At 47.6% G+C, this 72,089-nt stretch overlaps 1 pseudogene; it reads left to right on the top strand.

The window, feature by feature from the left end:
- Positions 1 to 6,583: 6,583 nt before the first annotated feature.
- On the top strand, positions 6,584 to 26,397 carry LOC147736476 (uncharacterized; annotated as a pseudogene).
- Positions 26,398 to 72,089: the final 45,692 nt, after the last annotated feature.

Below are 72,089 nucleotides of genomic sequence, written 5' to 3' on the forward strand. Positions count from 1 at the left end.
TTAAGTGCCTGTGCAAAGCACCAGAAACCACCAGCTCAAATTGAGCACTGACTGGGTGGCGTTGTATGAGTGTAAATATCCACAGGCCAGCTCTGTTCCCAACTCTTTCCACCTCATTATTGTGACTGAAGTTTTCATATACAGGCAGAAATATGAGAAAAGCATGTGTAGGGTGAAGACATTTTTCCTCATATTCTTACCATGTGTGCATTGGTGATAGAAAGGTGATGAATTGAGAGCAAAAACTGTGGTGACTGTGAAAACAATTGTAGAGGTGGATGAGCCAACAAATGAACAGGGTAAGCTAAAGCCGAGTAAAAGGGTCTGGCTCGGATCCTAGAGGCTGTGCACGAGCCGAACCCTGAAAATATGTGTTATCCTACAGCAAACCATGTGCAATATGATAAAGTGTCTTCAAAGATCAAAAAAGTGCCTTTCTTTAACATATGGAAGCTGTGACATTAACAGGGCACGGTATAGCACTGCACTGAGAAGAAGTGAGCGTTTTTATACTACTGATAGTCTGACCTCACATATGTGCTGCGCTGCCTCAAAGGGAGAGTGCAAAAATGCACCATATTTACCATTATATGGAACATTCCAGCTCTCTCCCTCTGCTGGTGCACATAGCTGCTGCCTAATGCCAACACAGGCACCCTTGCGCTAAGGTGCAGGGGTGCCTGCAATGCAAGCAGGATTGTGTTTTTTGCAGGAAGGAACAGCTTGCTCCACAAAAAGAATCTTTAGAGTCATTTTCCTCTTTCTAAGTGTGCTGAAAAATGCAGCACTCTTACAGTGAGGAAAAAATTAGACGAAATTAAGATATTTCTCCTCATTACACCTTGGGGAGGCATAGCATTTTGAAGCATTCTCAGGTTTACCAGTTTTGCTGAATCTAGAAATGTGCCACAATCTAGGGGTGGATGAGTGGGGAACCCACGCTCAACCCATGGAACGCCTTCCACAGGCAAAGTAACTTTAGGCAGCAACTTGCGCTGCCTTGCATTTCTCCAGATTCACCAACATTGCTGGGTCCTGCAAGGTGGCCTTGCGTTGCCTGGTAGATCTGACTTAAGTATTGCATTTCCCTTGCTGCACCATGCTTGAGGCAGGGGTTACGCATTACAAGGATACATCTGTTCCTTTGGTCTTATCTCTTAGTGGATTCTTCTGCAGTGTTTAAAATATAACACAAGCTCGACTCAAAGGTATCGGAGCACTTTACATGAGCACCAGTTACATTACACAAGGTCACCTGAATTTTGTATAGGCGCTGGGAGTTAAGTGATTTGCCCAGAATCACAGGATTTTGAACCGATGCCGAGACTTAAACCTGTTCCGGAGTTCTATAGTCGACAGCTGTGGCTGTAACACCACATCTCGGGTAGAGGAAAGAAGGCAGAAGTCACATGAAAGCTCGGCTCGTTTTGGGCTCGAAGTTTCAACAGGACCTCGAGCTGAGCCAAAGCCAGGCTTCAGGCACGAGCCCGGCTCGAGCTTTCAGTGGCTCGCCCGCCTCTAAGAAAATCTGAAGAGAAAAAGCATGTTGCAGATTTACAACCCCCTTGCGCCACTTTTGCGTCACTTTTAACATGGGAAAAGTGACGCAAAGTGGCGCAAGGGGCTTGTAAGTCTGCTTTACATCGTTTCCCACACTTTTTCCTCTTTCCACCAATTTATGGGAGCAGTACTGCCCTCCCTGTAGGGTGGAGCCCATTCTTATAAACCGCCTGCTTGTCGCTGGCGGGCAATAAAGGAAAAATTGCGTTATCTGTCATCAGCTTGGATAACATCCACGAATCTACAGGCGTACAGCACTTTCTGCAAACACAGCCCCTTCAAGACTTTGAGCAGTGTACAATGGATAAAAGCTCTAACTTTGAATATTTAAATAGTATTGTGACTTTGTCAGTTTTTCAACAATGCATATAAGTGTAAAAAAACATACTTACAGTTCAGCACAAAAGCGCGGCCGTTGATGGCAATTTCCCACAGGACTGTTTAAAAGAATACTAAACTTCGGGATATTGAAAATCCTCAGGGAATGGAACACACATTGTGCTGTTGCACTACTAAGTCGTTTATATCGCCTCCATAAACGCACACATTAATAAGATATTAGACAAAGGTTATTCAAGCTTCACTGGATAAAAACAAACTCCCCGGGGCCCCAGGCGCTGTGCATTCTAGCAAACCTTTAGCAACGAAACATTTCTTTCAAAAGCCCACAAAAACAGATGGGAAGGTATAGACAGGTAATTGTAATTACATGCAGATCTGTGCAGGAAGCACGTGAGAGAGCGCAAATCAAGCAGAATGTAGAAGTGCACCATATTTACAAGCACGTTGCATAAGTCTAGTTAAAGGAACATATAAGAGTGTCAAATTTAAACTCCCCAAATTTCACCACTCTACCCCGCTCCTGAAATCACTTCACTGGCTCCCTGTGCGAGCCAGAATTGAATTCAAGCTTGCTTCCATCACCTTCCGGGCCCGACACGGACTCGCACCTGAGTTCATCTCCTCCGAGATTGTTTCCTATGTTCCCACTAGGGAACTTCGTTCGTCCTCCCAGTCCCTCCTCACCATCCCACGCTACCGGAGAAAGAAGTGGGGAGGCTCTAAATTTGCCACCCTCGCCCCTACCCTCTGGAACTCCCTTCCCCTTGAACTCCGCACCATCTCTCTCTACCCCCAATTCCATAAACAACTCAAGACCTACCTATTCACAAAATCTTTCGAACAGTAACTTTTCTGCTCCCCCAGCTTTTTAATTTAGGATCCCGTCAGTAATAGCGCCAAGAAACCGCAGGTATACGTGCGCTCTATAAGAAATTTTAAATTCAAATTTATAGAATGCATACATAAGAGTGTTTAATTAATACAGAATGCATATATCAGTGTGAAAGCTAATGTAGTAATGTTTAGAGATGTTAGAATGATATTAAATTCCATGTTATGTGGCTGTTGCAGAGGAGAATGTAATGCTGCCAAACGTAGAAACGTGTAGGCCTCATGGCAGTTCATTGAGAAAGAAAACGTGCCTTTACATTTTCACATAAGATGGATTATTGTTGTTATAATTCAAAGTATTATTGATCATAGACTGAAAATATGTTTTATAGAAGTGTTTCCTATAAACAGAGTGTGTAATAAGTTAGAATACTGTTTAGGCTGAGAAATAAAGGTTCATAGAGTGTACAGGCCTGTTTCATGTAATTCTAGTAGGCCTGGAGTGATAAGTCGCTTCTTTTGATCTGCATGTGCTAGTTAAAATCAGGCCGTGTTAAGCATAAATTGTGGACCATGCTCGAAGGTTTACGACTTGTGAGATAAGCTGGAGGCCGGAATTTGGGGCCCACTTCATGGGTGTCTGTTTGCAGGTGCGAGGGGGTTCCAACAAGAGAGTGATGAATAGAGCTCTGTTCTGGGAGACAGGCACAGGCCTGGAGGAGGCTTCAGGAATTTCCTGGGGGGTACCGTCTTGCCGGAGAAAAGCCTGAGAAGCAAGGTCAACGCTAACAAGGAGCCCAGAGGAGTATCAGCATGGAAAAAGCCAGAACCGACACCACGTGAGGGGTGTACGTGAGGGGCGTCTCTGGGGGGCGTTTCAACTGTAATTGTGATTTTGTATTAGGGACAGCACCCTTGGGTGGAGTTAGAGCAGATGGCCTGAGGAACCTTAGAGAGCGGATGGGTAGGCAGAGAGGGCATAACTGCGATGCACAGATTTACAACAAAGACTAAGGGAAAGTGAGTGATCTTCTTTGGAAGTCACCACGGCTGACACCTTTTTAGGTTAAGATTCTGCTAAGTAGGGATGTCACTTAGTCTAGTGTAGGGATAGTCTAATCTGGATTTTTCTTCCTTTTGTAAATGACGCTCAAGTTACAACTTGTGTCTATTCTTGCAAACTTGCTGATCTTTGAATTAGTCTTGGTGATATTCTTCTGCCGCCTAAGAGCATTTAGAGAATTCATGTTTGTATTGATGCCAGTGTATCTTTTGAACCTTATATTGAGATGTTTGTATCTCCAGTTATCTTTGGCTTTATAATAAAACGTTAAAACTTATTCGTGGTAAGTGGTTCTTCAGAGTTGTGTAAAGTCTTGAGCTGATTAACCTAGTAGTGGATTGCTTTTTACTCTATGACAGGTAACAAAGGTTCAGTCGACCTGAGTTGGGATCTAGATCTATAGTGATCAGATAAGAGATCAAAAATCCCGCTGTAACAGTTGGTAGCAGATTAGGATGGTTACCTTCTAGAGGAAGGTGATCTAGACTAGGTTAAGATTATCCCGAGGCCCCTAGAGATCGAGAGATGAGCAGCAGAAGAATCGCATGCCGAAGAAGGTGCTGACGGTGCGAGAGAAAAGCAGCAGAGTCGGACGAGAGTGAGTATAATAAGGGTCATGCGTTGTCAGATTGCGGTGTTTTGTGTTGTATTTGTATTGTAATGTCATGCGGAGTTGAATGCCTGTAGTGTGATTGAGGCAGGGTTGTGAGCGCGCGCAACCTGGTGAAAATCTTAAGTTCAGAGAAGAGCTTAAGTGGTTCGGGTGTATCGGACATCCAGAGTAATTGTCGACCATTGTAAAGGGGGTCATGAGGTACCATTGACCGCCCGCAGGACCGAGATAGGGGGAACGAAAGAGTGAGTGTATGGGTAACGGACGCTGGTCGGAAGTTACTGTGTGTAAGTAACCTATCAGTCAAGGCGATTGTCTGGATGTTCACGGAAAGACATTTCGTCAGTTAAGGTGACAATTACAGTTAGACTGTGGGCGTACAGTCAAGAAAAGTGATAGCTTGGTCGGAAGTAATCATTTTTCAGGGTATGAATGGGACGCACGCATGACCGGGGAGACGAGCTGAGAGAGGAGGGGAACTGCTGCGAAGGGGAGACGAGTGACGTCAGAGAGAGCCGAGCTGGGATAGGCCGGTTGGTGTGAAGCCGCGCTGTGATAGGCCGGTTGACGCGAACCGCGCTGTGATAGGCCGGTTGGTGTGAAGCCGCGCTGGGATAGGCCGGTTAGCGAGAACCGCGATGGGATTGGTGGATTATCATCAGGAAGTAAACGATCGCAGGGAAATAGGAAAATCTTGTAGATTTCGAACATGAAGTGTTTTAAATGTTTTAGAGCGATCTTTAAGAGAAAAAGGAGAGAATCTTATTACGGGGAAGAGGCCCCGCCAGAGGGTACACCAGCTCATTATATGGCTACGAATGTTGGGTTGCATACTATACTGTGGCTTAGTACTTGGAGTAAGATTACAGAAGGGAACGAGGAACTGACTTTTCCGAAATACGGAACGTTTAGATTAGAAATGTTGCACAAGCTAAAAGCAGTTATGTCTTCATAGAGACCCTTGCCTAGACCAACACAGTTTGAAGCCCTTAATGCGTGGATTAGGGCGGCGCATGACAGGAATCAGAACAGACGTCAAGAAAGAGTGAGACGATCGGTAAGAGCAGTACAAGATGCTAAATGGGATGCGGAAAGCAAGAAATGGAGGGTGCAGACTATTGAAGTGGATAAGTTGTACCCATTGATAGAGGTTACAGGAGAAAAGAGAACGCCAGAGGAGGATGACGAGAGCGAGACAGAGGATAGCCTAATAAATAGGTTGTTGATAGATAGACCGCCTCCGTACAATAGAGAGATGGAAGGTATCGAGCTCCCAAGGGAAGATAGGGTTGGCATAGGGGAGAACAGACCACTCCCCTTGGGAACCCACCAAAGGTGAGGAAACACCTCAACCTAGTCCAGTACAGAGAGTAGTCGGACGGTTTGTGGTGCAGAAGGTGCCAGCAACGGAGAGTGTTGAGTCTTATCAATTGCCAGATGCTCTTCAAGTACCCGTTACCATAGGTCCTATAGTATCGATTTATAACCCAGAGAAAGTGCGAGAGGAGGAACAGGTACGGCTAGACAGAGAAAGAGCAGAAATGGAAAAGAGGAACAACATGACAAATGCCCGGAGGCAATTGCCAGGACCGAGAGAATGGAGCACCCCATTGGATTCAGCAGTGGATCCGATAACAGATCAGGGGGGTCAGAGAGGACCGATGGATCTGAGAGGACCACGGACAAAATCCTTTAAGGAGTTGAGGGCTGACTTGAGGGAATGGGATGCTGCCACAGGAACACAGAGTAACAGATCAAGAGCGGAAGCTGAATGGGGAAGTCGAGGCGATGGGACATTGTCTCACGGTGGGGCTAGCGAAAGCGGTCACGAGTGGGACGATAAGAGTCAGGAGAGTAGAGGAGCTACCCGTCATATCCATGGTGAAAGTAGGCAGGAGCAAGAAGGTAGAAGTACAGAGTGTGGAGGGGTGTCTCGTCTCATTTACAGTGAGGGAGACCGAAGGACGCAAGAGTACCGGGATAGCTTTAAGTGCACTCACCATGCACCTGGCGATATCAGACAGCATTGGAATCGCGGGAACATGGGGAGCCACGAGGTGTCTCACCATGCGTCAAGCGATCAGGGGCAGGAGCGGGATTGCGGGAACATGGGGAGCCGTGAAGGGCCTTGCCCTGCGTCGAGTGATCATGGACAGCAGGGGAGTTGCGAAAGCATGGGGAATAATGGAGTGTCTTATCATGCACCTAGAGACACCAGGCAGAATGGGAGATGTGGGATTATGGGGAATCGAGCAGTGTTTCACCATTGACCAAGAGGGGATGGAACTGCATGGGACCTGGAGAGATGGGAGCATGGGAGGACTCCCCATAACACGCCTGAGCCCAGACGTAGGACTCAGAGCTGTGATGGGAGAGACGTAGATGGGCTCTCTAGAGACAACACACTGAAAGCTGTGATAAAGGCAAAAAGGCTCGATGTGACCAGTTTAAAATCTGACTTGGACGAGATAATAGATGGTACGTTACCTTTAGAAAGGATCGACATGTATGAGCAAGATGAGGTGCTGTTTATAGCAAACGATATTACTCGGAAGGAGAGAGCAATTCACGAGAAATTATCTGAACTGGCAGACAAGTATATGGTAGACTTGTCGAGAACAAAGGCATTACAGGGTAACCATAGGTTGCATTATTCAGATCAGGACCTGGATGAGAGGAGGACAATTGGATTGAAAACACACATAAGGGAACTGATCACAGGAATAAGGGCATGGAGAGATCTGGATAAATGGGAAGAAAGGTGGTCCAAGAAAGGGACTGTCAGGCGGAGCGCGATTGTGATGTCCCCGGAGGGAGGGCCACTGCGGATGGAGGCATACCCTTTGCGAGAAATAGCGAATGGGAGTTATGTACATGTGCCCTGGAGTAGGGGAGATTTGGCTGCGTTTACCAATTCATTTCCAAAGTTAAGAGAGAATCCGGTAGAATGGTACAAACAGGTATAGAGGTTTGTGAAGATTTCCAAAGTACTGTGGATTGATTTGAAAACTTTATTCGACATTGTGGTCCCAGGAGACTTGTGGACAGCATGCAAAGTTAGTGTAGAATGGCCCACTGCAGAACCAGAAAGAGATGCTCATACTAATGGACCGTCAGAAAGAGTAATGGAAAAATATGAAAGGGTGATGACATGGCTGAAAGAGAAGGTGCCACCGCAGGATATAGATTGGGTGAAAATAGACCGAACTAGACAGGAACCCAAGGAGACAGTCCATGAATTTTATGAGCGATTGCTGAAAACGTTCAAACAATACAGTGGATTAGATGTAATGGATCCCAAAGACATAGGACAGTTTGTATCGAAATTCGTTTTGGGATTGAGACCTGATATTTGTTTGATGATTCAGCAACACTTAATCTTCTGGCAAAACAAACCATTGGATGAAATTTTGAGATACGCAAGGTATTGCAGTGATGAAATAGATTCCAAAGCAAAGAAACTTAAGGAGAAGTTGATGATGGTTCAGATGCAGTCGGCTGGAAAGGGTGGACAGCAGCAACAGGGAACAGGGACGATAGGAAGGAGATCAAATAATCAGAATAGGGACAATGAGGAAAATCCGAGACCTAGAGTAGACTTTTGTACCTTGAAAAGGACGACAAAGTCAAGTCAAGTCAATTCAATAAATTTATATAGCGCGCTACATACCCAGAGGGTCTCAAGGCGCTTGAAGAAGGATGGGGAGTTACTTGTCAAATATCCACGTTTTAAGTTGCTTTCTGAATGCTAGGTGGTTCTGAGTGAGGCGAAGGTGAGTGGGAAGTGAGTTACAGGTTTTAGCTGCCAGGTAGGAGAAGGATCTACCTCCCATGGTGGCCTTGTTGATTCGAGGTACAGTGGCAAGGGCTTGGTTGGAGGATCGTAGTTGGCGAGGGGGGGTGTAGAAGGACAGTCGTGTGTTGAGGCATTCAGGTCCGGTTTCGTAGAGTGCTTTGTGTGCGTGGGTAAGGAGCCGGAAAGTAATCCTCTTATTGACGGGGAGCCAGTGGAGGTTTTTCAGGTGACCAGAGATGTGTTCTTTACGCGGGATGTCTAATATGAGCCTGGCTGAAGCGTTCTGGATGCGTTGGAGTTTTTTCTGGAGTTTTGCGGTGGTACCGGCGTAGAGGGTGTTTCCGTAGTCCAGTCGGCTCGTGACCAGAGCGTGGGTGACTGTTTTTCTAGTTTCGGTGGGGATCCAGCGAAATGTTTTTTTGAGCATGCGAAGAATGTTGAAGCAAGATGAAGAGACGGTGTTGACTTGTCTGTTCATCGAAAGTGAGGAATCCAGGATGACGCCCAGGTTCCGTGCGTGGTCCGTCGGGATGGGTGCTTTTCCGAAGGGCCTCTGGCCACCAAGAGTCGTCCCAGGCGGAGGGGGAGGTGCCTAGGATGAGGACTTCTGTTTTGTCTGAGTTCAGTTTCAGACGGCTGAGCTTCATCCATTCTGCTACTTCTTTCATTCCTTCATGCAGGTTGGTTTTGGCAGTGTTAGGGTCTCTGGTGAGTGATAGGATCAGTTGAGTGTCGTCTGCGTAGGAGATGATGTTGAGGTTGTGTTGGCGTGCGATGACCGCAAGGGGGCTCATGTATACGTTGAAGAGGGTGGGGCTGAGTGAAGATCCTTGTGGTACGCCGCAGATGACTTCAGTGGGCTTTGACTTGAATGGTGGAAGGCGGACTCTCTGGGTTCTTCCGGTGAGGAAAGAGGTGATCCATTCTAGTGCTTTTCCTTGGATTCCGACGTTTCTGAGGCGTTGTAAAAGGGTGCTGTGACAGACCGTGTCGAAGGCAGCGGAGAGGTCGAGGAGAATGAGGGCGACTGTGTCTCCATTGTCCAGTAGAGTTCGAATGTCGTCTGTTGCTGCGATAAGGGCGGTTTCAGTGCTGTGCTTGGCTCGGAAGCCGGATTGTGAGGAGTCGAGGGATTTGTTGGTTTCGAGGAAGGCGGCGAGCTGGTTGTTGACCGCTTTCTCGATGACTTTGGCCGGGAATGGAAGGAGTGAGATAGGGCGGTAGTTTTTGAGTTCGGTGGGGTCAGCAGTGGGTTTTTTCAGGAGGGCGCTGAGTTCGGCATGTTTCCAGCTTTCCGGGAAGGTTGCAGAGTTGAGGGAGCAGTTGATGACGTCTCGGAGGTGCGGTGCTATGATGGAGTCTGCTTTGTTGAAGATGTGGTGAGGGCATGGGTCTGTGGGGGATCCTGAGTGGATGGAGTTCATCAGACGGATGGTGTCCTCAGTGGAGATTGGCTTCCAGTCATTGAGGATGTTCAGGGGGGGTGGGGGTCCTGCAGGGGGATGGGTGGGTTGGTCTTTGGGTTGGTTGTCGAAGCTGTTGTGGATGTCGACAATTTTGTTGTGGAAGAATGAGGCTAGGGAGTCGCAGAGGGCTTGAGAGGCGGTGATGTCGTTGGAGTTGGCTGAGGGGTTGGTGAATTCCTTGACGATGTTGAATGTTGTGGGCGTTGATATCTAGTCGGTCCTTGAGAGCGGCTTTCTTGGCATTCCGGATCAGTTGGTGGTGTGTGCGGGTGGCGTTTTTGAAGGCGTCCTTGGTGCTGGTGGTTGGGTCTTTTTTCCAGGCCTTCTCAAGGGAGCGGCAGAGTTTCTTGGATTTCTTAAGATCATCGTTGAACCAGGAGGCCTTCTTGCTGCCTAGTTTGATTTGTCGTTTTTTCAGTGGTGCTAGGATGTCGGCGCTGTTGGATAACCATTGGGTGAGGTTGGTGGCTGCTTGGTCTGGGTTTGAGGAGTGGGCTGGGGGGTTTTGAAGAAGAGACGAGGAGATCTGGTCGATGGTGATTTTGTTCCAGTTTCTTTGCAGAGTGGGTTGAGGGTGGTTGTTGGATGTGGGCTTGTTGTAGGTAAAGTGAACACAGCTGTGGTCAGTCCAAAGGAGAGCTGTGGTGTGGCTGAAGGAGACATGTTTGCTGGAGGTGAAGATAGGGTTGAGTGTGTGACCTGCGATGTGGGTGGGGGTAGTGACAAGTTGTTTAAGTCCGAGGTTGGCGAGGTTGTCCAAAAGGGTGGTGGTGTTGCGGTCGTTGTTCTTTTCAAGGTGAAATTTGAGGTCTCCCAAAGTGTCACCAGTGTCACCAGGTGGGACATTGGAAACGCGAGTGTTCCTATAATCCTGAAACTGGAAGTAGAGGAGGAAGAAGTTCAGACCGTTCCAGTACAAGGGGTGACAGTACCTAAGGGTAAGGTGGTCAAAGGGGGGACATTGGCTCCTCGAGCCCAGTTCCCTCAACCACCAAAGATTGCGACAGGGGGAAAGATCTATAGACAAATGCCTCTTTTAGTAGGAGGAGAAGAGTGTTACTATGTTGATCCACTAACTGGACGGCGAGTGAGTAGAGAGGAGAACTGTACCCTCGGGGCAGTTCTAGAGGTGGACCAAAGGGGACCGTTTGTTGAGGCTGAGGTGGCAGGGTGCCCTACGACATTTTTGGTAGATACCGGAGCTACTCGGTCAAATTTGAGATCAGCAGTGGTTCCAGATCTGCCAATGTCGGGGGAAACAATTCAAGTGGTCGCAAATAGGAGAATGACTAACCCTTTGACGGAACCAGTGCTAGTGAGAATAGGAAAATACAGCGATGAACATCAGTTTGAAGTATGTGATTCTAGCCCTGTGTGTCTGTTAGGAAGAGACTTATTGTGCAAACTAAATTGCACAATATACTGCACGCCTCAGGGAGTAGAGGTACAGACTAATGACGATGATGCCACCTTTAAAGTTGCAAATTCAAAAGTATGCATAGAACTGTATCCTACCCTGACGGTGGAAGAGCTCCCTTGCGATTCAAGGGATACTGTGTCATCTGAAGTTTGGGATTTCACTAGAGATAGGATTGATTAAAGGAGTAGAACCAGTGAAAATCATGATAAAACCAAATGGTGAATATCCAAGAACGCCTCAATACAAATTGACCCCGGAGACGATTGCAGGAATAAAACCCGTGATCGACTCCATGATTAAGCAGGGAATACTGAAGGAAATCGTGGGTAGTCCATGCAACTCCCCGATTATGGGTTTGCAGAAACTTAGCGGGAGATTCAGAATAGTACAGGATCTCCGAAAGGTTAACAACATAGTTGTTTCATGTTGTCCAGTGGTACCGAATCCATCAGTGATATTGTTTCAGATACCATTCCAAGCCGAGTGGTTCACAGTGATAGACCTTTGCCAGGCTTTCTTTTCAATTCCATTAGATGAGGAGAGCCAGTTTCTTTTCGCATTTAAGCTGGAAAATCGCGTCTTAACATGGTGTCGTATCCCACAGGGGTATACAGAAAGCCCATTGATTTTCAACCAGCTGCTGAAGAAAAATCTTGAAAGTCTAGTACTACCACAGAACTCGGTTCTAGTTCAGTACATAGACGACCTACTTGTTGCGTCAGAAACAGAGGAAGCTTGTAAGATAGACACCATCACCTTGCTGAACCATTTAGCTGAAAATGGACATAAGGTGTCTCCGAGCAAGTTACAGTACTGTCTGACAGAGGTACAGTACTTGGGTCACCGAATTGAAAAAGGAAAACGGAAGGTGTCACCTGACAGGATAGAGGCGATCATGAAGATGAATTCGCCTACGACACAGAGAAAAGTCAGGATGTTCCTAGGAATGGTTGGTTATTGTGACAGTGGATAGCTAACTTTTCCCTGAAAGCAAAACCCTTACAAAAACTGACGCACAAGGAGGTGTGTGATCCGGTACCATGGGACAAGGATTGTTTGATGTCGTTCCTACAGCTGAGAGAGGACTTATGTCGTGCTCCAGCTTTGGGAATGCCAGATTATGAAAAACCATTTTTACTTTACTGTTGCGAAAGGGAAGGTTGTGCTTTGTCAGTCCTAGCACAAATTCATGGAAATGCCCGTAGACCAGTTGCATATTTTTCGGCTACTTTAGACCCTGTAGCCGCAGCGTTGCCCGGATGTCTCAAATCCGTTGCTGCAACGGGTGTCAGCATTGAGAGGTGTGAAAGTATTGTAATGGGACATCAATTAGTGGTGTATGTACCTCATTCTGTGGAACTGTTAATGACCAGGACCAAGACACAGCACTTGACCAATAATAGGCTCACGCGCTACGAGCAAGTTATCCTTGCTGCGGAGAATGTGACCCTTGAGAGGTGCTCTGTTTTGAATCCTGCCACACTGATGCCACTCCCTAATGATATAGAAGACGAAGAATGTGATGATCGCGATTGCCTTGATGTGACTGAACTATGCACCAAGCCAAGACCGGATATTGTGGATGAGCCGTTGAACGACCCTGATGACATTTTCTTTGTTGACGGCTCATGTGTAAGGGACAATACTGGTCAGTTGAGAGCAGCTTATGCTGTTTGCACCATTACTGGAGTTGTAGAAGCCGCTTGCCTGGAAGGAGTACACTCCGCTCAGGTAGCTGAAATCATTGCATTGACACGTGCCTGTTTAGCAGGTAGCAAAATTTGAGTCACCATTTACACAGATAGCCAATATGGTTTCGGTGTAGTTCACGACTTCGGGCAATTGTGGTCTCAGAGAGGTTACATGACCTCCTCAGGTTCACCTATTCGAAATGGGGAGTTTGTGCGACTATTGTTAGAAGCGTTACAAGATCCGGCAGCAATTGCCGTTGTCAAATGCGTAGCCCATACCAAAGGTACAGATTTTGTGTCCCAAGGAAACAGGTACGCCGATGAGGTTGCTCGCTACTGCGCGGAGCAAGGATACTCTTTCACGGAAGTGGAAGTGGGTGGGACACAGGAAAAGACAGAGTTAAACATGATGCTAGAAACAGTTGATACTTGGGATGATTTAAAAGGCATGCAAGAGAACGCATCAGATTTTGAGAAAAAGGCATGGGAAACTGCAGGTTGTGTAAAAAGTGAAATGGATTTGTGGATTTCAGCAGATGGAAGGGCAGTATTACCAAATGAATTAGTGAGTCCAATGGCACGTCAGATACACGGTCCAGTACATTTGGGAAGAGATGCCATGCTGCGGGTATTTAGGCAGACTTGGTATAACCCCAAGTTTAGAGTAGCCGCAGAAGCAGTGTGTCAGAGGTGTGTAACATGTCAGCAATTGAATGTAGGGAAAAGGACACCAGTTACATTGAGTCACATTGGGAGGTCTGGTGGGCCTTTCAACTGGATGCAATTAGACTTTATTGAGATGCCAAAATGCAACCGTCTTAGGTATGTTCTGGTGGTTGTATGTATATTTTCCAGATGGGTCGAGGCATACCCTACACGCAGGTGCGACACACTCACAGTAGCAAAACTGTTGCTTAGAGAGTTAATACCACGCTTCGGGGTGCCGACCTCTTTGGAATCAGATAGAGGGACACATTTCAACAGTGAAGTTGTGAAGATGCTTTGCTCTGCATTAAATATTGATCAGAAGTTGCACTGTAGCTATCGACCAGAGGCTTCGGGAATCGTGGAACAGATAAATGGGACGATAAAATCCCGAATGGCCAAAGTGTGTTCATCGACATCCTTAAGCTGGCCTGATGCCCTGCCATTGGTACTCATGAGTATACGTAGCACACCAGACAGGAGAACAGGTCTCTCCCCACACGAGGTTCTAATGGGGAGGGCAATGAGACTTCCATCTGTCCCAACTGCAGCTTTGTTGAATATCACAGATGATCTGATCCTGGATTATTGCAAGGGACTTTCTGATGTCATTCATTCTGTGTCTCTTCAGGTGCAGGCTGCTGAGATTCCATCTTCCAGAGACCTATGTCACGACCTGTGCCCTGGTGACTGGGTGGTGGTGAAGAAGCACGTCCGGAAGAACTGCCTAGATGTGCGCTGGAAAGGACCCTACCAGATAATTCTGACAACGAATACTGCTGTCAAGTGTGGAGGGCTGCCAAATTGGATTCACGCCTCCCACACTCGAAGAGTTCCAGCACCCCTGGAAGAAACAGCTCCTCACACAGATGAAAATCCAGCTGGTGACGATGAACCACTAGAGGGGATCAGTCAAGCTGTGGGGGTGTCGGAGGAAGCTGGGACAGCGTCAGATCAAGCGGAAGTAGGACAGGACGACAGTGAAACTGACGTTGCCACAGAAGGAGAAAGTTGCTGTGAATACGGCTCAGACACTGATCAAGCCACAAGTGATCAAGAATCGAGTATGAGGACAAGAAATAGGAGAACAAGGCGTGGAGAAGCTAGTTGGCCTGAAAGGAAGAAGAGGCTGAGCTTGAAGCCAACTCCAGGAAGAACCCTTGCTCCTATATCCGAAGACTCAGATCTGGACGAAGGTGCACAGAATCAAGAACAGGAGGGTCTAAGAAGATCAAGGAGGGTGCGCGTGCCCTGCAGAAGATACGCCACTCCTGAGTGGACCTACCTAGCCGCAGATGTCTAGTGCACGGAGATCCGGGAGGGTGAGGGAAGTGACAGTGACCAGTACCGACCCAATCATAACATTGGAAGTGGTGTTGTTGGTACCTGGACTTGAGATCGAAGGGTTGCTGACTCTCACTGTCCCCAATCCTCCTTATTTGAGCAGAATAAGAGAACTGGTTTTAAACAGAGTAGAATTTCCAACTTTTGGTCCAACGATACCAGCACTCGAGGAGATCATTCTTCGCTTAGAAATTTTAGAATACGTGGTTAGAGCTGCTGGAACACGTATGATTACAGACTGCTAAAGACTTTGTAAATAAACAAGATTGAGAAGATAACCTATCGCCAAGTGGAAGAAGAAGAAATTTAGGGACTCTTTCATTTAGTGGATGGAGAAGGGCTAGGGTTGTCTGTTGCTATAATTCAAAAGACTGATCTTGCAAGAGGGATTGTCAGCTTCCAGGTGTGGTTCGAAAAGACCGAATGAGCAAGGAAGACTGTTGAAGGAGCAAAGAAAAGAGACTTTGTGTCGTGGCAGAAAATTAGAACTACACTGTCTTGAGATCATGGAGGCCGGCAACCCGAACCGCAAAGAAAAATGCATAGTAGGCACACTTTTAGGGGGAGTAATTTTTCTTATAGTTCTAGTAGTTACTGTGTCATATATAGTGGGACATGAAAATGAAGAGAAGGCAACAAAAGAAGCAAAAGTTGTAGTAACATTGAAACCTACTACTGCTGGTAAAAAGGGGGACTATACAGAGAAAGATAAAGCTGTGCTAGCAGTAGAAGCTCGTAGGTCGCACGTAGATGAATCACAGGGAAATTTCAAATCAAATGCATATGCTAAATTACTGTATGAATATATCGTTGCTATGGATGCAAAAGACTGCTACGTCTGCATGCAATTGCCAGCCTCTGTAGACGAAGGTATTAGGTATCATCATCTTCCTCTGACTTATGGAATCACATGTAGCTTGTTGCTTAGTATATTTTATGAACGCGATAGCTTTGAGTATTATTTTTCAAACTTTGACGCTGTTTTACCAGAGGTCCCGGCCTACAAGCACATGAATAAATGGGACTATTACAAGAGTGAGGATCGATTAAGGAAATTTTTCATTCCTTGGACAACGCTAGATACCTCATATGCCCGAAGAAATAATTTGACCTGTAAAGTGTCAGAAATTGAGAAAAAGTTTATAGGGCAGGTGGATGATCGATATAGGAGGCAAAAGATCCTAAAGGCTTCGGGCCAATGGAAAACAGATTGGACCGAGGAAGAAAAGTCACACAAGAGGAAGGGTAGTAATGGTCCAATAGCTTTAGATCGAGTGCAAAGAGGGAAACTATGTATATACAGGGGTAAGACCTACTATGAGAATGTGTTTGTGGGAGAAGTAAGTTGTGAACATGCTTTTCAAATAGAATACTATACAAAGGATTTCTTGAAAGGAATGCAGGTGATCCCGAATGTATATTTTGTCTGTTGAAGAAATGCATACGTGAAACTACCGGATAATTGGTACGGATCATGTTATCTAGCAATTGTCTTCCCCAAAATATATCATGCGAAGGATCTAGAAATCATAGAGGGAAGAACTCAAGCCAGAGGGAGAAGGGATGTAAGCAATGCTGAGGTAGTTGGAGACGTATTTGGTGCCATGTTCCCTCTTTTAGGGCTAATACTGAACGATGTCAAGATTAGGAGATTGGCAACAGTTGTAGGTAGATTATCTGCCAGTACTGCTAGAACATTAATGCTGGTGGAGGGAGAGATGCAATCGATAAAGGCAATGGTTCTCCAGAACCGACTTGCTTTAGACGTACTGTTAGCCAAAGAGGGCGGAGTCTGTAAGGCTTTGAAGGTCCAGGAATGTTGCACTTACATTCCAGACAATTCAAAACCTCTTGAGAAGTATATACAGAATATCACTGAAATTCATCATGAGATTGAGGATCTGACAAAGGTGAATGTGTGGGAAAAAGTGGGTCATGGAATGGGTAAAGTTGGAGGTTGGTTTGCCAATCTAGGGAAGAGTTTAATTTGGTACATACTGAAACCTATCATCATAATAGTGATTTGCGTAATCGCATTGTGGGGATTGGTGAGGCTGTATCAATGGTATAGGTCAAATAGGTTGCAAAGATCCATGAGAGAGCAGGAGCAGAGGTTAGCTGCGATGCAGGATAACCAGTACAGGCAGGCGCGCAACACCCATTGGGCTCACCGGGCTAGTTCAGCCCCCCCCGTCACCTCCTCTGCCTTGGCTAAGATGACACGCACTGAAACGATGCAAGAAGGCTGCGCATCCCATCCGAGAATGATATTTATTATGCCTTCTGAGAGGCCCAGCAGCCCGAGCCAGACAGCCAGCCTCAAACAGTTTCACTGAGTGAACCCCCAGCCCCCACCTCTTGTTTTCCTTTAGAGTGGCGCTGAGGTGAAATCCTTGCCTGAAGGCAGGGATTTCACCTAAGCACTTGATGTGTTCAGCATGGGGTGTGAAGATGTGCACAGCAGGGGGAAAGGGCTGGCCAGTGCAGGTGACGCTTTTCCTTTGTAAAGGAAATCATAGCCCAGGGTGTGCTGTCTGCGCACTTGTATAAATGTGTATTCCATACAAGTGGACAGACAGCAAAACCCTGGGCTATGACGCCAGCAGAAATTGGGGGCAAGGGTGCAAATTTTTGATTTTCTCCTCAGGAGCATTTTTTAAATGCACAATCAAATAACGGTTGTTTTTTCCCTCTTTGAGCGTTGAAAACTTTGGTGTGCACTCCTCTAATGGACAGCCTTAAAATATCTTGTAAATCAGAAGTTTATTTCAGGTGACAGTAATATGAACCAAGCTATCAAGAGAAAGTGAACGATTCCCTGAATTTCGTAGAATAAAGCCCACTACGAACGTATGCATTTAGCTCAATAAATGTAATTTATATAGCAAAAACATAATCTAATATTATCAATAAATATGTCACTCGAAGGATTACTTGCAAGTGCTTTTCTAGAGTTAATTAGAAAACACCTTTATTTTTGCTGTCGTGGTGGCAGTGGTAATGTAGGACTCGATTCATAAAGATTTTGCTACGTATACATGTGACTTTCTCGTTTACGTACTCCTACATCCCAAATGTGAGCAAGGAGTATTGCTGTCCTACTTTTGCCAGGAGTACTACAAGAGTAAGCCCCTTGGTATATAGAATTAAAGAGGAGCCTTAGAGAAGTGTACGCTCTCAAAGTTGTCTTTCTGACCTGGTCTCCTCAGATCCTAATAAATAGACAGGAGCCCTCGACTCTCCACAAAAGTTCACTGACAGGAAGATAAGGACCCACTTATCGAGGAAGAAGTGGCAATCACTACAAAGTAGTGTCACAGACTCTTAACAGAAAAGCTACTTACATTGTTCGGCTTACATTATGCACATGTAGTGTAAGTTTGTACTGTTAATTTTTTGGGGTGCTAGTGGGTAACTTTAGGGTTCAGGGTGGGTGTGGGTTTTAGTGTGCCAGGGGGCAATTTTAGGGTTCAGGGTGGGTTACGGATCGGGGTGCCAGTGGGTAATTTTAGGGTTCTGAGTGGGTATGGGTTTTGGGGTTCCAGGGGGGTAATTTTAGGGATCAGGGCGGGTATGGGTTTTGGGGTGCCAGGCGGTAATTATAGGGTTCAGCGTGGGTATGTGTTTTGGTGTGCCAGGGGTAATTTTAGGGTTCAAGGCAGGTATGGGTTTTGGGGTGTCAGGGGGCAATTTTAAGGTTCAGGGTGGGTATGGGTTATGGGGTGCCAGGGGAGAATTTATGGTTCAGGATGGGTATGGGTTTTGGGGTGCCATGGGGTTAATTTTAGGATTCAGTGCAGGTATGGGGTTTAGGGTGGGAGGGGGAGCATTTTAGGTTTCATGGTGGGTGTGGGTTTATCAGGTGTCAGGGGGGCAATTTTAGGGTTCAGGGAGGGTATGGGTGTTGGGGTGCCGGGGGGTAATTTTAGGGTTCAGGGTGGTAATGGGTTTTGGGTGCCAGGGGGTAATTTTAGGGTTCAGCGTAGGTATGTGTTTTGGTGTGCCAGGGGTAATTTTAGGGTTCAGGGTGGGTATGTGTTTTGGGGTGCCAGGGGGGAATTTAATGTTCAGTATGGGTATGGGTTTTGGGGTGCCAGGGGTAATTTTAAGGTTCAGGGTGGGTATGGGTTTTGAGGGGCAAGGGTGTAATTTTAGGGATCAGCGCAGGTATGAGTTTTGGAGCTCCAGGGGGGTGATTTTAGGGTTCAGGGTGGGCATGGGTTTTGCGGTGCCAGGGGGTAATTTTGTGGTTCAGGGTGGTAATGGATTTGAGGGGGCAAGGTTGTAATTTTAGGGATCAGTACGGGTATGGGTTTTGGGGTGCCAGAGGTAAATTTAGGGTTCAAGGTGGGTATGGTTTTAGGGGGCAAGGGTGTAATTTCAGGGATCAGCGTGGGTATGGGGGTTGGGGTTCTAGGGGGATGAATTCAGGGTTCAGGGTGGTAATGGGTTTTGGAGTGCGAGGGGGTAGTTTTAGGGTTCGGTGGTTATGGGTTTTGGGGTGCCAGGGGTGTAATTTGGAGGTTCGGGTGGTAATGGATTTTGGGGGTTAAGCAGTACCAGGGGTAATTTTAGGGTTCAGGGTGGGTATGGGTTTTGGACTTGCGATGATAAACATTTCACAAGCACATTGTCCTCCTATAGAAGCAATTGTTGACGAACTGGCGAAAAAGGGTCGTCACCTTGAAATGGCATTGTGAAAATTGGTTATATTGTGTTCCTAAAGTGCTTTGTAGTAAAATATATTAAATGGGTCTTTTAATTCAGTACATTCTGTTCCTTTTTCATAAGACAATAGGACATAAATGCATCAAATTAACACAAATGTGTGCTCTAATTGTTGTCCAGTTTCAAATGCAGAATTCATCATGTTTTCTCCGCTTGAACTGAGCATTAATCGATCCCGATTATCTACCATTTTAGCCCCGCCCCATTTTTTTAACATTAGCCACGCCCCTTCATTTGCCATGTTAGCCCCCCCCCGAAATTAAGACCTAGTTGCGCCCCTGAGTACAGGAGTCTGAGAGCTCTAGAGATGATGAAGCGAGGGAGCATTGCAACGAGTTCTGTTTGATTCAATTCATTCCCTTAGGGATGGTGTTGTGATGGTGATGACCTCTAAAGGTCATCAAAGGGGGGAACTGAGAGAGCGCAAATCAAGTAGAATGTAGAAGTGCACCATATTTACAAGCACGTTGCATAAGTCTAGTTAAAGGAATATATAAGAGTGTCGAATTTATAGAATGCATACATAAGAGTGTTTAATTAATACAGAATGCATATATCAGTGTGAAAAGCTAATGTAGTAATGTTTAGAGATGTTAGAATGATATTAAATTCCATGTTATGTGGCTGTTGCAGAGGAGAATGTAATGCTGCCAAACGTAGAAACGTGTAGGCTTCATGGCAGTTCATTGAGAAAGAAAACGTGCCTTTACATTTTCACATAAAATGGATTATTGTTGTTATAATTCAAAGTATTATTGATCATAGACTGAAAATATATGTTTTATAGAAGTGTTTCCTATAACCAGAGTGTGTAATAGGTTAGAATACTGTTTAGGCTGAGAAATAAAGGTTCATAGAGTGTACAGGCCTGTTTCATGTAATTCTAGTAGGCCTGGAGTGATAAGTCGTTTCTTTTGATCTGCATGTGCTAGTTAAAATCAGGTCGTGTTAAGCATAAATTGTGGACCATGCTCGAAGGTTTACGACTTGTGAGATAAGCTGGAGGCTGGAATTTGGGGCCCAATTCATGGGTGTCTGTTTGCAGGTGCGAGGGGGTTCCAATCAAGAGAGTGATGAATAGAGCTCTGTTCTGGGAGACAGGCACAGGCCTGGAAGAGGCTTCAGGAATTTCCTGGGGGGTACCGTCTTGCCGGAGAAAAGCCTGAGAAGCAAGGTCAACGCTAACAAGGAGCCCAGAGGAGTATCAGCATGGAAAAAGCCAGAACCGACACCACGTGAGGGGTGTACGTGAGGGGCGTCTCTGGGGGGCGTTTCAACTGTAATTGTGATTTTGTATTAGGGACAGCACCCTTGGGTGGAGTTAGAGCAGATGGCCTGAGGAACCTTAGAGAGCGGATGGGTAGGCAGAGAGGGCATAACTGCGATGCACAGATTTACAACAAAGACTAAGGGAAAGTGAGTGATCTTCTTTGGAAGTCACCACGGCTGACACCTTTTTAGATTAAGATTCTGCTAAGTAGGGATGTCACTTAGTCTAGTGTAGGGATAGTCTAATCTGGATTTTTCTTCCTTTTGTAAATGACGCTCAAGTTACAACTTGTGTCTATTCTTGCAAACTTGCTGATCTTTGAATTAGTCTTGGTGATATTCTTCTGCCGCCTAAGAGCATTTAGAGAATTCATGTTTGTATTGATGCCAGTGTATCTTTTGAACCTTATATTGAGATGTTTGTATCTCCAGTTATCTTTGGCTTTATAATAAAACGTTAAAACTTATTTGTGGTAAGTGGTTCTTCAGAGTTGTGTAAAGTCTTGAGCTGATTAACCTAGTAGTGGATTGCTTTTTACTCTATGACACGTAACAAAGGTTCAGTCGACCTGAGTTGGGATCTAGATCTATAGTGATCAGATAAGAGATCAAAAATCCCGCCGTAACACACGCTAACCAGCTGACTTATCGTACCTATTTTAGCCCACGAGTTGCTACTAGTTACTTGCTGATCTCTGCAGTAGGTGCCTAATCACTTGTAGGTATCGTAGAATGTGGCAATTCAGTAAGACCGGACAGCGTTGTTCACAAATTCATCCTTGTTTTCACTTTGTTTTGGGACAGTTTACTAAATGAATGCATATCTTCTAGCGTTCCTATAGGCTGACTGGTACTGACGGTATCTCTCAAACCCCCCTCCATTCTGCCGCCTCCGCCCTCCACCAGAACTACCCCATTTTCCAAATTTGCAGCACTAACAGCCCTGCTTACTTGTTCCCATTCCATGCAAATAATCCGAGTCTTCTCAGATGTAAAAGTAAAAGCACTTGTAATGTCTGCATAAATTCCTACAACGGTATGTAGCCGCTCGTGCAATGTGAAGAGGCCCGTGCACCCGGAAGTGATTACACAGGATCATAGAGTTATGTAAAAATATAATTACTCACATCTCACTTCTTTAATTGATTCAATGGTAAACACCTATCACAGTCCTGCAAAGTATCACGCATCAGGCGTGATGCTAACGCATTTCATTGTGGTGATCCGCATCACCGCACTGAAATGCATTGTCACGCATTTAATGCCACTCTGAAACTGGATGCTAACGTGCGCCGCCAGCGCCTCCTGTGACCTGTGCTCGACTGCGCCAGCTCTGTGCTGCTTGGCAGAATGCAGTGGCTCAGTAACAGTTAAAGATCTTGGGCCCGATTCACAGAATGAACTTAAGACTAACAGCTAGATTCATGAAGCCAAATTGCGATCGCAATTGCTGCGAAAACGCAATTGTGATCGCAATTTGTAGAAAAGGTATTCAACAAACAAAATTGCGAATTCGCTAACTATTTATGCAAAATCGCTATGAAATTCGCAGAAACCAGGAAGAACACAATCAGCGAATATGTAATAGCGAGAAAGCAGGTATTCTGCGAATAAAAGTGCGAAATTGCTAAAAAATCGCTATCGCAATTCATGAAAAATCACAAATAGCGAAAAAAAACAAAATCGCAATTAGCGACGCGCAAATTAAGGAGAACCCAAACCAGGTGGTAACCATGAAAGAAAAAAAACACATCTGAAAAAAAGTATTGCTAAGTACCCACAGGTGCTGGCTTGAACAAACACACTTAAGGACATGCAGCTGGAGCCTCAGGACTCTCACAATGCCAGGACTCTACATGGTGGTCAGGCGGCGAAGGCTACAGCGAGCAGCACGGAACAGACGACGTATCCAGGAGCGGATATTCCGTCAGCGGGTCACCCTACTGAGCCAAACCAGGGAGCAGATCTACTCAAAGTACCGCCCAAGTGGGGCAATGATAATGAAGCTGATCCGGGAATCTAGACCCCCTCCTGCAGCACCCAACAAGGAGGACCAACGCCGTCCCCACACATGTGCAGGTATTGTGCAGCCTGCACCTACTGGCCTCCGGAAGCTTCCAGGGAATAGTCGCTGTTGCAGGGGGAATATCCCAGCCCACCATGTCCCGCTGCCTAAGGAGTTTCCTGGAGGCCATGCTGACCCGCCTACACCACTACATTTCATTTCCCACCAGCCAACAGGACTTGAACGAAACCAAGCTGCAATTTTACAATGTAGCCCAATTTCCACACATCATAGGATGCATTGACTGTACCCACATCCACATCTGCCCACCTGCACAAACAGAATACATGTATCGGAACCGCAAGTCCTACCACTCCCTCAATATACAGATGGTATGCAATGCAAAGACAATCATCACTGACATAGTAGCACAGTACCCGGGGAGCACACATGATTCCTTCATATTCCGGCACAGTGGCATCCACACACGACTGGCCAGGGGAGACTTTGGTGAAGGACACCTACTGGGTAAGTACACATGCCACACAACAGTACAATATGCTAATGACGCTGCGCTGCACAGGCACTCACCCTCTGCTCCTATCATGCAGGTGACAGCGGTTACGCTCTCCGTGAGTACCTACTCACCCCATACCTCAACCCAGCAACACCACAGCAACAGCGTTACAATGCAGCACACATTCGCACAAGAAATTGCATTGAAAGGACATTTGGGCTTTTGAAAAGCAGATTTGGCATACTGCACAAGACTGGTGGGGCCATCATATACGTTCCAGAGGTCTGCTGCCGCATCGTGGTCGTGTGTGCTATCCTACACAACATTGCTACCAAGCGCAGGATACCTGTAGACATCTCAGGCAGTGAGTCAGAAGGGGACAATCGGCCACCTGCTCATGTGCGTCACGCGAGCAGGGAGAATCCAGCAGAAGGACACAGGCGCCGCAACGAAATCTGCATGAACTATTTCTAGGGGACCCACTCCCCACACCCATTACTCAACTCATGCATGACAACATTAATAATGACATGAGGCACTTTACGTTATTCAGAATTTTAGTTACTGTTACTGCACAATAAACATGGCCTTCTGAAGAGTATTCAAAGATTGACATATTGCGTCATATGTCCAGGTGAGTCTGCTTGGCATGCTTGTTGTGTCAGCATGTGGCCTCTTTGGAATGCACCACAGTTCAGTGGCGTGTGCGGGTAGTTGCCCCTGACCTCCTCTCTACGTCCTCCTCCTGATTTTGCCGTACGGTGGCAGAGGGCTTGCTGCTGTGGCGGGGTGCCATGACCGGTGGTATGGACTGGCTGCTGTGGCTTGATGCTGCCTCACTGTTGTCGTCTGCCCCCCCCCCCCACCTGGCCATGGCCACTGGCCTGCATGCCCTGCATGGCCACTGATATGTTCTCCAGGGCTGTAGCTACGTCCTGGCAGCACTGCACCATTTGCACCTGCATGGCCAGGGATCGTCGCGAGAGCTGTGAGGTGGCGTTACCAATGATGTGATTTGACCTCGTGTACGCCGACAGGCGGGTCAACAGTTGACGGTGTCGGCGGTGATTGACATCCCGCTGACGGGACATTGCCTGAGTTTTGGCCTCCACAGCGGCAGTCATTTGTGCGACGTTACGTGTCGTCTTATCCAGTTGGAGGTGGATGGCGGCTAGGTGTCGGGCCTGGGTCTGGTGAACACTCAGCATCCTGCGCTCAATAGAGAGCCCACCTGCTCTAACAATTCTGCCCCTTCCCGCGCCGGATGTATTGGTGCACGGCTCCCTGACCAGACCGCTCGTCTGGCTCCTCACAGCCGCAGGGCGGCGGGTTTGTTGGCGACCTGCTGCTGGTGTTGCAGGCCGCACTGCTGGCTGTGTGCTGCGTGGTACGACTGCAGCGCCTGTTGTCACGGGGGTGGCACGGGCCACAGGGGCGGGTGGTGGGATGACCGGTGTTGTTGCAGCTTGCCCTGATGGTCCGGGCTGTGGAGTATGGTGTGTATCCCCCTCCGTGTCCTCCGTGTTCTCCTCAATCACCAGGGCCTCACTGTCAGTGCTGGGGACATCAGCGCCACCTGTGATGTAAAGTGGACATTGATTAGTGGCATGTTACGTACACAGTTGGGCTTGCTACATGCATGCAGTCTACCATTCCCTGTCTGGCTGCAGGATTGATTGTCACTGGCCATGTGGGGCTCTATGGTACAGGTTGGTAATTGTGGCCAGACTACATGTCATACAATGCAATTGCGCTATGGAGCTGTACATTGGCTGCATGGTTGGGGTTTGTAATGGGATGCACTGGAGTCAAGGACAATGTTAGGGGACCGGGGGTTGCAGTCGCATGGCACTTACCTGGTGTGTCTTGGGTGGGTCGGGAGGAGTCAAGCCGGGTCACACCCACGCAGGCCTGTGGGTCGATGGTCTCCTCCACCTGGTCCTCCAGTGGGGTGTTCGGTGGGACGATGGGCTCCCCTCCACCTGTCGCCAATTGCTCCCCCAGCCTCTCTGCAATCTTTTCTTTTGCCTGCCCTCTCAAGTCATACCAGTGCTTTTTCAGCTCGTCCACCGAGCGCTGGGTCACCCCCACGGCATTAACTTTGGCGCGGATGCGCAGCCATATGCGTCTTTTGTCCGCCTCTGGCACCCTTCGGGAGTCTTTGCCAAATAGGCGGGGCGGTTGTGATCCCTGGAGACTCCTTCAATTAGGTGTTCGAGCTCCTGCTCCGAAAACTTAATTTTGCATTTCCTCCCACTGGTGGAAGCTCCTGCTGCATCCTCTGCCATGGCTGCCACTGTGGTGTATCCTGCTGTGGTCTTGTTGGAATGCTGGAGGGGAGCTCTGGTACTGCTGCCTGTGCTTCAGCCTCTCTCTGCTGAATGAGGGTGGGACCTGCCTACTTCCTAGTTGTGATGTCATCACTGTGCTCAGGATGCGACTTCTCGTTTTTGCGATCTCGCAGTTAGCGAGATCGCAATTTGCGATATCGGTAACTGCGAAATCGCAATTTCAACATGGGTATCGGCCGATTCTGCGAATATTTACCGATTTCGGACTTCTCGCAATCGGCGATTGCGATCGCTTGCGAATCGCATTTTTTCATCGCAAAACATCATGAATGCCGTTCTGTGATTTCTAAATTGCGATTCGCATTTACTCGCAATTTAAAAATCGCAGAATTGGACATTGATGAATCTGGCTGTTAATCCTAAACTTACTACTGTTTTGGTATTCACAGATTGCACTTACTACTTTTGGTATTCACAGAATGAACTTACTACTTTTGGCATTCACAGAATGCACTTACTACTTTTGGTATTCACAGAATGAACTTACTCATTTTGGTATTCACAAAAGTTAGGACTCCTAACTTTAGGACTCCTAAATTGAGAAAAATCCTAATTTTAAGACTTTCAGTATTCACAGAAGGCATTTAGGCGTCCTAAAGTTAGTAGTCCTAACTTTACAACTACTAAATTAAAATTTTTCTCAATTTAGGTCTGCTTTGTCTCCTCATTATTGAGGTATCTGCAAGTTCTAATTGATCATGATTTCAAATTCACAAATCTGCACTGTCTGCAGGCCGCAGCAGGGCTGCTCTGTCTCGGCCGCGTAACCCTCGCTTTTTCTCACAGTTAGGGAGATATGCGAGGCTTGCCAGAATATATTGAACAAACTCCTTAAATTCAGGGTAAATGCCAAGGTGGGTCTTGGTGCACCTGTCACGTGTCAAAATATCTGCACAGGAGTAAGGACATACATTAGCTCCGAGTCAGTGAGTCTGTCAGCTGTCCTGACTAGTACTATTATCATATTTTATTAACAGGCTGAGGCAGCTGGGATCCAGGCTGGGGCCTCTCTCACATGATCGGTTTCAGTTTGGTTACATTAGGGTCACTCCTTAGTGCCCTTCCATTTCTGGTTCTTTGCTTAGCAGTTTTCAGATCTTCTTAGAGTTTCTCGTTGTTTAAATGGATGTCTGATATGCTTGAATTTTGCTCGCGAGAAAGTATCACTCATAATCGTTGAATGTCACTCATAATTACACTGAAATTATGAAAATGTCACACATAAGCAATCTGAAACCTTGGCAGCTATGCTATTATGTTTTACAAAATATTTTAGAAATTTTTAAAATAACAGTCGTTGAATGCTACGATCAAGTTAAGAAATTGCGGGGGGACCTGAACAGCACTAACTGATATAAAATAGCTACAAGTAAAACAGAGAAGCAACATATAATCAATTTGTGAGAGCCGCTGCTCCTATTGTTATCACGGAAGCCAACACTGCAGAAGTAAACGCATATTTTTTGTGGTGAAATTAAAACATAATATTATTTCGGTGGCTGAAAAAATACATTAAATAACAAGCTGCTTTTAAATGAATATATTATGTTGTGTGCCGTCAAGATGGAGTTAAAGCACTTGCTTGTATACATTCCTACACTGATGCAGATGTAGCCGCTCCTGCAATGTGAACAGAGGCCCGTGCACCCGGAAGTGACTGAACGGGTTCAAAGAGTTATGTAAAACAAGCATTTGCAATGCAGTAGGACTCGCATTTACGTGAAACCTATTGCATTGGAAACGGAAGAGTGGGTGGGCAAGAAGGCACAAACAGGAGTGTGGGTGGTGGGGCAGGGGGCGAGAAGTTACGGACTGCTGGATGGGGGGAGGCAGGGGAAGAAAATAGTGCCCAAAGTAAAGGGGCCAGTAGCCATGGTAGGATACAAATGACGACATGGCCTCCATGAGGAGGAACTAACAAGTCTAAAACCAATCAGAAGGCAGCATTTAGGACCTAAGCCAATAAAAAAGATTGGCGGAGAGTGGGCAGAGCTTCCACGCCATACTAAATACTGCATGCCTCGCAAAGTGCGCAGCGCATGTGTGCTGCCGCTATAGGCTCAACTTAAAAAGGAGGATCTGTGAAACATTAAACGCAGCCCACCCTTTGCCTGTGGCTCTGGTGCTGGGTACGCATCACACAGTCCTGCCCTTAAGAAATCTAAAAGTATCCAACTACTCTGACCCCTACACTTTTAAGACTCTAATTCAAGGTCAGCACCTCAGATCCAACCACATCCATTGTCTCATGTCTGAAACTTTGAGGAAAGTCCCTTTGGGGGTCACAAAGCAGCAGCTGCATTGGGCACAGATGGGTCAAGGCTCTACTATAGTCACTACAACCATCTCAACTGCTGGTTCTGGCCAAGAGGTTAACATCACACCACAGTTATACATTTAAAACATAATATCGTTCTTATGTGGTTTTTGCTGTGCAAACCACAACAACTACTACTACTAGGATTAATATAGCGTAGGCATGGGCGGAAAATCCGTTCCGCTCGCGGATTTTGCGGATTTTCGGGAAATCCGCAATCCGCGAGATTTGCGAATTTCCTGAAAAATCCGCAAATCCGCGAGCAGCGGATTTTGCTCGCACTGCTCGCACTGTTCGCGTGAGTTCGCGCCCCGCGAATAAGTGCGAAATTGCAGAAATACGATTTTAGCAAAACTGAAAGTAACTACTTACCAGGTTCAAAAGTTCAGGCTCATCATTAGTAGCCATTTCCTGTAGTGCTTCCTGAGGGGCCCCTCCAGAGTTCAGTTGCCAGTTGCAACTATTATGTGACCCTGCTCTGAACCTCAGAATAGTTACACATATGCCACAAAGGTCCTGAATTACAGCTAAGGGAGACAAGCAGGAGCCAGGCTGGAAGTTAAAATCCATTAATCAGCCCCTAATTCATTATTGTCAGTTGGGGCAGGGCAGGTGTTGTAACTAATTTTGCAACAATGAAAGCACTTAGCAAGTGCAAAAGATCACTAATCAGGGCGCACTAAGGAAGCAGGTGCCAGCTAAAAAAATATTCTGTGACACATTAATCAGCCCCAAATTAATTCAGGTCACTTGAGGCAGGGAAGGTGTGCTTTGCTTTGCCAAAAATAATGTACACTGGACAACCAGAGGGTGTGGTGATGAAACAGAGGGTGGCATGGGTGGGCCAGAGGGTGGCATGAGTAGTCAGAGAGTGGCAGTGGTGACAGAGAGTGGCAGTGATGAAGAAGAGTGTCCCAAACAGGTTGGACACGTAGAAACAACAAGTTCGCAAAACTTGCGACCCGACAGGTAAGTTCGCAAATTGCGAAATTGTAAAAACCCTCGCGAACTGGCAGAAACACGGGCGAACACAAAAAAAAAAAAAAATCCGCAAATTCGCGGGAATTCGCGGATTTTGCGGATTGCGAGTTTGCAAATCCGCAAATTCGCGGATTGCCAATCCGCAAAATCCGCTCATGCTTAATATAGCGTGGATAACCACCTGTAAGAGTTTCTAAGTGCTGTCCATAGGCACAGGGAGATTAAGGGTCTGATTATGACTTTGGGGGTGCAGAAAAAGGCTGGCATGCCACCATCCCTCGCCCCCACTGGCAAAGATCACCACCGGTCACCTGCCGCCGCCTGAATACAAGTATCTTTGAAGTCTGGTGGGTGGTCTTTTGGCGTTCCCAGGGCGGCACCTTTCAAAAAGGCACCGCAATAAGAACGTCAAAGGCAGTTCCTGCACTACATGGACTGTTAAGTACATGCCATGCAGGAACAGGGGGTGCATGCACACTGGAGGGCACATATGCATGTATCCCCAGTCCCAGTTTTCTCCCTGCCTCACTTTTCCCAGAGGGCTCAGCGCTGTGAAAGGTGAGGCGGGGAGGAAATCCGTAACATACTTTGCCACAGCTCCACTGCCAATCATATTGCGGCCTCAGGCGCACTGCTCCAATGCCGTCAGAACCCCACCGGTTGTGGTGGTCCCCTCACAGTCCAACTGCGGCACTCGTAATACGGCAGTCGGATAACTGGTGCGGCCACTGCGCCTCTACAACAGGTTTGGCGTTCTCATGGACCACTAAACTAGAAATCAGGCTCTAATTGATTTGCCCAGAATCACAAGATGTTCAGCCAATACAGAGACTTGAACCTGGATCCCCATCTCCGAAGTCAGCAACTTTGGCTACAAAAAGAAATAAACAAATTAGAAAGGAAGGAAAGAAGAAAGGTAAGAAAGAAAGAAGAAAGGTAAGAAAGAAAGAAGGAAAGAAACAAAGAAAGAAAGACAATCAAAGAAGGACGTACCAATAAATCAACACTTTTTTCCTTTATTGGCAAAGCACATTTTCAGGTATATGAGCCAAGAGTGGATGAACAGGAATGCTGCAGGCAGGGAGAGTGTGCAGATGTGTGTGTGAAAGAGAGAGAGAGAGGGGTACACAGAATGAGAGAGGCTGCACCAGGGAAGCTGTGAGCTGATGGGGGCAAGGAGTGAGATGGAGGAAGGGACGGAGAGCTTCAGGCAGGGAACGGAAGACACAGAGAGATCCAGGGAGAGTGAGGAACAGATTGGCTCTCTAGCCTCAAGAAGCACAAATTACTGCTACTGCATCACTTCACACTTGGGCTTCTGCCAGCCTCATAAACTGCAGGGCTGGTGGGCTCTAAGGGACAGGCTGAGCCAGCTTAACTATCACAAGCGATGGGCGACATAAGAGGAAGAGACACAACCAAACACCTCAACCAGCTAATGAGTGTCTGAGTGATGCCCTTGGCAGGGGTAAGAGGAACGCAGGCATAGTGCAGTCAAGCGCAGAGCAAGGAGGGGGCTAGAGATGAAAGGTACACAAACCGCAGGAATGCACAAAGCAAGGAGGCCAGAGATGAAAGGTACACAAACCACAGGAGTGCGCAAAGCAAGGAGACCAGAGATGAAAGGTACACAAACTGCAGGCACACGCACAGCAGGGAGGCCAGAGATGAAAGTTACACCAACTGCAGGCACGCCGGGAGGCAGCCAGAGATGAAAGGTACACAAACCGCATGCACGCGCAAAGAAAGGAGGCCAGTGATAAAAGGTACACAAACTGCAGGCACACACACAGCAAGGCGGAGGCCAGAGATGAAAGGTGCACAAACTACAGACACACGCAAAGCAAGGAGGCCAGAGATGAAAGGTACACAAACCACAGGCACGCGCAAAGCAAGGAGGCCAGAAATGAAAGGTGCACAAACTGCAGACACGCGCACAGCAAGGAGGCCAGAGATGAAAGGTGCACAAACTGCAGGCATTCACAGAGCAAGGAGGACGCCAGATATTAAAGGTGCTCATACTGCAGGCAGGCACAGAGCAAGGAGGAGGCCTGAGATGAAAGTACACAAACTGCAGACACGCGCACAGTAAGGAAGCCAGAGATGAAAGGTTCACAAACTGCAGACACGCGCACAGCAAGGAGGCCAGAGATGAAAGGTTCACAAACTGCAGACACGCGCACAGCAAGGAGGCCAGAGATGAAAGGTGCACAAACTTCAGACACGCGCACAGCAAGGAGGCCAGAGGTGAGAGGTGCACAAACTGCAGGCATTCACAGAGCAAGGAGGCCAGAGATGAAAGGTGCACAAACTGCAGACAAGCGCACAGCAAGGAGGCCAGAGATGAAAGTTTCACAAACCACAGGCACGCGCACAGCAAGGAGGCCAGAGATGAAAGGTTCACAAACCACAGGCACGCTCACAGCAAGGAGGCCAGAGATGAGAGGTGCACAAACCACAGGCACGCACACAGCAAGGAGGCCAGAGATGAAAGGTGCACAAACCACAGGAACGCGCACAGCAGGGAGGCCAGAGATAAAAGGTACACAAACTGCAGGCATTCACAGAGCAAGGAGGAGACCCGAGATGAAAGTACACAAACTGCAGGCACGCGCAAAGCAAGGAGGTCAGAGAGGAAAGGTGCACAAACTGCAGACACGCGCACAGCAAGGAGGCCAGAGATGAAAGGTGCACAAGCTGCAGATATGCACAGAGCAAGGAGGACGCCAGAGATTAAAGGTGCTCATACTGCAGGCAGGCACAGAGCAAGGAGGAGGCCTGAGATGAAAGTACACAAACTGCAGACACGCGCACAGCAAGGAGGCCAGAGATGAAAGGTTTACAAACCGCAGGCATGCGCAAAGCAAGGAGGCCAGAGATGAAAGGTGCACAAACTGCAGACACGCGCACAGCAAGGAGGCCAGAGATGAAAGGTTCACAAACTGAAGACACGCGCACAGCAAGGAGGCCAGAGATGAAAGGTGCACAAACTGCAGCCCCGCGCACAGCTAGGAGGCCAGAGATGAAAGGTGCACAAACTGCAGGCCTTCACAGAGCAAGGAGGCCAGAGATGAAAGGTGCACAAACCGCAGGCACGCGCACAGCAAGGAGGCAAGAGATGAAAGGTGTACAAACCACAGGCACGCACACAGCAAGGAGGCCAGAGATGAAAGGTACTCAAACAGCAGGCATTCACAGAGCAAGGAGGAGACCCGAGATGAAAGTACACAAACTGCAGGCACGCGCAAAGCAAGGAGGTCAGAGATGAAAGGTTCACAAACCGCAGGCATGCGCAAAGCAAGGAGGCCAGAGATGAAAGGTGCACAAACCACAGGCACGCGCACAGCAAGGAGGCCAGAGATGAAAGGTACACAAACTGCAGGCATTCACAGAGCAAGGAGGAGACCCGAGATGAAAGTCACAAACTGCAGGCACACGCAAAGCAAGGAGGTCAGAGATGAAAGGTTCACAAACCGCAGGCATGCGCAAAGCAAGGAGGCCAGAGATGAAAGGTGCACAAACCACAGGCACGCGCACAGCAAGGAGACCAGAGATGAAAGGTGCACAAACCACAGGCAAGCGCACAGCAAGGAGGCCAGAGATGAAAGGTACACAAACTGCAGGCACGCGCACAGCAAGGAGGCCAGAGATGAAAGGTGCACAAACTGCAGGCATTCACAGAGCAAGGAGGAGACCCGAGATGAAAGGTGCACAAACCGCAGGCAAGCGCAAAGCAAGGAGGCCAGAGATAAAAGGTTCACAAACTGTAGGCAAGCGCAAAACAAGGAGGCCAGAGATAAAAGGTGCACAAACTGCAGACATGCACAAAGCAAAGAGATTAGAGATGAAAGGTACACAAACTGCAGGCATGCACAGAAAAAGGAGGAGGCCGGAGATGAAAGGTGCACAAACCGCAGGCATGCGCAAAGCAAAGAGACCAGAGATGAAAGGTGCACAGACTGCAGGCACGCGCAAAGCAAGGAGACTAGAGATGAAAGGTACACAAACTGCAGGCACGCACAGAGAAAGAAGGAGACTAGAGATGAAAGGTACACAAACTGCAGGCATGCGCAGAGCAAGGAGACCAGAGATGAAAGAAGCATAAACTGCAGGCACGCGCACAGCAAGGAGGAGGCCGGTGATGAAGGTACACAAACTTCAGGCACGTGCAGAGCAAGGAGGAGGCTAGAGATGTAAGACACACAAACTGCAGGCACGAGCAGAGCAAAGAGGAGGCCAGAGATGAAAGGTACATAAACTGCAATCATGCGCAGAGCATGAAGGAGGCCGGAGATGAAAGGTGCACAAACTGCAGGCATGCACAGAACAAGGAGGAGGCCAGGGATGAAAGGTAGACAAACCGCAGGCAAGCACAAAGCAAGGAGGAGACCAGAGTTGAAAGGCACGCAAACTGCAACCATGTGTAAACCAAAGAGGAGGCCAGAGAGGAAAGGTACACAAACTGCAGGCACTCACAGAGCAAGAAGGAGGCCACAGATGAAAGGCACAAAAACTGCAGGCATGCGCAGAGCAAGGGGGAGGCCCGAGATGATAGGTACACAAACTGCAGGCATGCACAGAACAAGGAGGAGGCCAGAGATGAAAGATAGACAAACTGCAGGCATGCGTAAAGCAAAGAGGAGGCCGGAGATGAAAGGTACACAAACCACAGGAACAGGTACAGCAAGGTGGAGGCCGGAGATGAAATGTACACAAACTGCATGCACGCACATAGCAAAGAGGAGGCCGGAGATGAACGGCACACAAACTGCAGGCATATGTAAACCATAGAGGAGGCCAGAGATGAAAGGTAGACAAATTGCAGACATGCGTAAAGCAAAGAGGAGATCACAGATGAAAGGCACACCAACTGCAGGCACTCACAGAACAAAGAGGAGGCCACAGATGAAAGGCACACAAACTGCAGGCACTCACAGCGCAAGGAGGAGACTACAGATGAAAGGCACACAAACTGCAGCAATGTGCAGTTCAAGGAGGACACCAGAAATGAAAGGTACACAAACTGCAGGCACACACAGAGCAAAGAGGAGGCCACAGATGAAAGGCACACAAACTGCAGGCATGCGTAAAGCAAAGAGGAAGCCACAGATGAACGGCACACAAACTGCAGGCATGAGCAGAGCAAACAGGAGGCCAGAAATGAAAGGTACACACACTGCAGGCACACACAGAGCAAGGAGAAGGTCAGAGATGAAAGGTACACAGACTGCAGGCATGCACAGAGCAAGGAGGAGGCCAGAGATGAAAGGCTCACAAAATGCAGGCATTTCTACAGAAAGGAAGTGGCCATAGATGAGAGGTAAAAAAATCGACAGGGCTGTGCAGAGCAAGGAAGAAGTCAGAGTGAGAGGCATGAAAAATGCAAGCATGTGCAGAGAATGGGAGTTTCTAGAAATGAGAGGCACACAGAATACAGGCATGTGCAGAGTAAGGAGGTGTCAAGAGGCCACAGGAAGGCAAATTATAGGCATGTGCAAGGTCAGGAGGTTGCAAGATGTTCCAAGCAGTCATGGTGCAGGAATATGTAGTCAAAAAATTCAGTCAGTCAAAAAATAACTTTATTTGGTTTATCATAACCATAAAGCATATACATCACAATTTATTTATTATAAAAATTAAAAGCGATGGTGCAGGAATATGTAGAGCAAGGATGTTGCAGGAGACCAAAGGCAGGCAAAGTGCGGGTATGTGCAAAGCAGTGAAGTAGCATGAGGCCACAGGCAAACCATAGGTATGCGCAGGACAATGGAGTGGCAGGGTGTCCCAAGCAGGCAAAGTGCATACATGTGCAGACTGAAGACATGGACTGAGATCATAGGCAGGTAAAGTGCAGACATGTGCAGGGCAATTAGATGACATGGGACCAGTGTCCGTTAAAGCATAAGCATGCACAAGCCAGTGCTTAATTTGAGACGGTGTTTGCCAGTGGGGCCACCAACGCTTATTTTTGGGGACCAGCACTTATTTTTCTACATTAGACATTTATCGAGAGCAAGAGAGGGAAAAAGAAACAAAGCAGAACGACAAGGAAGAGAAAGATAAAAAACCTGTCATAAATGGAGAAAGCAGGATCCTGCAAGAGTGAGATAAAGGGGCCAGGAGCGCCTGGCAGTGAAATGAAGAGGCATGAGGTGGATGCAGCCCTGGTATTCTGCATGCCAACATTTTATTGCTGCGGCCGAGTGCTTCTGAGCAGAGCGTTGGGCACCGGCACTCATTCATTTACAAACTAAGCATTGGTGTAAGCATTTATGAGGCACGGGGTGGTAGGCATCGGGAAGGCGTGTTTAAAACAAGGAGATAGCAGTAGAAGAAAAGCAGACAAAGTGCAGACATGTGCAGAGCAAAGAGGAGGAAGAGGTAGTAAAAGTGCAGATGTAGGCACAGCAAATATTTTGCAGGACGTCACAGGCAAGCAAAGCACAGCCATAGAGCTGGCATCGCCAGATCACGAAGGAATCAGGGAACCATTAGGGCAGAGCTATATCAATCTCTTAGTTTATCAGCTATTATTATATGGACCAAAATCTCTCAGATTCTTTTGGAACCAAGGACAAAGGGCCTGATTCACAGAATGAACTTAAGACTCAATCCTAAACTTACTACTTTTAGCATTCACAGAATGCACTTAATACTTTTAGCATTCACAGAATGCACTTACTACTTTTGGTATTTACAGAATGAACTTAATACTTTTGGTATTCACAGAAGTTAGGATTTTGTCTTAAGTTTGTCTTAAGACAAACTTAAGACAGACTTAAGACAAACTTAAGACAGACTTAAGTTAGGATTTTGTCTTAAGTCTGTCTTTAGACTAACTTAAGACAAAGTCCTAACTTCTGTGAATACCAAAAGTAGTAAGTTCATTCTGTGAATGCCAAAAGTAGTACGTGCATTCTGTGAATACCTAAATAGTAGTAAGTTTAGGATTGAGTCTTAAGTTCATTCTGTGAATTGGGCCCAAAATTTGTGCACATACTTTAGCAACCTGAACAAAATGCCTAGCTTCTTTAAAGAATACTGCAAGATCTTGAACTCAGAATCAACTGTAGGGATTGAATTTTTACTAATTTACTAAAAATCCACGTTTCGCCTTCGAAAGATGCACTCCCTCATTGCAACTCATCCAGTTTCCACCTTCATTTTTTGTTGTCTCTCTTATCCTCGTGTGCCTAAACAGGCTCCTGATTGGAGCAAGGTGTGTCTTTGCAATGCCTTGCCTAGTGCAATCAATTGTCCATTTTGCCTTGCTTCAATTTTTCTCCTGCAATGCTAACAGTGCTTAATTTGTAAAATTGTAAGTGCCAGGGCACGTTGTACTTCTCAGGAGACCTCCATAGTTGGTAGTACCCACTATCCATGCCAGCACTGTCTAATACCACCCATCACAAAATATGATGGAGTCAAGCAGTGCAAGTCACCTTGCTGCGCTGAACTGCGTGACGGGGAATGGCCAGGAATATTCGGGGACTTATTAGAAGCCCCTTGCGCCACCGGTACGCCCCTTTTTCCATATCAAAAGTGATGCACCGGCAGCGCAAGGGGCTTGTAAATAAGCCCTTTGTGATTTAAGGCAATATGGTACTGTCTTGTCCTTACTTTTGTGCTCTTTTGACAGCCTTGTGCCACGCAGGCACCCTTGCATGTCTGTGTTGTTGGCAGGATGGGTTTTCTTCTGGAAGGGGCACCTTCCTTCACAAACCCAATCTTGGGAGGTGTATTCCTCTTTCTATGAGTCTCTAGAACACAGCACATATAGAAAGAGGAGGAAACAAGGAGAAATAGAGTTATTTCTCCTCGTTACGCCACCCCTGGTAAGGTGTCTGTTTTTGGTGCTCCGCCAGGATTACACGTTTATACAAATCTGAGGATGCGTCACAATCTATGAGAGTTGTGTGGGAACACCCACGCAGCACCAGTGGAACGCCTACCCAGTGCAGAGTAACGCAACACAGCGATTTGTCCTGCATTGCGTTACTACAGATTTTTGGAACCACGCAAAGTGGCTTTGTGTGGCTTAAAAAATCTGCCTTAAGGTTTGCATGGCTCTCGCACCCTTACACAAATGGCCTCATAAACAGGCTCCAGGATGTCAAAATCTTTGGCGCTCCCGTTCTCTTGATCTCAAAACCCTCCTCATTAAACCCACTGCTTTTAAAAAACAACTCACCTCAAACTTTCTCTGACAGCACTCTCTCTTGAATTTCATCCTTCCATTTTTCTGCACTATTTTATCTATAATTGCTTCCAAATATGGCCAAGAACATCTTCTTTTCTTTTCACCACTTTTCTCCACTCTAGTTTACCTCTACACCCTCCATTTTTCCTTGTTTATGTCTCATCTCTTCAGCCTCTCTAGTACACCCTCCCTCATCATGATTAAAATGTGTTATTCCCACACCAGTGCTTGCAAAAACTAAAGTTTAAGGGAGGGAACAGGGCACAAGGGCAGGTGGCATCTCCCCTGCTCCTTTGTGGAACGCAAACAATGCGGGTCACAGTGGTGTCAATCACCTGTCACCCACATTTGTTTTTTAAAAGGTTTTTTCCTTCCCTTGGATAAAAAGAGTGGAGTTCTTCTTTAACCCCCTCCTTGTCCTTTGACAAGATGAGGGGGTTGTTATTCCCCTTCAGACTTAACAAAGGGAGGTGGGATTTATCCCATCCACACTTTCCAGTGAGGGTTTAGTGTGCATTGCCCTGCCACATATTTGCAAATGTGGAGGGTACTGCAGTAATTATCCTTATGACTCTCAGTCAAGGCCGGGAAAAAAATTAACCCTCCCGCCCTCAGGTATGGGAAGGGGGTTCTATGAAAACCATTCCTGCGACAGTGAATGGCCGAAAAGGGCAGTAGCCCCCACCCATATTTTGAGACAGCCACCCCAGGCAAAGTTGGGGCTCATGCCTTCTGTCTTGTCCCCTGACGTCCCTCATGCAATAGTCAATCTGTCTCCATAGCAGCCACAAGCTTCACAACCACCCTGCATGCCCTTACACCACTCCCTCCACTGTGCACACCCCTAAGACCTTCCTAGATGTCATGCCTGCACTGGGAGGGTTACTGCCAACAGGCATACATCTAAAAATACTATATTTTCTGTCCAAGGGACTTCATGCTGCAGGATACATGGTGTTTGGACACAATATCAGAGAAAGAATGATGTGTGGACAAAATTTTGTGTCAAAGATATTGAGGACAAAAAGTTTGTGAAGGTAACTTTCTATGGGTAAGCAAAGTTTTACTATATATAACTCCACGCATATGTGCCTTGATGATAGGCATACCCTTTGGGTATTCAGATGTGAACTTAAGAATAGTAAATCTATACTTACCTATTCAATACTGTGGTCCTCAATATTTTTGACACGATATTCTGTCCACACGATATTTCTGTTTCGGATATTCTGTCATTGCATTGAATATCCTGCCTTGAATTGGCGCACAAAGGTCTCACTTCACCTCACCTTCTCCTAGGCAAAGACTCTGACTTCTTCCAACAGAAGCATATCATCTCTAGTTCACTGTTTAGTAGAATATAAGGCTGTGTACCTTAATAACACTGTCCCCAATGCTAGGCATGAAGCAGTAGACAGTGAAGAAAAATCAATACATTGAAGAATTTTGGGAAAGTGCAGTAAAGAGAACTTCTCACATAAGATCAAGACAGATCTAGAGTGAAACACAATAAAGAAGGTTTTACAGAATGAAACTGTATGCTCCAAAAAATGACTGATAGAATGGTGTTGTAGTAGAACAATAAAACTCTAATTTGAAAAAAATGTCTTTCAGTAAATCATCAGAATAAGCACTAACATACCAGAGCATGCAAAGTTTATCAGTTTATCATATAATCCCAACCAAAGGCCCTGCAAAGCATTATAGGATGAGATTAGCAGTGGGCAGTGAATATTATAGTATCCAATATCAAAATAATTCTACAAAGAGCTGCAGTTCACCTAGTCGTTACTAGATGTCCCTCACGAGTCAAATGCAAATGCATTGAAATTATTCTTACATCAAGCTGCAGTTCCACTAGTCGTTACTAGATGTCCCTCACAAGTCAAATGCAAAACCATTAAAACCCTTTCATCAAACATTTGCATTTGACTCACGAGGGACATCTAGTAACCACCAGTTGAACTGCAGCTCTTTGTAAAATTATTTTGATATTGGATCTATACTAATATAATAAAGAGAGAGCCCAAACCTTTGAGGCGGGTAATCTCAGGAACCACAGCACCAATCACAACACCCAATACAGCGTTGGAAAGGGCAGTTGCAGCAGAAGGACATAGGCTATGCAGACGCCCACCATATCCATTTAAAAGGTAAAAGAACCGTGCCAGCAAAGTAGTCCCTTGTGGGCGTGTCTGCATTGTGCAGTGGGTGTGTGCTGGGGGGCGTGACAATCGCTAGGGGCATTCCGTCACGAGTGTTGTTTTTTCTTCCCAGGTTCTATAAATTCCTGCTCCCTTTAAATATTAATTCAGTGGAGGTCCCATTCTCTTAGAACCACCCCAAGCACAGTTATGGGCAAAAATACAACTAAAAGGCCCTGCAAAGCATTATCTATACTAATATAATAAAGAGAGAGCCCAAACCTTTGAGGCGGGTAATCTCAGGAACCACAGCACCAATCACAACACCCAATACAGCGTTGGAAAGGGCAGTTGCAGCAGAAGGACATAGGCTATGCAGACGCCCACCATATACATTTAAAAGGTAAAAGAACCGTGCCATTAAAGTAGTCCCTTGTGGGCGTGTCTGCATTGTGCTGTGGGTGTGTGCTGTGGGGCGTGACTATCGCTAGGGGCATTCCGTCACAAGTGTTGTTTTTTCTTCCCAGGTTCTATACATTCCTGCTCCCTTTAAATATTAATTCAGTGGAGGTCCCATTTTCTTAGAACCACCCCAAGCACAGTTATGGGCAAAAATACAACTAAAAGGCCCTGCAAAGCATTATGGGATAAGATTAGCATCATTTTTAGCATTCATGAAAGTGTTCAATGTTTTTGAATTTTACTAATTAGGGACATCTTGGGATGACGAGGTGAACTGCAGCTTGATGTATAATATTTTAAATGCTATTGCATTTGCCTCATCAGGGACATCTAGGGATGGCGAGGTGAACTGCAGCTTGATGTATAATATGTTAAATGCTATTTCATTTGCCTCATCAGGGACATCTAGGGATGACGAGGTAAACTGCAGGTTGATGTGTAATATTTTAAATGCTGTTGCATTTGCCTCATCAGGGACATCTAGGGACCACGAGGTGAACTGCAGTTTGATGTATAATATTTTAAATGCTATAGCATTTGCCTCATGGGGACAACTGGGGACGATGAGGTGAACTGCAGCTCTTTGTAGAATTATTTGGATACTATAATATTCACTTCCCACTGCTAATCTCGTCCCATAATGCTTTGCAGAGGCTTGATCTCAAAATCATCACCTCTCTCACTGCTTGCTGAAAGCTAATTTCACTTTTCTGAAATGACTATATGAATTTTAGCATGTAGAAATACTTGTTATTTTACCTTGAATATATGAGGTTTCTGTTTTAATAATTGGAAATCTGACGGAACAAAATATTGCGGATTTATTGTACTAAGTTTGCGCCAATTCCGCCCACCCCTACTTTAAATACCCCTGCACCCCATAATCATAACCCACCCGTACTCTATAAAATACCCCAACACCCTTAAACACTATCCCATCCTAACCCTATATATATACCCTGTACCCCAAAACCCAAACCTATCCCTAAACCCTAAAAATACCCCTGTACCCCAAAACCAAAACCTAGCCCTGAATCCTATAAATACCCCTGTACCTCAAAACCCAAACCTACCCCTGAACCCTAAAAATTCCCCTGTACCCCAAACCCAAACCTCCCCCTGAACCCTAAAATACCCTTGTAACTCAAAACCCAAACCTAGCCCATAACCCTTAAAATACCCCTGTACCCCAAAACACAAACCTACCCCTGAATCCTAAAAATACCCCTGTACCCCAAAACACAAACCTAGCCCAAAACCCGAAAATACCCCTGTATCCCAAAACCCAAACCTACCCCTGAACCCTAAAAATACCCCAATACCCCAAAACCCAAACCTAGCCCTGAACCCTAAAAATACCCCTCTACCCCATAACCCAAAACTATATCTGAACCATTAAAATACCCGAACACCCCAAAACATATACCTCAGTACCCCAAAACATATACCCCTATACTCATACTTGCCTTATCCAAACATTTTAAAAAAATGCTTTAACCATTCATGCATTTACAACAAATTTCGTTGTAAATGTATGCGTGGTAAAAGCATATAAAATGTAATGCCATGCGTTATAATGGCATTGCGGAGTCATGGTACTTTCGTAATGAAAGTATGCGGAGTGATGGTATGCGGAAAGAAAGTTGCGGAATAATGGGTGTTTACCCTCCCCCGTAAGTACATTGGTGGCACGGTAGCCCACATCTCCAGCAACATACTCATATTTTTTCACCTCCGATTGGAAAAATGCACAGGTCTCTCTCATTGATGCCCAGCACCGACGTACACTTTTAGACACACCTCCCACCACAAGTTCTAGAATTGCGAACTTTAGAGATGGGGAGCTACGTTCGAATCTCAGCATCAGCTCAACATCCTGTGATTCCAGGCAAATCGCTTTGTCTCCCCGTGCCTACCACAAATGAATGTGTACTTCTGTAATGTAAATTGTGCTCATGCCATGTTGTCGAGTTCGCGCTATATAATATTGAAAGGAAAATAAAGTAGGGAAACTCGAGTTCACACACTACTGAACGCGCACTCTTAAGTGCATCAGCAGTGCACTGTGAATCGGAGCGTTTCACAGGCCTGTCACAGATAAGAAATGCTATCAAAATGAAATACTACGAAACAATATATTATTGTCCGGCAGCAATTCATACCCGGACAACGTCGAGACGGGCTGCTAGTACTATATAATATTCACTGCCCACTGCTAATCTCATCTCATAATGCTTTGCAGGGCCTTTGGTTGGGAATGTTTTTTTCGGCCAATAACTGTGCTTGGGGTGGTCCTAAGAGGATGGATCCACCACTAAATCGTTTAATAAGATGTGCTTTTTTGTTTTCAAGGCATCTGTTTTGTACTCCCCCTAGGTTAGGGAGGATCCCAAAATCATCACCTCTCTCACTGCTCACTAATATTTTTGTTTCACTTTTGTGAACGTACTATATGCACTTTAGCATATAAAGGTAGAGATACTTATTCTGTTTGCAATTATTTTGCAGACTATATGAAGTTCAAAGTATACTAGTAGTGCTGCTACGCAAACTATGCCCAGGCCTAACTAACACTCTTACAACAAATTCAGAAGAGCATACTTTCCAAAAGAAAAAAGCAAAACACATACATCATGCCTGCAACAATGGAAAGTGATCTGTGGTTAATCTAGCTCTACTCCTACACCCATACAACAAACATACACCATACCCATATACTACCACCATCACTTACAGCCTGATTCATCAAAGGTAATTGCGCTCGCAAAGGGCCAGATTCTGAGAATCTGGCCCTTTGCGAGTGCGATTTTTGCATTTGGGATTCATCATCCCAAATGCAAAAATCGCTATTACCGAAATCGCATATTTGCGAGGAATTGGATTTAAGGAATCTCTAATAGAGATTCCTTAAATGCAATTAATCAACCAATTAGAAATTGCGAAATCGCAATATTTGGTCGCAATTTACCACCAAGTCTGACTTGGTGGTAAATTGCGAAAAAAGAGTAAAAAGCACTTTAGTGCATTTTTTTCTTTTGCATGTTACACACACACATGTCCTTTGGACATGTGTGTGCGCAACACCTGTTCAAATGTGCATTTAAGGGGTGCTACAGGGTGTCCTTTGGACACCCCTGGCACCCTTCAAATCGCTATCTTATTTGCGATTAGCAAATTGCTAATCGCAAATAAGGAATACTCCCCATTCATTCCTATGGGCCTTTTGGCCCATAGGAATGAATGGGGAGTTTTTCCTTATTTGCGATTAGCAATTTGCTAATCGCAAATAAGGAATGTGTAGGAATCGCATTTTTTTTGCGATTCCTACATGAATACCGTTTTGCGTGTCTGGAATAGCGATTCCTTATGAATCGCTATTTCAGACTCTCAAAACGGCCCAATGATGAATCAGGCTGATAGACACTACACCAATACCTACTGTTTTCATCAGCACCCTAACCCTGCACACAGCACCGCCACTTACATCATCTAAACCAACACTTATATGCCTAAATGCCACAACATGAACTCCAGCAACTAAACACATTTCCCCCACTGCCAACATAGACCTTTACCCTGCACATATATTATTTGTACCCCACAACAACACCTACCCCTAGACAACAACCCACACACTAACCACTTATGATACCACCTACACTCTATGATACATCCTAAATCAGTCAGCCATCTATACCCCCTTTGTCTTCTATCACCCCAAACCAAACTCTATGGGCCCGATTCACAGAATAAACTTAAGACTCAATCCTAAACTTTCTACTATTTTGGTATTCACAGAATGAACTTACTACTTTTGGTATTCACAGAAAGTTAGGATTTTGTCTTAAATTTGTCTTAAGACAGACTTAAGACAGACTTAAGACAAACTTAAGACAGACTTAAGACAGACTTAAGACAAAATCCTAACTTAAGTCTGTCTTAAGTCTGTCTTAAGTTTGTCTTAAGACAAACTTAAGACAAAATCCTAACTTCTGTGAATACCAAAAGTAGTAAGTTCATTCTGTGAATACCAAAAGTAGTAAGTGTATTCTGTGAATGCCAACAGTAGTATGTGCATTCTGTGAATACCAAAATAGTAGTAAGTTTAGGATTGAGTCTTAAGTTCATTATGTGAATCGGGCCCAATAACACCCTGACCCTATGTACACCATCAGTGCCACACCTACACTTCCGATAAGCTGCAGCCTACACCACCAACTTTCAAAACCTCCTTCATTATCTACATCACCACATACACCTACATAACTAATATAGCACTATACCGTATACCAACTACGCAACACCAACACTTTGCACCCACGACAACATGCCCTACCACCGACACTACCACTTCTGACCACACCACAATTATTACCCTGTCCCACCACACATACACCATGAACCACATCATAGACAAACATCTTCCAGCCTTCATTACAAAGACACATAGGGCCTGATTTCAATGTTGGGCAGAATTCCTTTCACCCAACACCAACTCGGTCGCATTCTGATATTTCACTAAGGGAGCATGCATTACGGCTGTATACCTGCGGTAATGCAGGGCTTCCACAGTGAAATGGGAGGTGCGGCTCATCCCTGCACCCCGTGGCAGACACATGCTACAAGGTGCATGGATCCATAGGGGGGCACCTATGTTGTAGCCGGAGACGGTGCACCAAATGGGGCCCTGCTGGGGTCCCCCAGACATGCTCTTCAACATGGTTTCTATGTTGGACAGACCAGCATGGTAACCATGTTGGAAACCGTGCATTGTAATCTCAAAGGCGGAAAGGCCCGTCCTTTAAGATTACTGGCTAGATTCCAACTGGCCGACGGGCTCTCTGAGCCCATCGGAAGCCAGTCGGATTGACCGGCTGGTTTACTTTCTGACCACCTATATCTTAATTAAGCGGTTGGAAAGTAAACCAAGGAGCCACGTTGTGGCTCGGAAGGCACAGACAGTCGGTCGGAGCCTTCCAACCTGCACTGTAATTGGCCCCTTAGTGCCTCATTGGAAGTGCACTCAATTTATCCCTGTTGTTTCCTATCCCCATAATTGATGTTACCAGTAGTCCCAGCAATTTTAGGGGAGGGGAAAAATAGGGATTACATGTTTTTGGTGAATGGCATCAAGGAAACAGAATTTACACAAGTTGTAATCCTGATGATGCTGGTATCCGTTATTACCAGCCTTATCAAAATTAATAGGGCATTGTCTTAAAGTGTGCATCTAAATATATATGGATCTCCATCGCCAGTCAATGGATTTGCAAGAACTTTTCAAATTTTTGATCCAGGGGGTGGGCTGCAGCCACCATTTCCGGCTTACACTGGAAACCTGACCTCCAGCATTGATGGATGTAGTTCTTTGTTCACCTGCACAGCTGGGGGTCTACTTTTCTTGGCAGCGCCCTACTATAGGATTCACTGGCAGCACCACCTTCCGAAGTGGGCGTGCCTCATCTTTCAACGCAGATTCAGTTTTGGGACCTGCACCCTTTTTCTAGCTCCTTAGTTACAGGGCAGTTGGGGGGGGGGGTCTCTACAAGATAGGCACCTCTTCTGGATGCATATCAGCAATCCCCATTCTCCAGCAAACACCTATTTTAATTTTCCAGTCCATGTCTTCCTGCTTGAGTCTTGTCCAAGCAATGACCCTCCCCAACCCAGGGAGGAAGAAAGCAACTAGAGGTCATGGCACTGAAGCTCAAATAATTCCCATCCTGTCACTGGTATGTGAGAATACTGGCACACATGAAGGGGGTTCTATCCAATATTTAATCTAACTCTGTAGACAACAATAGGGGGTGGTCAATGTCAGAGAAAAACCACAAGAAAGCCACAACAGAGGGAGAGGCCTTCCTTTTTAAGCTGCTCCAAAGCACTGCCTGCAGTAAGCTTTCTGGGAGAGAATGAAACAGGAAGCAGACATTGACTGTCCTTACTCTTTAAAGGGGCATCTGTCTCCCTCCCTCTTTTCACATGTGCCTGGTCCATTTCAAAGGGTCTCATGAATGTTCTTACAATGTACATGCCTGTCTGGCAGCCAGTCTCCATCATCCGTCTAGTGACTCACTCACGCACAGGAGGTACGAGATGGAGTCCAGTTCTTATACAGTTAAGCACAACAGAAAACCCACAGACACAAAATTTGCTATTCATTTGCTCACCACCAGAGGCGTCGCCAATCTCCTGCTTTAGCTACAGCGAGGGAGGGGTTCTTGATGGGCCTCTTCTGTCTGCAGCTCAGCAGACAAAGGCTCATAATTAACAGGAAAGGGTGGGAGAGTGCATGATTGAAATGGTGGATTCATAGGTGCATGGATGAATGAATGAAAAATGCACGTCTGATGGATGAGTGGAACGGAGGGAGGATGGATGGGTGGATAAATGTCTGGATGGATAGATGGATCTGTGAACGGGTGAATAGATGAGTAAACGTGTGGATTGGTGTATGGATGATGACAAAAAGGCTAAATTGATGGATGTGAGAAAAAGGGTGGATGGATAAGTGAGTCAAATGGTGGATGGATGAGTCAAAGGGTAAATGCATTGATGGATGAGTGGATGAATGGACTAAAACTGCTGAATGTAGCGAATTGATGAATGAATGGATGAGTGAAAGAATGGCTAAATGTAAGACTAGACGAGTAAAACAATGGATGGATGAGCAAAAGGAAGGGTAGATGGATGACTGGATGAAAGGGTGAATGGATGTATGAGTGAAAGGGTGAATTGATGTACAGATGAGTAGAAGGGTGCCTGAGTGAAATGATGGAAGAGTGAAGGAGTAAATAGATGGATAGATGAGTAGATGGATTGATTGTTCGAAGGGTGGATAGATAAGTGAAAGGATGGATGGCTGGGTGAAAGGGTGGATAGATGGATGAATAGGTGAATGGATGAATGGATAGATAGAGTAAAAGGGTGGATAGATGACTAAAAAGATGGATGGATGAATGAACAAAAAGAGGATGGATATGTGAAATGATGATGATATTAGTGAAAGGGAGAATGGATGGAAAGGTTTGATGGATAGGTTTGTAGATGGACATATAGGTGTCAATATGAATGGGCGGACAGAAGGACAGACTTAATGGTGACAGACTAAATGATGTATTGAATGAATGACAGAATGTAAAGCAGAAATAGTGAACAGGAGGAGGGGGAGCCTAGAGTGAAGATGCTATCAGAAACAGCAAAACAAAGACCAGTGTACCATGAGAGCAAATTACCCTGGGATCTCATCCTCTGCTTCCAGCTGACAAGAATGGAAGTACATGCATTGGCGAAGCCAGTGGTTCTCGTCTATGCAAGAGCTATTGGCTTTGGCAATGTTTTTTAGCCATGTTGTACACCAATGTGGTTGCTGTTCAGCATGGCTAAACATTAGTGGCGTTGTGTGGGGTAGATTAGAGTAGAGTGGAGTGGATTAGATTGGTTTAGATTGCAGTGGGGTAGATTAGGTGGAGTGGGGTAAAGCAGGGTATAATGGGGTATATTGTAATGGGGTATATTGGGGCAGAGTGGGGTAAACTAGAGTGGGGTAGATTGGGGTAGATTGGAGTGGAGTAGAGTGAGGTAGATTGAAGTGGAGTAGAGTGGGTTAGACTGGAGATCAGTAGGATTGATTGGAGTGGGATGGGGTGGAGTGGAGTGGGCTAGATTGGAGTGGTGAAGTAGGGTAGATTGGAATGGGGTAGACTAAATTGGGGGATTGTGGTAGACCGGGGTGGAGTGGCGTAGTTTGTAGTGGGGTATATTGGAGTGGAGTAGTGGAGATTTGGGTAGATAGGAGTGGGTTATATCGGGGTAGATGGGTAGAATGGAGTGAGGTATATAGGGGTAGTTTGGAGTGGAGTTAGGTAGATTGGGGAAGAGTGGAGTGGGGTGTTTGGGGGTAAATTGTAGTGGAATAGGGTAGAGTGGAGTGGGGTAAATTCGAGTGGAGTGGGGTAGATTCAAACAGAGTGGAGTAGATTGGGGTAGTTTGAGTAGAATAGATTGGATTGGAGTTGTTAAACATGGGGTAAATTGGAGTGGAGTAGAGTGGTGTGAGGTACATTGGAACAGGGTGGGGCAGACTGGAGTCGGTGGAGTGGTATAGCGTAGGGTGGGGTAGATTGGGGTATAGTGGGGTAGAATGGAGTGAAGTGGAGTAGATTGGATAGATTAGAATGGGGTAGATTTGACTGGGTAGATAGGGCTGAAGTAGATTTGAGTAGAGTAGATTGGGGTGGAATGGGGTGGGGTAGACGGAGGTGGGATACATTGGATTGGAGTGGGTTACATTGGAGTGAATTGGGGTAGGTCTGAGTGGAGTGTGGTTGATTGGATTCGAATGGATTGAAGTGAAATGAAGTAGGGTAGATTGGGGTAGAGTGGAGTAAAGTGGTCTAGAGGAGATTGGAGTAGAGTGGGATAGATTGTGTGGATTGGACAGGGGTGGATTGGAGTGGAGTGGGGTATATAGGGGTGGAGTGTGGTAGATTGTGGTAGATTGGGGTGGGGTAGATTGTGGTAGACTACAGTGAGATAATAGGGATGTAGTGGAGTGTGGTTGATTTGAGTAGAGTGTGGTAGAGTGGAGTGGAGGGAAGTTGGCTAGATTGGAGTGGAGTGAAGTTGGCTATATTGGAGTGGAGATTAGAGTGGAGGGAGATGGATTAGAGTGGGGTAAATTGGGGTTGGTTGGAATGGAATTTAGTGAAGTTGAGTAGGGTAAATTGGGGTGGATTGGAGTGGAGTAGTTTGGGATATACTGGAGGGTAGTGAAGTAGTTTGGATTGGGGTAGATTGGAGTAGAGTGCAGAGGTGTGAAGGGTCGTGGAGAGTCTTGTGGAGTGGAGGTGCTTAGAGTGGAGTGGCATGTTGTAGAGTGGAGCGGAGCGTCGTAGAATGGAGGGGCATAGAGTGGAGCAGAGTGTTGTAGAGTAGAGTGGTTTACAGTGTTGTGGAGTGGAGTTTCGTACAGTGGAGCGGCATTGTGTGGAGTATGCCTGGTGTGATAGCACACTGCCCTTACAAACAACACAGTTCCAATTTAAATTACCACTAATTTGCACAAACATACAGTTTTACTGTGCACAAACAATAACATTTGCAAATGCCATCACTCAGTGTATTGATGTAATTTCATCATATTAAAACATTTGTTTTCTTCAGATTTACAATTACAAACAAAAATGGCCATCATTTCGACTTGCCACCTTCTGAAGTATTCTGAAATATCCGTAAGTTCAGTTTTGTTGTGTGCTAGATAAAATAACATCCTACAGTCTGTCCTCTAGCTTGGGTACTCAGAAGGATGGATTGTCGCATAAATTCTTTCACTTTGAAGTCAGCAAAAGAAAAGTAAACACCAAGCTCACTTCGAATACAGATCCAGTCATTTGTCTGCTGCCTTTGAATGCACAACAAATATGACAAGGTAAGAACAAGATCTAAAGGCCTGTTTACAGATAGCAAGTACTCAGAAGGATACAGTAAACAAGGGATGCTCACAGGAGAGACAGACTCATGATGGACAGCTTAAAACAAATACAACCAGTAAATAGGAAGCAAGCAAATGTGCTTCACAAACCACAAAACCAATGGCAAGCAATTGGTGAAATACATTTCCAGGGAAGATTTCCAAATGTCCCCACGATTTTGTTAGCAAACTTGGCAGCTGTACTGACTGGCAGGCTTCAACCTAAAAAGGGGAGGAAAGGAGAGGGTAGGAGAAGAGAGAAAAGTAGACGGAGAGGATGGGGAGGAGGAGGGAGGTGAGAGAAGGGAAAGGGGGGAGGAGCAGGGGAGAGGAGAGGAGTACCGAGAAGAGGAGAGGCTCTTAGAACACAACAAAACAAACACGCAGTGCACCATGAGAGCAATTAACCCTGGGATCCCATTCACCACATTGTGGCACAGAAATTCCCAGCCCAGGGTGCACCATCCTGGGCGCTGCTCTGGCGTGCGTCAACAGTTACATCCTAATTGGGATATTTGCATATTCAGAACAGAAGAAATTAGCAGAGCTTGTACAATGTTAATAAAAGGGACTTCATTAATTACAGAGTTTCTCTCCCTGCTGTTAGTTTGCATATAAATATGCTCAATTAGTCCTGTGGCGGTGGGTATTCTGGGCATGGGGGTTCTAGGAATGCTGCATCGCTGGAGGCTCTGTGGCGCCTGACCGTGGACAGCAGCTGCACGTGGGAGGAAAGAGGCGCGAGGGACGCCATGTGCACACTAAAATGGCATGGCCAGAAAGTGTTCCATGCAACACCATTAACTCTGAGAAAAACACCAGCAAAACTTGATGTATGGAAACGCTTGAATTAATATGAATCTCTAGCAATTTCCCTTGTGCATTTCATTCCATCAATTTTATTTTTCCTATGTTAATACAAACAGGGATAAACCATGTGTGAATCGGTCTTGCGGTTGACTCAACAGGTACGGTCCAGTGCAAACTCCAAGGTCATGTATTGAATTGAATTGAATTGAGCTTTTATATAGCGCAACTGCCACCCTACGGGTATCCCGGCGCTCAGACATAAAAAGGTCGACCTAAACACAAACCAGGTCACCAGTAAGGGCAAGCTTAGGGAGCAGTTCTGGGGAAGAGCCAAGTTTTCAAGCTCTTTCTAAACTCGATCAAGGAGTTAGCTTGTCTAGTGTTCTGAGGCAGCCCATTCCATAGATGGGTGGCTGCCACGCTAAAGGCCCTCCCCCAATCCTAGAGCACCTAAATATGGTGGCCACCAGCAGGCCTGTGCTAGAGGATCAAAGCTGCCTTTTTGGATTATACCAAGTAAACTTCTCTTGTAGTGGGACGGGACCTAGATTGTGCACAGCTCTGTAAACAATGCAGAGTGATTTAAAATGTACCCTTTCCTTGATAGGCAACCAATGGAGGTCTCTCAAAGCTAACATTGTAGAGGATCTGCGTTGCCTATTTAACACCATCTTCGCCGCCATAGCTGGACTCTCTGCAGCCCCTGCAAGATGTATTGTGGTGCTCCTAGGTACAGGGAATTGCGGTAGTCCAGCCTACTCAGCACTATATTCCTCACTACAAGGGAGCCCGTGTCTTTAGGGAGTAATGGGAGAATCTGACGTAGCATGCGCAGTAAGGAAAGGCATACAGCCACAGTTTTGTTTGCCTGTGATTCCATTTGAAGACTACTGTCCACCAAGAATCCCAAGTTACTCACCATTTTAGCTGGAGCCAAAGGCTCCTCCTCCGGCGTAAGCCTAAACTCCAGAGGTAAATGATGGGAAAATCTAGCTGTGGGGCAGTACACCACCTCTGACTTCCCTCCATTGAATTGTAAGGAGTTGCTCTTGAGCCAGCCAGCCGTCGGCCGCATACACTCCTGGAACATGTCCATTGAAACTGCTTGTTTCCCCTCAAGGGAAAACACCAGTTGAGTGTTGTCGGCATAATTAACCAGGTCAAAACCAAAGGATTTAATAATGGGGAACAAGGGCTGTAGATAGATGTTAAAAAGGACGGGGCTGATCACAGAGCCCTGCGATACCCCATATTGAACTGGAGTCTTACTGGAGGTAAAAGGTGTCAGAGTCACCATCTGTTGTCTACCTGATAGGTAGGACCGTAGCCATTGTAAGGCCTGCCCTGACACCCCTATACTCTCTAGCCTTTCCACCAGTATTGCATGGCTCACCGTATCAAATGCGGCTGACATATCGAGTAACACCAAAATGGTGTCACTCCCGTTGTCAGCCCACATGTACACTCTGAATGGTAAAGGCCTTGTAATGTCTCATCAGCCTGGTGCGGTTTGGGTCCTGCGGTATAGTGACCCATGCAGCCCATGTCTGAGCATACCCTTTCCAGTGAAGGCTCCTTAACTAGACAGGAACAAGAAGGATGGCTGCAAATGATTTAGTTAATGTAAACATTTGCTACTGCTCTTGCTGCATACCATTTCATTGTTCTTTAGTCCATCTCTGCCAATATCATGAGTCACCCTAGGTGAGACAGGTATTCTCAGAAATTGATACTGTGGTTTGCTGTGCATAGCACTCGAGATGAACCTCAATGATGAGGTCGAACAAGGCCAAAAGATGGCAGGGCCTGCTGGTGTTCCCATGGAGAGCAGGCATGGCCTTCCAGTTCTAGCTCCTCTGACCCTTTAGAGGTGGGTCAACTGTGATTTAGATGTAGTTGTGCTTAAGTATGTAATGGCACAAAGAGCAAAGTATCATAATCCACATGAATAAACCTGGGGGTCTAATGATGAGTAAACTGCGTACTCTGAAATACTGATAAGACTAACGCCCGATAGTACGGTGCAAGGTGAAATACCTTCTAGTCTTCAGAACTAAGCTCATAGTCCAACATACATAACCACTAGTAACAGTAGGTGTGACCCAATGTCCTGAGATGGATTCCCATCAAAGTCTTGTTAATGATCAAGATTATCATCTGGTCATCCAATTGTAGGGATGGTGCATGTCTAGATCATTGAGACAATGTCCATACCTTACATGGGAGACAGGTTACGACCCTCAATTACTCGTAGGCCATATGTATGACCATTAAATGGGAAAGAAAGTGCAGTGCAGAAAACCAAGTGCAATTGGGATTAAAAATAGAATAGAGGACACATAGCGAGAAAACTTCAATAGCTATAGGTCTCTTTCTGATTAAAAAAAAGAACAGCGCAAAAAGGCAGTTTCAGCAAATAGCTGCATAAAGGCCAACATGTTTCTGCCATTCTTGGGGTCTCTCGATTATCAGCCACTTTCTGCTTCTGGTTTCTCATCGTCGGCTGCCTCGCAGGGAACAGATTCTTGCTCCTAGGATTTTGAGGTGTCTGAGGTGGCAGGTCCAGTTGCCCACAGGTACATGCAATGCCGCTCGTAGCATCAAGGTTCTTTCATTTTCCAGATGCAAGACTGAAGCTGCCCCTAAGGTTTGTGGGTCTACCCTGGTCTAGTTACCAGAGTCTGGTTTCCCCGAGGTGCGTACGATTTCCCCGGTGGTGTAATTGTTAGCCCCGAGATTCTACTCCTCTTTGCTATTATAAATGTTTTATTAACATTTCTGAGATCAGACTTAAAAATACAGGGCCATATTATCAAGAAAGGGCGATACATTATCGCCGCTTTTATCAGCAGGAAACTGCCAATAAAACGGCGATAATGGGCTTGATAATACGCCCTTGTTAATTCCCATAGAAGCTCATGTTCTGTTGTAAACATGGGCTTCAATGGGAAATCACAAGGGTGCATTATCAAGCCCATTATCGCCTTTTTATCTGCAATTTCCTGCCAATAAAACTGCGATAATTTTAATACCGCTCCTTGATAATATGCCCCAATGTTCCAGGGATGTTAAATCCTAAATCCAGTTGAAGACATTTAAATTAGCTTTTCTTTTTCTTATTTCTAAAGATAATACTCTTCACAGCCGTAAATGACTTACAGTACCTGTTTTAAAACTAGACCTCATCTCAAGAATAGAGGGCCCGATTCACAGAATGAACTTAAGACTCAATCCTAAACTTACTACTATTTTGGTATTCACAGAATGAATTTACTACTTTTGGCATTCACAGAATGAACTTACTACTTTTGGTATTCCCAGAAGTTAGGATTTTGTCTTAAGTTTGTCTTAAGACAAACTTAAGACAGACTTAAGACAGACTTAAGACAAACTTAAGACAGACTTAAGACAGACTTAAGACAGACTTAAGACAGACTTAAGACAAAATCCTAATTTAAGTCTGTCTTAAGTTTGTGTTAAGACAAACTTAAGACAAAATCCTAACTTCTGTGAATACCAAAAGTAGTAAGTTCATTCTGTGAATGCCAAAAGTAGTAAGTGCAATCTGTGAATACCAAAATAGTAGTAAGTTTAGGATTGAGTCTTAAGTTCATTCTGTGAATCGGGCCCAGAATGAGGGACATGGAATTCAATACTCAGATGCCTGTATGCCTTTAAATCACTTTTAGATGCCATGTTAAATCTGACAAAATCTTCCTCACAATGTGCTATTACCAGGGGACATGTAAACAAAACTTGTGAGAAGTGCTGCGTTTGACCCCCGCAACTCCAACAATTGTTAGTTAAAGTGGGTTTGACGTTCTTGGGCACAAGCAGAGTCTGTGGGCAAGTTTCCTCTGAACCCGTGTTAGGTTTTTGACAGAACCACCACTCTCCACTTGTCAGGAGAAATCTGAAAAGCCATTTCCTACGGTCAATAATGTTTCACTGTTATGAGTACATGTGCAAGTTAAACTCTGTCATCGTGCAATTCTGCATGCCGGAATGTTCACCTTTCACACTGTTAGGCGAGGGAATGTTATGCAGTGGTCAATTGTCTGTATTAACAACAGTTCTTGCCCAAATACATCTGACACGTGGTATTTCAACAATCAGTAATTGTCAGACCCACGTTCATCAAAACAAATGTATACACCACATCTTTTTTTTTTTTTTTTAAAGACATTTATTTTGGAATTAAGAGAACACAGCTTTGGCCTACAACCCTTGGGGCCGGCCGCCAATTCTTCCACACATGCAACAATAATCAGGTTCCACGGCCCAGGCATCGACCCTCCAGGCCTGCCCCCGCTTTACATACCAGTAAGTCTGTAAGGTATGTTTTAGTTACGGAGTGGAATAGGTCCAATTTTATGTTTTATAACGTTGAACGGTCTAGTTCAAAATGTAAATCATTTTGCTCCATTTAGAAACAGTCACGGTCACAAGTTGCGGTAATACCAATCCGCCTCAGCACCAGAAATACATCTGTATGTCATGCATCTCTCATAGTCATAGCTGGTTTTAAAACAATTCACTCTATTTCTTCTGAGCTGACCTGCGGGACATATGGAGGCTCGCATATGTTTCCCCTAAAGTCGTTCCATTTGGACCATATCTCCCCCCACTTACGGGGGCACCCTCTTGTCACGTATACAGTTTTTTCTTGCAGCATGCACCAATCCATGTTGCTTTGCCATTCCATCAGTTTTGGTGGGTTGGGGGCTCCCCACAATCTGGCAATGTTCCTCTTTGCCACCATTTGCCCCAGTGTCACCCATAGTTTCCCTTTTGGAGACAGGTCCGTGGGTTCCCAAATGTTCAGGAGACATCTCTTATTCTCCGGACGGATCTCAACTTCCCAAACCTCCTGCATACACATCACCACTCTCCTCCAATACCTCTGTATCTTCGGGCAGTCCCACAGTATGTGAAAGAAAGTGCCCGTCCCCCCACAACCCCTTCTGCAGAGTCCCTCTCCATCCCTCCCCATCGCCTGGAGCCTAGTACATGAGATGTAGACCCTGTGGAGAATTTTAAGTTGGGTTAATCGCAGACGGGCCGAGATCGCCACCTCCCTAGGGGAGGCAAGAGCATATAGCCACTCTTCCTCATCGATCTCTAGCCCGTCAGTGACCCATTTCTCTTTAAGGGGAAGGAGCATGTCGGGGGGATTATTAATCAATTTCTTGTACGTGAGGGAGATTTCGTGGTCTGGGATGTGCCCGTCTAATAACCTGTCTTCTAATGGGGAGTTTTGGGGCAATATCGTTTCCGGCGGAATGTGTGTCTGCAGGGAGTGTCGCACTTGCATGTATCTGAAGTGTTCAGTAGGGGCTAGATCATATGTTTCTTGCAGTTGGGCGAATGAGCGAATGCCCGTAGGATCCCAGTTACGGAACCCCTTGGTGAGTCTCAGGTTGCCTAGTTTTTCGGAGGCGCAGAGTGGAGTTGCCATAGTGAGGACGTCTGCCCACCCCAACTTCTTCTGAGCAATATGCCACACCTGTACTGAGTGCCGAGTTGGTCCCGTGAGGTGGTGTTTGCCCGGCTTGGAGTAGAGTGCGACCTCGTAGTTCCCCCAAGGAAGGAGCCACCTGTCCATCCCGTATCCCGGATCACTTCCGTCACCATATGTCCCTTGGTTGATCGCCGCGAGGTGAGCGGCCCAGTAATATTTACGGATGTCTGGGAGGGCGATTCCACCATCATACCACCCCAGTGTGAGTTTACGCAATGCAATTCTAGGCGCCCCCACCCACAGAAGATCGCGCTGCGCCGTTTCAACTGCTGCGAAATACGAGTTGGGAACTAGGTCGGGGTAGTTTTGCAAAGCATATAGAAATCTTGGCAACGCCATCATCTTAAAAAGGGCTGCTCGGCCCAGCAGTGATAATGGAAGTTGCTGCCAAATTTTAGCGTCACGTTGAAGCCGTGGTAGAGGTGGCATGAGATTCCTCTCGTACAGCAGAGTCTTGTCTGTGGACGCAAAGACTCCTAAATACTTGAAGCCGTCTTCCGCTATCGTAATGGGACAGGTGTCAGGGAGCTCGGGGGGGTCTCCATGGAGCACATAGAGGTGGGATTTACCCCAATTGATCCGAAAGCCGGAGTTTCTGCGGAAGCTTGCGAAGATGTCTAGCGCCGCCACGATAGACCTGCGCCGTCTGGAGAGGTATAGGAGGATGTCATCGGCGTAAAGGGAGATTTTATCCTCCCATCCGTCCGTCCAGGCTATACCTTTGAGGTTGACATCTTGCCTAATCCAGGCCGCAAGCGGTTCCAGGGAAAGCGCTAATAGGAGGGAAGAGAGGGGGCATCCCTGTCTAGTCCCCCTCTCCAGGCCGAAGACCTCCGACGCCTTACCATTAACCACCACCTGAGCCAGCGGTTCAGTGTAGAGGAGGCGGATCCACTTTATAAAATTCGGCCCAAAGCCCAATTTGCGGAGTACGGCTATCATGTACGACCACTCCAGAGTGTCAAACGCCATGGTGGCGTCAAGAGAGACCACCACCGCGTCCTCCTGCAGCTTGTGCCATTGCCCAAGCAACCCGTTGAGGCGCCTAATGTTGAGTGCGGTGTTACATGAACCCGGATTGGTCCGGATGGACTAATGTAGACAGGACCGGCTGCAGGCGGTTCACCAGCGTTTTGGCCAGAATTTTTGGCTCTGCATTGAGCAGTGAGATTGGTCTGTATGAAGCACACGACTCTTTAGGTTTCCCTTCTTTGTGTATAGCCACTATTGTCGCTAGGCGCTGGTCCCGTGGCAACAGGCCCTCCTCCTTACTTTTTTCGAACATACGCTTTAGGTGTTGAGCGAGGGCATCCGACTTGAGCTTGTAGAGCTCTATTGGGAGCCCGTTAGGTCCCATAGCCTTGCCTGGGCGGAGGTCAACAATTGCGCGTTGCAGCTCAGCATCTGCGAGCGGGCTCTCCAGGGTGTTCCGTTCTTCCTCCGACATGCAAGGCATTTGGATGTTCGCCTGAAGGTCTACTGAGTCTTCTTCTGGACGATCAGACTCCCGGCTGTAAACCTGTTTATAGTGTCGTGCAAATTCCGCCACTATCTCCCGGGGTTCAGTTGCCATAGTCCCAGATACCGTTCTGAATCCCGGCACCACCCTGCTGGCCTGTTGTTTCTTGTCAAGCCATGCTATAAGTTTCCCAGCCTTGTCCCCTTGGTCGTATAGCCTTCCCATCTTGTGCCTGGCGACTGTTTGGGCCTCCTGTGTAACTAATTTCTTTGTATTCTGCCGTTTTCAGACGCAGCCTGTGCTGGACCCCGGCTGACCCCGTTTCCTGCACTTCCTTTTCTAGCCTCTCAAGGTCTGCCTCCACTGTGGTGACCTGCTGTTCTTTCTCCTTCCGCTTACCTGCGATGGCTGCCAACGCCTCCCCCCTAATCACAGGTTTAAAGGCCTCCCATAGGGTAACTGGGGAGGCCACCGACCCCAAGTTGATGTCCAAGTATTGGGTAATCGAGTTGGTTAGCTGCTTCCTAATCTTCTCATTCTTTAAGGGCCAGACGCCTATCGGTGCAATGCAGCCCTCTTGCCGAGACCCAAACATGAGGTGTGTGAAAACCGGCGCGTGGTCAGATATGCCCGGGTCAGGTGTGTAGCTTCCTGCACCGTTATGTCGTGGTGCAGCAGGGTGAGAATGTAATTGAGGTGAGAGAATGATCGATGGGGTCCAGAGAAGAAGGTGAATTTCGTGTCAGTTGGATGCAGCAGCCGCCAGACGTCCGTGAGCCTGAAGGCATCCAGGAAGTTCGCCAGCCACTGCTGTCCTTGTGGTATGTCCCTGGGGGGATGTCTGTCCAGGGTACCTGACACCACTGCGTTATAATCGCCCCCCACTATCAATTGACCATCAGGGAGGGAGAATATCAATTTACCCAGATCTGCGTATGCTCGAGTGTGGAGGCCCTGTGGGATGTATACAGAGAGCAGGTTAATGTGGTAGCCTTCCCATCTGTCAGACACTGCCGCGAAGCCACCCTGGGGGTCCGTTACAGTGCGGTCTATGTGAAGGGCCAGTGAGTGGTGCAACAGAATTCCCACACCCCTGGAGCCAGAAGTGAAGCCGGAGTGAACTGCAAGTGTGTATCCCCACAGGTTGAGGGCCAGACATGTGTTTCCCATGAGATGTGTTTCCTGCAGCATTACTGCATCCGGCCGGTGCCTTTTAATGAATTGCAGGACTATGGTGCATTTGAGCTTGTCCCCTAACCCGTTAACATTCCAGCTCAGAACTTTTAGACTCTTCCCATTTCTTAACCATAACTGTTGCTATGTGAGACGTTGTTACCTGTACTCTGGTGCCTGATCCGATCCTGACAGTGTGAACTACTTGTGACCATGAAAGTTCCCCAACTCCCCTACCCTCCCAACATCCCCCCCAACATGGGCGATTCATGCAGACTTTGAACATCATTACAATTGTAAAGCCCTCTTGTCCCTCCCCCCCAACTCAGTGCATTGTAACCACCCTTCCCCGCACAACAGTCCCCCCCTCCCTGCCCCCTGCTCTGTGGGTCCTCGAACTGCCCACCACCCCAATTAGCAGAGCGCCTGTCGCCCAACCCCCCCCCCCCCCCGGAAGAGAGGCGAGCCCTCCCCGAGGAACTTCTTGTGGGAAACGTGGCCGGCCCTCCCCCCCTTCGCCAACCCATGTTGCCCCTGTAAGTCATTTACTCAGGTTTGAAGCACAAAGAAATACTGGTTTGACGTCCCCGAGTCTCGTGTCAGCTATGTAAGCACCCAATGACAACAACCCCCATTGTTACACTGAATGCAGTATACGTTACTGTTCGAAGATCAACAGCATCAATGTTCGTGTCATTATCCGACTGCATTGTCCCGGGCTGAACCCCAACGGGGGCTGTTCGATCTGGAGCGCCAAGACCTCTGGCTCTGGTCGTCTCCGTCCTGTCTCCCAGCCGCTGAACCAGGGGAGGAAGTCCCCGGTTCTCTCCCGTTGGTGCTGTACCTCTCTACCTGGGCCTCCGGCGCTGCGTTGTCCAACCACTCCTGGGCTGCCGCTGGTGTGGTGAAGAAGTAGGATTTACCTCCAGAAAGAACTTTCAACTTAGCTGGGAAGAACATCATATATTTGAGTCCTCGCTCATGGAGTGCCGCCTTAACCCCTTGGAATGAGCGTCGTTCCTGTTGGACTTGCAAGGTGAAGTCAGGGAAGATTCGGATCGTCGCCCCTTCGAAGTGCAAGTCTCCCTGTTGTCTGGCGACTTGGAGGATCGCGTCGCGGTCTCTATAGTTAAGCACTTTAGCAATAATTGTTCTCGGCAAGGCCCCTGGTTTTGGCCTGGGGACCGGGGCTCGGTGGGCCCGTTCAATGGTGAAGATGTTCGACAGTCTCTTGGGATTTAGGTGTTGCAGGATAAGGTCCTCTAGAAACAACTCCGTGCTGTCTCCCTCCAATCCCTCCGGCACACCTACCACGCGGATGTTACTCCTTCGGGGCCTCCCCTCCTGATTCTCAAGCTTCATCGCCATTTGCTAGTGTTGGTGAATGAGTTCGTTCACCCTGTCCTCCAGTCGTTTTTCAGAGGCCTGTAGCGTCTTTATGGCCCCTTCGTTAGTCTTGGACCTCTCAGTGGTAATAAATTTACCTCAATAGAGATCTTGTCCATCTTCGTCTCGAGGTTGGCTCCCAATGTCTGGATGGCGGCCATGATGGAGTTCAGAGACGGTTCCGCCTGCTCCTTACCGTCCTTTGCCGCCACAGCGGGCTGTTGCTGCGTCCGAGTCACTGCATATTGGTAGATCTTGTTAGTTTGGGTCCCTGTTTCCCCTTTGTGGGGGCCTCATGGTGAAGCCAAGCACTTCGAGGATGGGTTGCTGTGTCTGTCGTCAGCGACAGCGGCTATCTGCGGGCCCGTGTCAGCTCAGGATGCGGTCCGGGGGCGGCCGGGAAACACCGGAGCCAAGCGTCCACCACGGGATACTGGTCTTGGTCGTGATCCACTCTTCACACCGGTCGGGAGGGCAGGCCCGGGCGCCGGTCAGTGTCCCTCGGTGCTTCAGTCCCCAGTTACTAATAGGCCCTGCGGGGCAAAGTGCGGCACCACAGTCCCGATCTTAACATTCAGCAGGGTGCCTCTCATTCGGGAAAGCAGCTGCGTGATCCTGACAGCCCATGGTGCGGCCTCGCGTGGCCCACCCTCAGTGTTCGCCCTGCAAAGCCAGAGTCGGGTCTTATACTTTCCCTCGGGCCTCAGGGAAACCGCAGGTGGCCAGATGAGCACAGTATGCTGCACACTCACCTCGTGGGCGCCACCCCCGCCGTTACTGCTGTATACCGGCCTTGCTCGCTGTAAGTGCCACAGACCTGGGCCTCGATTTTCATGGCCCGGCGGCGCTCGTGCTTCACGCCCAGGAGAGGCCCGCCACCAAGTTGCCGACTGCTGCGGTCCGTGTCCGCCGCACCCCTGTGCCTGTCTTCTCGTGCTTGCGCGGGTAACACCCGGGGCTGAATAGAACAGGGGCGCCACTTTATCCTCTAAGCGCCTCACCACGCCGGCGCCGTCTTGGGACCAGAGCCGGGTATACTCGCTCCGCACCCCCGCTTCTGGGGCCTCGTCTTTCACGCCAGATATGCGCGGGTTTCACCAGGCCTGTGCCGCTGGCGGTAGTAGGCCCGCCGGATCAGTGTCTCCACAAGTTCATTAAGGTCCGTGCAGCTCGTGCGGTGGGTCCGCGCGTGTTCGATGTGCCGCCGGGCACCTACTATCTCTGTGGGGCCTCGCTGTTGGGCCGCCCCTATGTACACTCCGCCCGTGTGTCTTTGTGCCCTTCAGGGGTGCCTCAGCTCTTTCCCGGGCAACAACGGGGCTCCGCCTATCCCCCCAGCAGCTCCGGTGGCACTCCAGGCCGTCCACTCAGCCCTTACCACAACGCCGGGCCCACTCGTGTCACTGCTGGCTCGGAAGGCGCCTCACCAACATGGGCTGATGTCCTCCGGAGCTCCGGTGCACTCAATCGGCCCTGCAGCCGCCTCCGATGGCGGGAGTCCTCCCCGCCGCGCCGGCCTCAGGTTCTCAGTACCTAATTTAGTCCCCGGCTCCGGCCGTTACTTTAGGCCGCGATGTACACAGCGGCGGATCTCGGCATTAGCAGGGTGTTCCGCGATGCAAGCAGGCTCTACGTATAGCGGGGAGGTTCTGGTTTCCTGTGTGTCACTTTGACGTCGTTTTCGGGCAGGATAAATGTCCGGATTTACTGGGGAGATTCGTTGGACCACGGAGCACTCCTAAGATGCGGCCATCTTAGCTGGACGCTGGCCACGCCCCCCGTATACACCACTTCTAATAATAAAAGTTTAGCCGCTTGGTTGTCTTTCCATGGTTGCCCTACTGACCAAATCTTCACTGCTGCCCAGTCTCCACAACTATTTATGTATGTATTTATTTAACTGTTTTATATAGCACTTGGGCATTGAATGATGTATAGGCAATCGGCATTAAAATGTAGCAATACTTTACAATAAGACAACAGCGTATGTAACACATCACGACTGAAGAGACTATACTACCACTGTGGATAAAGATGGAGGAGTGGAGAAAAGCCGAAGGAGAGAAGAGTCAGAAGCAAGTGGTGAGTATGAGTGAATTAATTCTGAAAAGATGAGTCTTTAGGTGCTGTCAGAGTAGGATTAGGGTGGGTTTACTTGTGAGGACTGCTAGGAGGGGGTCCATAGCACATTTCCACCTCTTAGGAAAGACTGATTCTGGGTGTACGCAATTCTGGCATGTCGCCTTATGATTTGTTTTTACTCCCCCGGCCTCTCGCACCACCTGATAGTCTGAGGATGATGGAGAGTTGAGGTCTGGAGTTGAGATGAAGGGCGTAGTACGATAGGCACCCCAGTTTACCTTTTTGTTTTGCCTCAACAGAAGGCCAGTGCAGATCAATAAGAATTGGAGTGATGTGGTCAAACCTTTTAGAGGAGAGGACGACAGAAGTCTAGTTGTAGAAGGAGAACAGCTTTATGTGAGAAGAGTGTAGATTGTGGCAGGCAGACTACAGCAGGATTGCTACAGTCTGTTGGTGATAAGGTTAAGAACCTTCCGAGGGGCATATTAACAAAGAACAGCGGTAATTAGCCCTGAGCGGGCTTAGCGAGGATTTGCCTAACGCCGGCTATCGCCGGATCAGATCGCTGAGACATCGTGTAATTTACAGCGCTTATCTCCACGGCGATGTGAAATCCGGCGATTTATTTATTTATTTGTTAAGCTTATAAGGTGCGCAGCTACCCAAAAAGGGTTTCCCGGCACCAAGACGGAGCAAAACAGCAGAGCAGAACCTATCGTAGATGTTATTGATCAAATAGCCATGTCTTGACATTTTTTCTGAAGCATACATAGTTGGTTTCTTTCCGTATGAAGGTGGGAAGTGTATTCCAGATAGATGGACCTAAATAGGAGAAAGATCTCCCACCCACTCTAGAAAGTTTATACCTCGGCACACAAAAGTTTGCCGCAGTTTGAGATCATAGATGACGAGTGGGTACATAAGGATGCACTAGTGCTTGAAGGTATTTAGGAGCAGTACCAGCATTTATCTTGAACATATAGCTCAGGGCTAAGCCAATGTAGGTCACGTAGATGGCCAGAAATGCTAGGGGATAGATTTACAAGCCCCTTGCGCCATGTTTACGCCACCTAGCATGACGCAACAGCGGCGTAAAAGTGGCGCATCCCTGCGAGGCATTTACAACGTGACGCATCTAGGGAGATGGTGAAATAAAGCTTTTTGTACAGCGGATGCTGACATAATTTGAAAAGTGCGATTTTCCAGAAAAGAACAAATCCATTCAAGTGCTGCCCCACATACACCAGTGTTTTTCAGGGTGTTAATCAGCCTTTTGTGCGAGATGGTATCAAAGGCCGCACTAAGGTCTAATAGGATGCGGGCAACTGTTTGGCCATCATCCAGGAGCTTACGGATCTTTTCGGTAACTCCTAAAAGTGCTGTTTCGGTGGAGTAGCCGGCTCTAAAGCCGGATTGGGAAGAATGAAGGAAATTATTAGTTTCTGTAAAATGTGTTTGAAAGGAATGAACATGTCTTTCTAAAATTTTTGAGAACACTGGTAAGAGAGAGATGGGTCTGTAGTTGGGCAGTACCTCGGGATCGGCCATTATTTTTTTCAATAAAGGGTTCACCATTGCATGCTTCCAAAGAGTGGGTACAGTAGATTGTAGGAAGGAAGTATTGAGGGTATCAAGGATTACCTCCAGATGGGAAGATTCCAGTTGTTTTAGGATACTAATTGGAACTGGATCCAGGGGGGATTCTGATTTAATACTATTGAGAATGATCATAAAGTCATCCATTTTAATGGGAGGCCAACAATCTAAAGTGCCGATGGGGGCAGGGACTTTTTCAGTTGCTGCTTGGCTATTGATGACAGGATATGAGCTAATCATTTCCAAAATTAACTTGTCAATTTTCCCTATAAAAAATTGAGCAAGATTGTTGCACTGTTGCTCATTTAAAGGTCGAGGAGTTGCAACTGTTTGGGAACCTGCTAATTCCTTGACCATATTAAACAAGGTTTTTGATCGGTTGGTCGCTTCTATGATGGTTTTGGAGACATACAAGGGTTTTGTTTTTATACAAGAAGTGTGATAAATATTTCTTGCTTTAGTATATATAGCCTTCTTCTCAGGTGCGTAGTTTTTACGCCATTGTCTCTCCAGTGCTTTGCACTTTGATTTTTCAATTTTTAATGCGTCTTTGTACCAGGGGGCTGGGGGACGATGGTTATTACATTTTATGTGCGGCGTGGACAGGCATGATTCGACGGCTTCAGAGATCCAGGTTTGAGTGGCTTTAGCAGCACTTTCCATAATTAGGCCATTAGTGGGAGGGTTTTCACAAAGTGCTTTATTGAAAGCTGAGAGGTCCAGCTTTTTCCAGTTTTTACTAGATGTAATCTGTGAAAAAAGATGAGGTAATAATGGGGCAGGTAATTCGAGAGTAAATTTAGCTAAAAAATGATCGGACCAGCATAAGGGGATTGCGGAGTGACATACCAATTCAGATAGACTAGAAAAAATAGGGTCCAATAAGTGGCCCGCTTTATGGGTAGGGCCGGAATTGAGAACCTTGATATTCATAGCTGCTAGATCAGATGCTAGAACCAGGCTCAGCGACCGCTGAGCCTGGTTCAGGTGAGGTCGCCCCCACACCACTGCTACTGCCCGCTGCCTGCCTGCCAGCATCTGCACCCTGCGGCTGCCTTCCTCTGCCCGCAGCCCGCCGTCCGCCTGCCGTCGCTGCTTGTTGCTCTGTGTCCTTCTCCCTCCTGCTCCGCCGTTAGTGTGCCCCCACCTCCCCCAGCCGCCGGACGACCCAGCCACCGCTGAGCCGCCCTCGGCCCTTTCCCGCCACTGCCCATTCTCGTCACCGCCCCCCCCCCCCACTGCCCATTGGCCCCGATCCCGCCACCGAGCTGACCCGCCCTCCCGGCTCCTCACTTAAGGGGGACCCTCGCAGGGCTAGGGAGCGACCGCTGAGCCTGGTTCAGGTGAGGTCGCCCCCACACCACTGCTACTGCCCGCTGCCTGCCTGCCAGCACCTGCACCCTGCGGCTGCCTTCCTCTGCCCGCAGCCCGCCATCCGCCTGCCGTCGCTGCTTGTTTCTCTGTGTCCTTCTCCCCCCTGCTCCGCCGTTAGTGTGCCCCCTCCTCCCCCAGCCGCCGGACGACCCAGCCACCGCTGAGCCGCCCTCGGCCCTTTCCCGCCACTGCCCATTCTCGTCACTGCCCCCCCCACTGCCCATTGGCCCCGATCCCGCCACCCAGCTGACCCACCCTCCCGGCTCCTCATTTATGACGCCCCCGGAGCGATTGCGCAGCGGACGCGCGCAGCGGAAGCACCGATTGAGCGCCGAAGGTGCGCCAAAGGTAAGCCCGTCTGCGCCCGTCCGCGCCTGGACCGCGCCCAGCGCCCGAACCCCTGGCCCCCGTGGACCCCAGCCCACCCGACGGACGTACGACGCTGCCACCCTCAACGCACTCAACACCGGCCGAATCCCGGGATGCTTCCGAGCAACCCTGAGACGCACCCACGGACCCTTCAGCTGCCACGCCTGCAAGTTCACCTGCATCCGGACCTGCACTACACCAGCACCCGCCAAGCCGAACACCAGCAGCAACCACCTCAAGTGCATCCTGCTCAACACCCGCTCCGTCCACAGACACGCCGTTCATCTCTGGAACCTCCTCGACACCACAGCTCCTGACGTTGCCTTCCTCACGGAAACCTGGATGAACGACTCCTCAGCGCCCGACATCGCCATCGCCATCCCAGAGGGCTACAAGATCACCCGAAGAGACAGAGACAAACAGACGGGAGGAGGCATCGCCATCATCCACAGAGACGCCATCCGCATCACGACCAACACCGACGACACCCTGACAACCGCCGAACACCTGCACTTCCAGATACACACCGACCCCAAGACCACCCTCAGAGGCACCCTGATCTACCAACCCCAGGGACCACGCACTCAATTCAGCGAAGACATCGCCAACTTCATCAGCCCGCACGCCCTCCCCTCTGCCGACTACATCCTCCTCGGTGACCTCAACTTCCACCTGGAGAACAACAACGACCGCAACACCACCTCCCTGCTTGACAACCTCGCCAACCTCGGACTCAAGCAGCTGGTGACCACCCCCACCCACCTCGCCGGACACACACTCTACGCCATCTTCTCATCCAGCAAGGACATAGTCTTCAGCCACGCCACCGGACTCCACTGGACGGACCACAGCTGCGTCCACTTCAGCTTCAGAAGGACCACAATCCACCACCACCAGCAACAGGTTGCACGAAGAAGCTGGAACAAGATCACGGCCGACCAACTCGCTGCATCCCTGAGCCAGCACCCTCACACCAGCTCAGCGAACCCCAGCCAGGCCGCCAACAACCCCACGAAGTGGATCAACAGCTGCGCAGATGACCTCGCCCCACTGAGGACCCCGCCCAGCAGACCCGGCAGCAAGAAGGCCCCATGGTTCACCGACGAACTCAAGAGCTCCAAGAAGAACTGCCGAGCCCTTGAGAAAGCCTGGAGAAAAGACCCGACACCGGACAACATGACCACCCTCAAGCTCGCCACCCGAAAGCACCATCAACTGATTCACGCCACCAAGAAAACAGCATTCAAGGAACGACTGGACAACAACGCACACAACAGCAAGGAACTCTTCAACATCGTGAAAGAGCTCTCCAACCCCAACGCTGGAAACAACGACATCACCCCATCGCAAGACCTGTGCAACTCCCTTGCCTCCTACTTCCACAACAAGATCGCTGACATACACAACAGCTTCAGCACACAACCAACCCCCCCCCACAACCGCACCAACGCCCCCCACCACCACCCTCAGTGCCTGGTCCCCAATCAACACTGAAGACTCCATCCGCATGATGAACTCCATCCACTCCGAATCTCCAACCGACCCCTGCCCTCACCACGTCTTCAACAAGGCCGACTCCGTCATCGCACCCCACCTGCGGGACATCATCAACGCCTCATTCGACACCGCAACCTTCCCGGAGAGCTGGAAGCACGCCGAACTCAGCGCTCTACTAAAGAAACCAACAGCGGACCCCACCGTACTCAGGAACTACCGCCCTATCTCGCTCCTCCCGTTTCCAGCCAAAGTCATCGAGAAGACCGTCAACAAGCAACTGGCTGCCTTCCTCGAGACGAACGGATCCCTCGACCCCTCACAGTCGGGCTTCAGGGCCAACCACAGCACCGAGACCGCCCTCATCGCGGCCACCGATGACATCCGGGCCCTGCTGGACAACGGAGAGACAGCGGCCCTCATCCTCCTGGACCTCTCCGCGGCATTCGACACCGTCTGCCACCGCACCCTAGTGCAGCGCCTTAGCAACGCCGGAATCTAGGAGAAGGCACTGGAGTGGATCGTCTCCTTCCTCGCTGGAAGGACTCAGAGAGTCCGCCTACCACCGTTCAGATCAGAGGCCACGGAAGTCATCTGTGGCGTCCCTAAGGGCTCCTCGCTCAGCCCCACCCTCTTCAATGTCTACATGAGCCCCCTGGCGGCCATCGCACGCCAACACAACCTCAACATCATCTCCTATGCCGAAGACACACAGCTGATCCTCTCCCTGACCAATGACCCCGCCACCGCCAGAGCCGACCTACACGAAGGGATGAAACACGTAGCCGAATGGATGATGACCAGCCACCTGAAACTGAACTCAGAGAAGATGGAAGTCCTCATCCTGGGCACCTCACCATCCGCCTGGGACGACTCCTGGTGGCCCCCAGCCCTGGGCAGCGCACCCAAACCGACAGACCACGCACGCATGCAACCTGGGCTTCATCCTGGACTCCTCCCTCTCCATGACCAGACAAGTCAACGCCGTCTCCTCGTCCTGTTTCAACATCCTGCGCATGCTACGCAAGATCTTTCGGTGGATCCCCTCCGAGACCAGGAAGACGGTCACCCAGGCCCTCGTCACCAGCCGTCTGGACTACGGCAACACCCTCTACGCCGGAACCACCGCCAAGCTCCAGAAGAGACTCCAGCGGATCCAGAACACCTCAGCCAGACTCATCCTCGACATCCCCCGACGCAGCCACATCTCCGGACATCTGAAAGACCTGCACTGGCTCCCCATCAACAAAAGAATCACCTTCCGTCTCCTCACCCACGCACACAAAGCCCTACACGACCAAGGCCCGAGCTACCTCAACAGCCGCCTCAACTTCTACGCTCCCACACGCCACCTCCGATCGACCAACCAGGCGCTCGCCGCCGTCCCCCGCTTCCGAAGAGCCACAACAGGAGGAAGATCCCTCTCCCATCTGGCCGCCAAGACTTGGAACTCCCTCCCGACCCACCTCCGCCTGACCCAAGACCACCTCGCCTTCAGGAAGCAGCTCAAGACCTGGCTGTTCAAGCAGTAGCGGACCCCCCCCTCCCGAAGCGCCTTGAGACCCTCCGGGTGAGTAGTGCGCGATACAAATGCAATGATTGATTGATTGATTGATTAAATTAGTATAAATAGAGTTTGAAGGGTCTTCTGAATGAAGATTAAAATTCCCTATAAGAGAAAAGTTTTTTGATTCCAGCTAAAGTGGGGTAACGTAGTTAGCTAAGGTATTAGCCCACTGGGTAGAATTTCCTGGAGGCCGATAAATCAACAAGCCAGATAAGGGGAAGTTAGCGGTTAGTGTTAATTTAAAAGTTGCTGCTTCACATTCTGGGATATTTACAGGATCAAAACTACATTTCAGATGATTTTTAAAGATGATGGCAATACCACCTCCTGTTTTAATGGCTCTCTCTCTCCGTAAGCTGTTGCTATATCAGGGCCAGTACTGTCGTATAGCCATGTTTCCGTCAGAAAGAGAGCATCTGGCTGCTCATCCCATAGAAGGTTAAAAATGTCCAGTTTATGTTTTGGCAGGGAGCGACAATTTAAACTATAAAACCAAAAATTATCGGCAGAGCGGACAACATGCGGATCATGCAATGTCTGATTTATTTCAATAGGGGGATATGGTTGGACATTTAGAAGTGAAAGTTTGCAGTTAGGGCAAATTGCGCTATATGCCTGGTGGGCTTTAGGTATAATACATCCTTTTTGTTTAGGGGGCGTAAAGTCAATAATTGTTCAGATGTAAATACCTGAAAATTTGAGACTGTTGGAGCAGGGGTCTTGGCCCCTAGCCCTGTCTGGGCCCGGACGGGCACAGACGGGCTGGTCTTTGGCTTGTCTTCAGCGCGACGACGGCGCAACCACTGTGCGCGTCCGCTGCGCGTACTGCGTGACATCGGATTAAAGTAGGGGTGGGCTCTAAGTCAGATGACCGTCCGAGCACCGCCTCACCACGCTAGCCCAATGACATCAGTCCCCAGAGAAGAAAGATACCGCCCTGCACCCTCCACAACAAACAAGCCTCACGCTTGCTGTGGACCGTGGTAACAGAGGCGAGAGATACAAGTGCCAGTAAGTGCCCAGTAGTTCTATTTTAAACAGTGAGTGTTCGTATTATTAAAAATCAGCAGAACACAGAACACAGTCTATTTCACACAACGCAGGTCGCGCTGCCGTTTTAGATAGAGCACGCGTGTTGACTGACCTCGGGGTTAAGTAGAGAATGGGCTCTTAGTCAGCTCCACCTCACCACGCTAACCCAATGACATCAGTCCCCAGAGAAGAAAGGTACTGCCCTCCACCCTCCACAACAAACAATGGCGATGGGCGTGAAATGCAGGATTATCGCTGGGAATCCAGCAATAATCCTGCAGCGATAGGGAATACTTGATAATAGGGAGATGTGGATTTAGCCACTCAATTCACCTCCCATCTAAAATAAATGTTAGTCAGGAAAAAAGCACATGTACAATAATGGCGATAACCGTTGTTAGCGCGTCTTTAAATATCGCTAAGGTTGTCCTGGACCGTATTGTAAATACGGCGAAGGACAGCTAGCGACAATTTCCCATCTGTTTTCCCAGGGAGCGCTTACTTTGCATCTCATTAGAGATGCATAGCGAGGCGTTCACAAAACGGGAGCAGAATCAAAGAAACACGCGCTAGCGTGTCTCTGTAAATAATGCAATAATATTATCGCTGTTTTTCATCTGTAAATGGACGCTAAAGCAGCGATAATATCATCTCCGCACCTTGATAATATGACCCCAGGGGGCATATTAGCAAGGACATGCGGTAAATAATGCAAAATGCGCTTAGTGTGTTTTTTTTATCACCGCATATCGCTAGATATTATCACAGAGATAACATGCTATTAGCAACGTTTATCTCTAATGCGATAAAATATCCCACGATAGCGGCTAAATGCGTGAATATCGCTGGAAATCCAGCGATGTTCAGGCATTAATGCTAATGGGGACTTAACCTGAATATCCACCTCCCATTGGATAAACAGGTTAAGTAATGGTCTGAGCAGGTGTTAGATTCTGGCGATAATCGCGCATAGCGCGACTTTTTAAATCGCACAGCCTGCCTTGATAATAGGCAATAGCAGTTTTAGCGACTGCTTTCAGTCGCTAACAGTTTGGGGACGCCCACTTTGCATGTCATTAGAGATAAATATCGCTGACATGCAAAGCTGGCCCCAAGCCGGATTCTATCGGCTAAAAGCTGTCGCTAACTGATGTTAGTGACAGCTTGCTAATAGGGCAATAAAAAAATCAGCGCTTTAGCGGCAAAAAGTGCCGCTAAAGCGGCGATATGGCCCTTGCTAATATGCCTCCTAGTTCTTTTAATCTGGGAATTATTTCCATAGTGAAATATATACGGACAAATTTGGATTCCCTCCCTCTTTAACTGCAATCAGTCTGATCATTTAGCCAGTAACTTTAGAAGCAGCAAATATACCATAAAACGTGTCCGCATATTTCAAGCTCATAGTGGAGAAGTAATTTTTGCACCAAGTTCAAGACCTTCCATCATTCTAAAGGGTTGTTTTCCTAGAGGTAAGTCTGCTGAGCTAGACCTTTGATGAAAAATAAACGCCTGATAGTGACTTGCACTTCTAAAACACCTCAAAGATAGAAATCTATCTTTTTTTTAAAGAAAGAAAATCGGTCAGTTATCTTTTGCTAAAACCTCCCTCAAAGATGGAAATCGATAGTTTTCTAAAGAAAGAAAATCGGTGTGTTATCTTTTCTCATGGTAAAATAAGTCAGAAATCTTTCAAGAAGTATTTCCTCCTTCTCCCAGATACCAGTTACTGCTTGCAGAAGGTTGTTTGTGTCTACCTGGTGGTGGGCTGTGTTTTCCACTGGGTTCTTGAGGCCTACTTCCTCCCAGCTAGAGGAGTATGTTTGCCCCTAGGTTGTTTAGGTCTCATGGGGCTAGACCTTTTTTTACTCCTAGGTTCTTGAGGTGGCAGACTCTGATGACCTCTAAGCTCATGTGGTGGCTGGATCCACAGATCTTTTCGGACGGGCTACGACCCACAGATCTTTCCGGACGGGCTACGACCCCTAAGTGCAACCCTTTCCTTAATCTATTGTCCAGCCATATAGCACACACCTCAAAGGACCACTGGTCACTGCAGCTGCCACTGCCACTTCTGATATCACTGTTTGAGAGTCGTACATGCTTCAAGGTGTTACCGGGCAGGGGTCAAAGAAGGCTACTAAATTCCAGGGCACGAGGCCTCTGTTCTTTTTCTAATTTGTCCTCAGCTCTAGATTCCTACACAGACACCATGAAGAAGGGGAAAACATCTTCAGGTCTGTGGATCATCAGAGGCAGTGAGCACATCTGGATAGCACTGCCACTCATCAGGGAAAGAGCCAGAGCACAGGGTACTACTCAGAGAAGTGCAAGCAAAGCTCGTTGATGAATTATGAGAAGGGTCCCTGAAGTCACCAATACTGCTCTAATGCATTCTGCCTGGCCGTTACACAGTATTTCTATCCAGTAATACAAATTCCATTTCAAACAAGCATTGGCATAGCCAATAGGTCTCGCCTTTGGGACATTATAAGTGTTTAGCCATTCAACAGTTGGTGTTGTTGCACCAAGGATATTGTGCTGCATAACTAAATACTTATAAGGTCCCAAAGGCCAGACCTATTGGCTTTGCCAATGCTTGGAAGCAAGGCGGAGGGAAGAAGGGTGCAAGGCAGAGAGGAGAAGGGTGCAAGGTAGAGAAGGATGCAAGCAGAGGTGGAGAAGGATACAAGGCGGAGGGGGAGAAGGGGGCAAGGGGGAAGGGGAGATGGGTGCAAGGGGGAGGTCGAGAAGGGTGCAAGGCAGAGGGGAGAAGAATGCAAGGCAGAGGGGATAAGGGTGCAAGGCAGAGCATGAGGAGCAGCACCAGGTCTGTCAGCAGTTTTTATGGACCCCTATACAAAACAACTATGCTGGGCCCCAAATCACAAGCGCCTGTTTCAAAGTTTAAAAATAAAGTGTTATGGGAAAGAGAAAACACAGTACCTC

This window comes from Lissotriton vulgaris, chromosome 1_2 (genome assembly GCF_964263255.1).
Source record: "Lissotriton vulgaris chromosome 1_2, aLisVul1.2, whole genome shotgun sequence".
Classification (NCBI taxonomy): Eukaryota; Metazoa; Chordata; class Amphibia; order Caudata; family Salamandridae; genus Lissotriton; species Lissotriton vulgaris.